This window comes from Hemitrygon akajei, chromosome 3 (genome assembly GCF_048418815.1).
Source record: "Hemitrygon akajei chromosome 3, sHemAka1.3, whole genome shotgun sequence".
NCBI classification, from domain to species: domain Eukaryota; kingdom Metazoa; phylum Chordata; class Chondrichthyes; order Myliobatiformes; family Dasyatidae; genus Hemitrygon; species Hemitrygon akajei.
Window position 1 is genome coordinate 192,793,122 of NC_133126.1, and position 72,089 is coordinate 192,865,210.

Consider the following 72,089-nt stretch of genomic DNA (forward strand, 5'->3'; position numbering starts at 1 on the left):
AACATCCACTCTATCAAGACCTTTCACCATTCGATAGGTTTTGTGGTCATTTCTCATTCTTCTGAATTCCAGTGAATACAGGCCCAGAGCCATCAAACGCTCTTCATATTTCAATCTTTTCAATCCCAGAATCATTTTTGTGAACCTCCTTTGAAACCTCTTTAGTTTCAGCACATTCTTGCTAAGGCACTCAAAACTGCTCACAATACTCCAAGTGAGGCAACACTAGTGCTTTATAAAGTCTCAACATTACATTCTTTCCTTTATATTCTAGTCCTCTTGAAATGAATGCTGATATTGCATTTGCTTTCTTCACCACAGACTCGACCCTGCAAATTAACCTTTAGAGTATTCTGCACAAGGACTCCCAACACCTTCTCTATCTCAGATTTGCATTTCTTCTCTCCATTTAGAAAATAGTCAACTATTTCATTTTTTTCTATCAAAGTTCATGATCAAACACTTTCCAACACTATGTTCCACCTACCACTTTTTTGCCCAGTCTCTTAATCTACGTCCTTCTGTAAGCTCTCTATTTCTTGAAATTACCTGCCCCTTCATCCATTTTCATATCAGCTGCAAACTTTGCAACAAAGACGTCAATTCCATCATCCAAATCACTGACATAGAATGTAAAAAGAATTGGTCCTACACAGACTCCTGTTGAATTCCACTAGTTACCAGCAGCCAACCAGAAAAGGCTTCCTTTATTCCCATACTCTGCCTCCTGCCAGTCAGGCATGTTTGATACATGCTAATATCTTTCCTATAATATGATGAGGTTTTAACTTGTTAAGTAGTCTCATATGCAGTACCTTGCAATCTGAAAATCCAAGTACACAACATCCATTGATTCTTCTTTGTCGATCCTATTTCCTACTTCTTCTAAGAATTCCAACAGATTGTGAGGCAAGATTTCCCCATGCTTACTACAGCCCATTTTATAATATGCCTCCACGTACCCTGAAATTACATTCTGAACAATCGACTCCAACATCTTCCCTACCACCAAGGGCAGACTAACTGGCCTATAATTACCTTTCTTCTGCTTCCCTCCTTTCTTGATGAGTGGAGTGACATTTGCAATTTCCCAGTCTAATAGAACCATTCCAGAATCTAGTGATTCTTGAAAGATCATTACTATTGCCTTCACAATATTTTTGGCCACCTCTTCCAGAACACTGGGATGTTCACCATCTACTCCATGTGACTTATCTACCTTTAGACCTTTCAGTTTCCGAGGAACCTTCTCCCTAGTAATGGTAACTTCACACTCTTCGTGACCCCTGACACCTGGAACTTTCACCATCCTGCTAGTGTCCTCCACAGTGAAGTCTAAAGTAAAGTACTCACACTCATTTGCCAGTTCTCTTATGGCCTCTGCCGTGTAATTTTCCTGTGGTCTGATATCCACTCTTACCTCTCTTTTACACTTGAGGTATCTGAAGAAAGTTTTGGTATCTTCTTTAATACTGTAGGCTATCTTACTTTCCTGTTCCACCTTTACCTTCTTAATGACTTCTTTAGTTGCCTTCTATTGGTTTTTAAAAGCTTTCCAATCTAACTTATCACTAATTTTTGCTCCACTATGTGCTCTTTCTTTGGCTTTTAAGTGGCTTTGACTTCTGTTGTTAGCCACAATTGTGTTATTTTGTCTTTAGAACTCTTCTTCCTCTTTGGAAGGTAGATATTCTGTACCTTCTGGATTGCTTCCAAAAATTCCAGGTATTGCTGCTCTGCTGTCACCCCTGCCAGTGTTCTTTTCCAATCAATTCTGATCAACTGCTCTCTCAAGCCTTTGTAATTCCCTTTACTCCACTGTGATACTGATACATCTGACTTCAGCTCCTCCTTCTCAAATTTCACCATGAATTTGATCATATTATGAACATTTTCCCCTAAGGGTTCTTTTACCTTAAGCTCTCTAATCAATTCCAGCTCTTTGCATAACACCCATTCCAGAATAACTGATACCTTAGTGGGTTCAACCACAAGCTGCTCTCAAAAGCCATCTCATAGACGTTCTAGAAATTCCCTCTCTTGGAATCCCGCACCAGCCTGATTTTCTCAATCTACCTGCATATTGAAATCCCCCATGCCTATTGCAACATTGCCCTTTTACCAAGTATTTTCTATCTCCCATTGTAATTTATAGACCACCCACATCCTGTTCAGGGGTCTGTATAACTCCCATCAGGGTCTTTTTTGCCTTGCAGTTCCTTAGCTCTATCTACAATGATTCAACACTGTCTGAACCAATGTCACATTTTCTAATGATTTGATTCTATTTTTTAACCAACAGAGCAACACCACCCTCTAACCTTCCTGCCTGTCCATTCAATTCATTGTGCATCCTTGGACATTAAGTGCCTAGCTATAATCTTCTTTCAGCCATGATTCAGGGACATCTACAACATCATACCTGCCAGTAGTTAACTGTGCTATTAGTTCATACCTTATTCTCCATGCTGCATGCATACAACTATATGTAAGTACTGTATTGACCCTTCTCCATTTTGTCTGTATTTTTGGTTGCAACTCATCCTGTTGACTGCAATTTTGCCCCATCATCAGCCTCTCCTTGCTAGGTGTCTCAGTACACATTGCCTACGTTTGTAAGCCAACTACCTCATCTTCAGTACTATGTCTGGTTCCCATCCCCCTAACAAATTAGTTTAAATGCACCTGAACAACTCTAGCCAAAATGCCCACAAGCATCTTTGAGGCCCTCGGGTTCAGGTGTACTCATTCCTTTTGTATAGTTTGTACCTTCCCCAGAAGAGATCATAACGATCCGTAAATCTCAACCTCTGGCCCCTGTACCAGCTCCTCAGCCATGCATTCACCTGCCAAATCATCCTTTTCTTACTTACACTGGCATGTGGCAAAGACAGCAATCCAGATATTACTACCTGGGAGGTCCTGTTTCTCAGCTTTCTATCTAGCTCCCTATAATCTTTCTTCAGGACCTCACTTCTCTGTCATAGTTGCCAATATGTAGTAAGACTTTGGGCTGGTCACCCTTGCCCTTGAGAATGCCACGGATCTGAACTGAGACATCTGTGATCCTGGCACAGGGATGCAACATGCCATCTGGTTGTCTCTATCACGCCAACAGAACCTTATCTCTCTTCCTCTGACTAAGGAATCTCCTATCAACACAGGAGTCCTCTTCACCTCTGCTCTTCTGAGTCATATGGAGAGTTACAAGTTTAAGTTTACTGATGGTCCAATGTGAACAAAACTGTATACAAAACTGCTGCTTAGAACAATGGTTGGTCCACAGAGCTGTAAGAAAAAATTAGAGGGAACATTGCAATTAACTCTCCCATCTTTGGAACGAGAGACAAAACTGGAGCACCTAGAGGAAACTGATAGTCGTGGAGGGAACATATATACCCCTTACAAACAGCAGGTGTGCTAGTACTGTAATAACATTACGCTAACCCCACTAAGATACCACGCTGTCCAGACACCATCATCACAGTCCATCCCTTCTGCTCTCTGTTAAGACATAAGAGCAGAGTCAGGCTATTCAGCCCATCAAGTCTGCTCCACCATCCCATTATGACTGATATATTTTCCCACTCAATTCCATTCTCCTGACTTTTCCCATTAACCTTTGACACCATTAGCAATGAAGAGCTTATCAAACTCTGCTTCAAGTGTACCCAATAGCTGGCCTCCACTCCCGTCTTTCAGAATGAATTCCACAGAGTCACTGCCCTCTGGCTGAAGAAATACCTCCTCATCTCTGTTATAAAAGGACAACCTGTATACTTTGGCTGTCCCCTTCCCTTTGCTGGATTACCCCATCATAGGAAACGTCCTCTCCATGCCCAATCTTAACTGGACTTTTCAGTATCCATGTCCACTGTATGTAGGCCTTTCAATGTTTATTAGTTTTCAATGAGATTCCCCACTCATTCTCCAAAACTCAACAAGTACAGGCCAAGAGCCATCAAAAATTTCTCATATATAACCCTTTCATTCCTTGATCATTCTTGCGAACCTCCTCTGGACCTTCTCTATTGCCAGCACGTCCTTTCTTAGGTAGGGGGCCCAAAACTGCTCACAATATTACAAGTATTACCAGCCACGCATATGCACATGGTCTCTTCAACTTAAAATCTTGTCTTAAGTCTCAAGTATATCTCATTTCAGTCATAGGCAAAATGTTTCTCTCTCTGAAGGAGCTGCCCGTGCTGGTGAGTATTTCAAGAGGTTTGGGTCCGTCCACGATCCTTTTGGTTACTTGCAGTTACCAAACTACCCTTTTGGTGGTGCAATAGGCCACAAAATCTCCACCTTCTTGCTCTGATGAAGGGTCTCGGCCCAAAACGTCAACAGTGCTTCTCCTTATAGATGCTGCCTGGCCTGCTGTGTTCCACCAGCATTTTGTGTGTGTTGCTTGAATTTCCAGCATCTGCAGATTTCCTCGTGTTTGACCTTCTTGCTCTTGCAGCATTTTTACCAGCCTTTTGTGAACATAAACACTTATTCTTACTGTGACATTATGGGTGGGGGCGTGGTCGACAATCTGCCCCTACATTTCTAATGACCGGTACAATTTATTGTTCTTGTGTTAAAATGCTTTTGTGGGATTATGGTGGGAAGTTCCAGTTTGTTTATTGTTACATTTTAGCTGGGGTTATATAGTTATTTGCTAGTGTATTTGTGGGTCACCCTAACTGTAACTGGGGTGGGTGATGGTCACCTCCCCCACTGGTGGGAGACTGGTTGGGTTCATTCTTCGGGTCATGGTGCCTGGTCTGTTTTGTGTCTATCACAATAAAACTGTTGTTGAGTTAAAGAGCTTCCTCATCTGTCATTACGGACCAAATGCTCACCACAATACCTTTACTCAGAAGGCAATTATTTGGTAGCTAGGATAGCAATTTAAGTTTAATATATGGTACAGTTCAAAAATCAAAGCTCCTTCACAGAAAAACGCATTGACTATTTTTTAGAAACTGCAGATGCTGGAAATCTAAAGCGAAGGAGCTCACCAGGTCAAGCAGCATCTATGGATGTAAATAAATATTTGATGATTAGGGCCGACAACCTTCATCAGTCTATTTTCTAAATGGGGAGCAAATTCAGAAATCGAAGTGCAAAGAGACTTAGGAGTCTTAGTAAAGGATTCCCTAAAGGTTAACTTGCAAGTTGAGTTGATGGAAAGGAAGGAAAAAGCAATGTTAGCATTTATTTCGAGAGCACTAGAATATGAAAGAAAGGATGTAATGCTAAGACTTTTAAAGGGACCAGTCAGTATTTGAAGTATTATGAACAGTTTTGGCACCCTTAACCAAGGAAAAATGTCCAAGAATTGAAAAGGGTTCTGAGGAAGTATACAAGAATGATCCTACAAATGAAACGGTCAACATATGAGCAGTGTTTGATGGTTCTGGGACTCAATTCCTTTAGAAGAATGGGTATCTTATTGAAACCTAACAAATATTTAAAGACCTAGATAGAGTGGACTTGGGATGATGTTTCCAATAGTGGCAAGGTCTAGGACCAGAGGGCACAGCCTCTGAATAGAAAGTCATCTCTTTATAACAGAGATGAGAAAGAGTTTCTTTAGCCAGAGAGTGATGGCTCTGTGGCATTCATTGATGCCATTTGTCTGTTGAGGCCATCATTAGATGTGTTGAAAGTGGAGTGATTAGTAAGGGCATCAAATGGTACAGGGATAAAGCACAAAAATGGGGTTGAGAGGAAAAAATAATTAAGCTATAGTGGAGCAAATTCAATGAGCAGAATGCCTTAATTCTGCTCCTATATCTTATGTTCCTGAACCTGGTGGTGTGGGTCCTGAGGCTCAATTTAGCAACTGGACGGACAACTGCACTTTTCCTTGGAGCTTATATGTAGCCATTTGGATAGGCACATGAATGTGAGGAAAATGGAAGGATATTGACATTGTGTAGGCAGAAGAGGTTAGCGTTGTTGGCCATTTGATTACTAGTTTTATTGGTTCAGGACAATAGTGTGGGCTGAAGAACCCGCTCCTGTGCCATAGTGTTCTATTTTCTCTGTTCCACTGTATGTTCCAAGTATGCAGATGTTTGTAGTTGGGATGGTACATATTAAGCCTTTTGTTGGCCTGTTTTTCCCATGAGATATTTCTTCGTGTTTTGCTTTGGTTTTAGCAGGATGATGTAACATTTGGGAACAAATATGCAGATGAGTAGGCCAAAGCTCGAGGCCAAAATGGCAAAGATCTCAACGGCCACGGCGTACTTCCCAGGAGAGCTGGCATAGGCTGGTATGAAGGCCAGCCACACTGCACAGAAGATCAGCATGCTGAAGGTGATGAACTTGGCTTCATTGAAATTATCAGGGAGTTTCCGAGCCAAGAACGCGAGAACAAAGCTGAGACATGCCAGAAAGCCAATGTAACCCAGTACACAGCAGAAGGCAGCCACCGAGCCTAAATCACACTCAAAGATAATCTTCTCCTTATAGTACTTGGTCTGCTTCGCTGGGAATGGGGCAGCAAGGAGCAGCCACACCAGGCAGGTCACCAGCTGGACTGCTGTACAGAGCAAGACCCCCAGGATTTGCTGCAGGGTCCCAAACCATTTCATCACATTGCTGCCGGGGAGAGTTGCCTTAAATGCTATCAGCACTACCAGGGTCTTGGCCAGTACGCAGGAGATACAGAGAACGAAGCTGATGCCGAACAACGTGTGCCTGAGCACACAGGACCAGACTGAGGGCTGCCCAATAAAGGTCAACGAGCAGAGGAAACACAGAGCCAGAGAGAAGAGGAGCAAGAAGCTGAGCTCGGAGTTGTTGGCTCGGACAATGGGGGTTTTCCTGTAGTACCAGATCACTCCTGCAATACCCACTGTGCTGGCCTCTCCCAACAGGGACACGGTTGTCAAGGTGATCCCCATGGTACCATCAAATGACAGGAACTCCAGATGTTTTGGGATGCACTCATTCCTCATTGGGTTGGGCCAATCTTCTGGAGCGCACGGAATACAGTTGACAGAATCTGAAGATAGTAGGAAAATAAACAAAAATAACTTGAATATTTTACAACATACACCCAGAAATCACTTTATTAGGTATCTCATCAGGTTCAATTTCTGTCCTGTCTATCAGGAGTCTATATGTTCTGCCCGTGACCTCTTGAGTTTCCTCTGGATGGTCCAATTTCCTCCCACTTTCTAAAGAGACATATGAGCTAGAGCTAGTAAATTGTGGGCAGCCTATCCCCCGCACAAACCCAGAGTGTGTTGGTCATTTTTCTGTATTTTTCAATATTCCTATCTACATGTGACAAATAAAGTTTATCTTATTCTTAAGAATAAATGAAGATCTCTTTAGAGTTCCAAACCATCAAAATTCAGCTGTATACAGTACACAAACAGGCCTTCCAGCCCAACTCATCCATACTGAACAAACTAGTCCCATTTGCTTGTGTGTGGCCATATCTATCTAACCTTTGCCTATCCATGTTCTTTTCCCAAAATCTTTTAAATGTTTTAATTGCGTTTGCCTCAACTGCCTTCCTCTATGAGCTAGTTCCCTAAACACACAGTGCTCTCTTTGGAAGCAGGTCAGTTTTAAATCTTTCCCTTCTCACCTTAACCCCATGCCCTCTAGTTTTTTGGTTCCTTTTCAATGGAGAAAACATTGTGTGCATTCACCCCATCTTGATTTTATACACCTCTATGTCTCCTCAGTCTTCTACCCTTCAAGGAATGAAGACCTAGCCTATCCAATATCCCCTGAAAATGCAGACCCGCAAGTTCTGGCGGCATCCTCATAGATCTTCTCTGCACTCTTTCCAGTTTAAGGATGTCTTTCTAATGACTGTGTGACCGAAACTGCACACAATACTCCAAGTGTGGCCTCACCAACATCTTGTACAACTGCAACATGACATCCTATACTCATTGCCCTGACACATAAAGGCCAACCTTCCTCGTTACCCAGCGTATATGTCACACCACTTTCCTGGAACCATGTAAAGATAAAAGATAAGCTTTATTTGTCACATTTACGTTGAAATATTGAAACAAGCAGTGAAATGCATCATTTGTGTCATTGTTTGCGATGTGCTGGGGGAGATTGTGGATACCACCACACTTCCGGCACCAACATAGCATGCTTACAACTGACTAACCCTAACCTGTACATCTTTGGGATGTGGTAGAAAGCAGAGTATCCAAGGAAAACCAGTGTGATCATGGAGAAAACATGCAAACTCCTTGCAGACAGTGTTGGGAGTCAAACTCTGAAATGTGCTGTAAGTCTAAAAAAAACTATGGTTAGAGCACAGTTGGAGTATTGTGTTCAGTTCTGGTTGCCTCATTAAGGTTGTGGAACCATTAGAGAGGGTACAGAGGAGATTTATCAGGATTCTACCTAGACTAGGGGGTCACGTTTTATGATGAAAGGCAGAGAGAGATAAAGCTTTTCTCTGTGGAGCAATGGAGAATGAGAAGTGACTTGATAGAGGCTCATAAGACGATAAGAAATTAGATAGAGTGGACAGCCAGAGACCTTTTGACAAGAGGGAAATAGCTAATATTAGTGGTAATCTTTAAGGTTCTGAAAGAAGGGTTAGGCATGCAGCAAGTTCCCCCATCTTAGAAAAACCCAGAGCTAAAGAAACACCAACAGAAGCTCCAAAGACCTCATCCCTAGCAGAGGAAAGCTCTTCAATGGGATCCTCAATGGGGACAACTTGAAAGACTGACCCAGAAAGAGGATCCTGGTGAGCTTCTGGCAGTGGTCGATGCACCAGTAGGGGGGTGATAGGCTTAAGTAAGTGCATAAATTACTTTAAGGTGAGAGGGGAAAGTTTAAAAAGAATGTGTGGGGCAAGTGTTTTCTACACAGAAGGAGGTGACTGCCTGCAATGGGGAGGTGGTGGAGGCAGATATGATAACAGATGTTGAAGAGGCTCGGAGTTATGCACATGAATATGCAAATTATTGAAGGATATGGATCATACTTCGGCAGAAGAGTTTGTATAATTAGCTTAACTACCTTGGGAAAAGATTGTGGGCTGAAGGGTATGTCCTTCTGCTGTGCTGTTCTGTGTTCCATGTTCAATTATACTACATGTATAATCGTGATAATGTGCATGCAGCCTTCTTAAGAATGTTTATCAGTGACGTGATCTTTGCTACTCTGTAATTAAAGTTACGGAATCATATTGGGTTGATTGTAAGAAGGTAGCAAGTGCTCATGCACATTGATCATGCAATGAATTTATTGGGCCATCTGCACACTAAAGGCTCTCTCATTACAAGTAGGTTTTTGAGTGCGCATGCGTTTCATCTTGGTGGGCATGGTTCTTCACGTTCCACATTATAAGTTTCCCAGTGTGTACCATTACTACCATGAGTTAGTAAAAAACCTTTAATCATACAACTCTTGTTGTATATGCTCTGCGCACGGGTAACAGTTACTGTAGCTGCACAAGTGAATGGTTGAGTTATTGGAGTTAATGGTTGACCTGGAGTTTGGAAAAATGGTGGGGGGGGGGGTGAAATATCAATGAAATCCATTGAATATTGAAAGGCCCAGACAGAGTGGACAAGGAGAGGATGTTTCCTCTCGTGGAGGAGTCTAGGACTAAAGTGAACAGCCTCAGATTAGAAGAACGTCCCTTTTGAACAGAGATGAGGAGGAATTTCTTTAGTTGTTGGGTATATTTAAAGCAGAGATTGATAGGTTCTTGATCAGGATATCAAGGTGTCAAAGGTTATGGGGAGAAGGTAGAAGAATAGTGTTGAGAGGGATAATAAACCAGCCACAGATCTGCTGTATGCCGTCGCTGAGTTCACAATATAATCCAACCATGGGTTTTCATGAATGTAAATAATCTACCTGTGGTGTTACTGATCTCTCCATCTGGACACAGCAAGCACTTCGAGCAACAAACTGGCTGTCCTTTCAGAACTGCTTTTCGGGTACCTGGAGGACAGCTCTCCGTGCACACTGACCGAGGGACCTGAGTCACAAACATAGAGGTTAGTTCACTATAGCTGACTCCCAGGAGTCTGGGAATAAATCCAGCCAGTTTAGTTTATTGTCAATTACACCAAGGTGCAATGAACAATCTTGCATGTGTGAAGCTCACGGTGTAAACTATGTATGTGGAGATAATGAATACAATAAAGTTGAAGTTGTATAAGACATTTATCAGGCCTAATCGGGAGTACTGTGTGCAGTTCCATTCACCTACCTACAGGAAAGAAGAATGAGAGGCAATTTAATAGAGACACATAAAATTATGAGGGGTATAGACAGATTAAATACAAGCAGGCATTTTCCACCTAGGTTGGGTGAGACTAAAACTAGAGGTCATGGGTTAAGGGTGAAAGGTGAAAAGTTTAAAGGTAACATGAGGAAAAACTTCCTCACTCAGAGGGTAGCAAAAGTGTGGAACAAGCTGCCAGTGGAAATGGTGAATGCGAGTTCCATTTGAACATTGAAGAGAAATTTGGATAGGTACATGGACATAAAGGGTATAGATGGTGCAGGTTAAGATGTGGGTAGATGGGAGTTTCTATCGAATATTGAAAGGCCTAAATAGAGTGAATATGGGGAGGATGTTTCCCGTAGTGGGGGAGTCTAGGACAGGATTGCACAGCCCCCAGGATAGAAGGATATTCCTTTAGAACAGTGATGAGGATAAATTTCTTTAGACCGAGGGTGGTGACTCTGTGGAATTTATTCGCACGATGGCTGTGGAGGCCAGCTCACTGGGATATTTGAGCAGAGGTTGATAGGTTCTTGATTAGAAAGTGGGTCAAAAGTTACATGGAAAAGGCAGGAGAACGTGGTTGAGAGGATAATAAACCAGCCATGATGGAATGGTGGAGCGAACTCGATGGGCTGAATGGCCTAATTCAGCTCGTATGTCTTCTGGTATTAATCAAGTATGATACAATGGCAAAGCAAAATCAGTGGGCCAGATGAACTAATTCTGCTCCTTTGTCTTATTCAGTCGACACACTCAGCATGTCACATAGTATCTTACTCTGGATTTGCAGCTTCTGCAGAATAACTTCATTTTATGTTTTATACAGTCAAAAGCTTTTGCTTGCATTGTATCCAGACAGATCATGGAATACATAAGTACATCAGGGTCTTAAAAGAGTAAAAGAAACATATGGAAGTATCTGTTAGATATAAGAAGCAGGAAGTAGGAGGGGCTTATGAGAACTATAGGGTAGCCAGGAAGGAGCTAAAGAAAGGTCTTAGGAGAGCTTGAAGGGGGCATGAGAACGCCTTGGCATGTAGGATTAAGGAGAACCCCAAGGTGTTCTATGTGTATGTGAAGAATAGGAGGATGATGAGAACGAAGGTGGGACCGCTAAAGGATAAAGAGGGCAACATGTGCCTGGAAGTGGCGGAGTTTGGGGAGGTCCTAAATGAATACTTTGCTTCAGTATTCACAAGTGAAAAGGATCTTGATCAGGATGAGGTCGAAGTAGAGCGGGCCTGTGTGCTGGACAATGTGGAGATTAAGGAAGAAGAAGTGCTGGATCTTCTTAAAAACATTAAGTTTGATAAATCCCCAGGGCCAGATATGATACACTCCAGGTTGTTGTGGGAATTGAGAGAAGAGATCACAGGAGCATTAGCTATGATCTTTGAATCCTCTTTGGCTGCAGGGGAAGTGCTGGAGGACTGGAGAATGGCAAATGTAGTTCCCTTGTTTAAAAAAGGTAATACGGAGAAACCTGGGAACTATAGACCGGTGAGTCTTACGTTGGTGGTATGCAAACTACTGGAAATGATTCTTAAGGATAGGATCTACGAGCATTTAGAGAAGTACAGTCTACTTATGGATAGTCAACATGGCTTTGTGAAGGCTTCATGAAATGGCTTCAAGCCTCATGAGCCTGATTGAGTTTTTTGAAGAGGTAACAAAAGAAATTGATGAGGGTAGGGCAGTGGATGTGGTCTACATGGACTTTAGCAAAGTATTTGACAATGTCCCTCATGAGAGACTCATCCAGAAAGTCATGAGGCATGGGATAAGTGGAACCTTGGCTGTTTGGATAAACAATTGGCTTAAAGGAAGAAAGCAGAGGATAGTTGTGGAAGGAAGGTATTCTGCCTGGAGGTCGGTGACTAGTGGAGTGCCGCAGGGATCTGTCCTGGGACCCCTGCTATTTGTGATTTTTATAAATGACCTGGATGTAGAGGCGGAAGGATGGGTGAGTAAGTTTGCGGATGACACGAAGATTGGAGGAGTTGTGGATGGAGCTATAGGTGGTTGAAAGTTACAAGAGGATATAGACAGACTGCAAAATTGGGCAGTAAAATGGCAGATGGAGTTCAATCCGGACAAGTGTGAGGTGATGCATTTTGGAAGGACAAACCAAAAGACTGAATACAAGATTAATGGTCAGTTACTTAAGAGTGTGGATGAACAAAGGGACCTTGGGGTTCAAATCCATATATCCTTCAAGGTCGCTGCACAGGTTGATACGGTAGTTAAGAAGGCCTATGGGATACTAGGCGTCATAAACAGGGGGATTGAGTACAAGAGTAGAGAGGTCATGTTTCAACTCTACAAATCTCTGTTGAGACCGCACTTAGAGTATTGAGTTCAGTTCTGGTCACCTCATTATAGGAAGGATGTGGAAGCTATGGAGAGGGTGCAGAGGAAATTTACCAGGATGTTGCCTGGGTTAGAGAACAAGTCATATGAAGCAAGGTTAGAAGAGCTGGGACTTTTCTCTTTGGAGCGTAGAAGAATGAGAGGGGACTTGATAGAGGTCTACAAGATTATGAGAGGCATAGATAGGGTGGATAGTCAGTACCTGTTTCCCAGGGCACCAATAGCAAACACCAGAGGGCATATGTACAAAATTAAGGGAGGGAAGTTTAGGGAAGACATCAGGAGTAAGTTTTTTACACAGAGAGTTGTGAGTGCCTGGAATGACTTGCCAGGGATGGTGGTGGAGGCTAAAACTAGGGGTATTTAAGAGCCTCTTGGACAGGCACATGTATGATAGAAAAATGGAAGGTTATGGGTAGTGTGGGTTTAGTACTTTTTTTTAAAGGATTATATGGGTCGGCACAACATGGAGTGCTGAAGGGCCTGTACTGTGCTGTAGTGTTCAATGGTTCTATAGAATGCAGAATGTTGTGTACTAGTTACAGATATATTGTGATGCAGGTAGATAATCAAAGTGCCTAATTCACAGAAAGGAAGATTGGAAGTTCAGAGTTCAGAAATTGATTATTTGGCATCAAGGGTCTAATAGCAGTGGGATTGAAACTGTCCTTGATCCTCGTGGTACATCCCAGCAATGGTCAGATTTCTCAACTCAAAGTTTTGTCATTTGTTGTGAACTACAGAGTCACTGGTCCACCCATTCAGAGCTCACACCTTGTCACTGATGCATAGATGTCTCCTCACACCATATTCCACTTGGATTAAGTACCTTCAAACCCTTGTGCTGTTTGGGAACCAGATGGTGATGGGAGAATGACCCTTGTCAGTCTTGTCCTTTTTGGGCACCATCAGAATCAGAATCAGATTTCATATCACTGGAAATGTTGTGAAATGTATTGTTTTGCAGTAGCAGTACATTGTAATGGATACAAAAATATAAATTTCACTAAGATATACAGTGCCTATAAAAAGTATTCATCCCCCCCTTGGATGCTTTCATGTTTTATTGTTTTATAACAGTGAATCACAGTGGATTTAACTTGGCTTTTTGACACTGATCAACAGAAAAATACTCTTTTCTGTCAAAATAAAAACAGATCTCTACAAATTGATCTAAATTAATTACAAATATATAAATTAATTAACTTTCTCTTTGCCAGTGTTCCCATAAAACTACTACTGGTGAAACACCCAGGCAACAGTTGTTGAATGCACAATCTCTCCCATCTCAGCCACTAAATCTTGTAACTCCTCCAAAGTTGTCATAGATCTCTTGTTGACCTCCCTCACTAGTCCCCTTCTTGGATGGTCACTCAGTTTTTGATGACAGCCTGTTGTAGGCAAATTTACAACTGTGCCTTATTCTTTCTATTTCTTGTTGATGGACTTAACTGTACTCCAAGGGATATTCAGTGACTTGGAAATGTTCTTGTATCCTTCTCCTGACTTGTGATTTTCACTAATCTTTCTGTAGAGTTTCCTGGTGTGTTGTTTTGTCTTCATCATGTAGTTTTTGCCAGGATACCAACTCACCAGCAATTGGACCTTCCAGATATAGTGTATTTTACTACAATCAATTGAAACACCTTGACTGCACACAGGTCTCCAAAAACATATCTCTATTTAACTAATTATGTAACTTTGAAAACCAATCAGCTGCAACAATGATGATTTGGTGTGTCGTATTAAAAGGGGATGTGAATACTTTCACAATCAATTACTTCATGTTTTATATTTGTAATTCATTTAGATCACATCGTAGACATCTGTTTTCTTGTTGACACCAAAGAGTTTTTTTTCTATTGACCAGTGTAAGAAAAAAATCTAATTAAATTCACTGTGATTCAATGTTGTAAAATAATAAACTTAAAAGGGCTGTGAATAATTTTTTATAGGAAACACACACACACACACACACACACACACACACACACACACACACACACACACACACACACACACACACACACACACACACACACACACACACACACACACACACAATTCCACAGATTCACCTCCCACTAGATAGGTTTCAATGAGATTCCCTCCTCATTCTTTTAAACTCCAGCAATTATGGGCTGAGAACCATCAAATGCTCCTCGTACATAAACCCTTTCATCCTTTCATTCCCAGGATCATTCTCACGAACTTCCTCTCCTCCTCTGATTCCTCTCCTATACCAGCAGATCATTTCTTAGATAAGGGCCCAAACCTGTTCACAATAATCCAAGTGCAGTCTGACCAATGCCTCATAAGGCCTCAGCATCACATCCTTGCTTTTATATACTGGTTCTCTTGAAACAAATGCTTCTGGATGGTTTGTAAACAAAAGCTTTTTGACTATATCTCAGTACCTGTGCCAATAATAAACCAAAGACAAATCCTAATAAGGCCACTCCCATCAGAAACATCCTCCAGCCTTGATATCCTTCACAATCTCCACTTCAATTCTAGGCTCTTGTTCATCCCTTATTTTAATCACACAGTTGCTGGCAGTGGACTCTTTAACCTCTCAAGTCCAACAGAAATTCCTTCCCTGCCACCTTGTTTTCTTGTTTTCTTTTAACCTAACTTCTCACTCCGTTCAAAATTCAAAGTAAAGTTCTTAAGAAATTGCATACAGTATAGTCACTATATACCACCTTGATATTTGCTTTTTTGCAGACATTTACAGGAAAATTAAGAAATAACAATAGAATTTATGAAAAATTATGCATAAAGAAACCTGATGAACAATCAATATGCAAATATGGATGTTATGCCAATAGTATAAAAGAAGCAGATATGTGACACTAAACTGCAGAGCCCTTGACAATGAGTCTATAGGCTGTGCAGTCAGTTCAGCACTGAGATGAGTGAAGTTATTCATGCTGATTCAGGAGCCTGATGGTTGTGGGGTAATAACACACACCTAGTTTCAATAGTGGGGAGGGTTTTGACTGTGATGGACTGTGAAATTTGCCAGTGATCCCAGTGGACTGAGATGAGACTGCAGCAAGAGCTTATTGGAAGCTGGGTTGTCGGGATGGAGTTTGCACATTCCCCCGAGACCCTGTGTGTTTCCTCTGGGTTCTCCAGTTTCCTCCCACATCCTAAATGTGCAGGATGGCAGGCCAGTTGACCATTGCAAGCAGTCCATAATTTGTAGGTGAGTGGTAGGAGCTGTAGTGGTGTGGCGGTGGGGTGGGGGGGGGGGTGTTGTGGGAGAGAGAGAGTTGGTAGAAGTGTGGGGAGAATAAAACAAACTAGGATAGGCTGTGTGGAACATGCAACAGTACAGCCTGACAGGGCACTTCAGCCAACAATGCTCTATTGACCTTTGAAGCTATTCCATTACCAATCTAACCCTTCACTCCCACATTGCCCTCCAGTTTTACTTTCATTCATGTACCTATGTAAGAGTCCTTTAATATATCAGACTCTATCATCACCCCCTGTATTGAAGGTCAGGCCCCACTACTCTCCATGCAAACATCTCTCCTAAACCTTCCTCCACTCACCTTAAAAGGATGCCATCTAGCATTGGCCATTGTTGCTCTAGGACAGTGATTTGCAACGGGGGCAGTTATGTGTCCTCAGGAGGTGACACATTAGTGAAAATAGAAGTCATCAGAGGGTGTTCATGATTTTTGGGAGAGGAGTGGGGAAATGGTAAGCAGCACCCGAAGCTGAGGCATGAGACCTGACCGACCTTGTCAACTCGCTGCCGTTGTCAACATCCAATATGCATTCCCAGTTTGTTTTAATTTTTTATTTTTAATTTAGCCCACTTAAAGATGGATGAATACATACAGCAACATTTCTATGAATCTGAAGGCAATGAAACCTTGAATTCTAATCTTGCTAAGAAATATAAGCTACTGAAAGTGCATCAGCACGATGTTATCTACCTGGAGTGTTGACTATTCCATTCCCTGCAAATCAGTGATATCCCATGTGTCCTATTTGTAATACTGTCCTGTCTAATGAAGTGTCTAGTTTGCAAGAACACTTTATAAAGGACTCCCTGCAGAAGTTATTTGGGGTATTACTCAGTTTCAGGAGATGAAAAAAGCATTTGAAAATTGTACACACTCGCGTTAGTTGCCAAGAAAGCTAAAAATGACCTTGTTGGTTGTCTCATTACTTCTTATAACATTTCCAAACTGATAGCTAAGTGTGGAAAATCTCATGCATTCCATGAAAGATTACTAATTCCTGAGGTCAGAAGAGCTCAACACTGTTCTGAAAATGGATACCAGTACACTAAAATCAATTCATCTGAGTAATAATTCTGTAGCTCATTGTATTGAGGAAATGAGTGAAGACATTGAGTATCAACTATGCACAGAACTACAAAACACAGAATTTGGGATAAAACCTGATGAGTCAACTGTGCAACATGATGAGGCAAGGTATTTTCAGCATCTGCAGAATTTCTCTTGTTTGTGATGAGGCATTCTAATGACATTTATATAGTTTATCAAATATGGAAAAGTGTATGAAGAGATTTTATTTTATAATTAGTGAACTACAAATATCAATCTACTTTGAATTCAAAATATATATTGAGGATTAAGGTATTCCAATTAGGAACAAAAGTTCTTGTGCAACAGATGGAGCACCATATATGACAGGTCACCATGCTGGTTTAATGGCAAACTCAGAAGGGTAGGGATAGAAGAAAGAGGACCATAGTAATAGGGGACTCGATAGTCAGGGGTTCAGACAGGCGGTTCTGTGGAGGTGATCGGGAGTCCCGGATGGTTGTTTGCCTCCCTGGTGCCAGGGTCCGGGACGTTTCTGATCGCGTCCAAGATATCCTGAAGTGGGAGGGTGAGGAGCCAGAGGTCGTGGTACATGTAGGTACCAATGACATAGGTAGGAAAGGGGAAGAGGTCCTGAAACGAGAGTATAGGGAGTTAGGAAGGCAGTTAAGAAGAAGGACCGCAAAGGTAGTAATCTCGGGATTACTGCCTGTACCACGCGACAGTGAGAGTAGGAATGGAATTAGGTGGAGGATGAATGCGTGGTTGAGGGATTGGAGCAGGGGGCAGGGATTCAAGTTTCTGGATCATTGGGACCTCTTCTGGGGCAGGCGTGACCTGTTCAAGAAGGACGGGTTACACTTGAATCCTGGGGGGACCAATATCCTAGCGGGGAGGTTTGCTAGGGCTACGGGGCAGACTTTAAACTAGTAAGATGGGGGGGCGGAAATCAATTTGAGGAAACTATGGGAGAGGAGGTTAGTTCACCAGTAGAGCAAGTAAGTAGACCATGTGTGAGGGAGGACAGGCAGGTGATGGAGCAGGGATGCGCTCAGCCCGAAGTTGTAGGGGAGAAGAAAGAAAAGGATAATAAATTTGAATGCATTGCTAGGGATGAAAAGAGAGGAGGAGGTGGAGAGTATCTTAAATGTATCTATTTTAATGCTAGGAGCATTGTAAGAAAGGTGGATGAGCTTAAAGTGTGGATTGATACATGGAATTATGATGTTGTAGCTATTAGTGAAACATGGTTGCAGGAAGGGTGTGATTGGCAACTAAATATTCCTGGATTTAGTTGCTTCAGGTGTGATAGAGTAGGAGGGGCCAGAGGAGGAGGTGTTGCATTGCTTGTCCGAGAAAATCTTATGGCGGTGCTTTGGAAGGATAGATTACAGAGCTCCTCTAGGGAGGCTATTTGGGTGGAATTGAGGAATGGGAAAGGTGTAGTAACACTGATAGGAGTGTATTATAGGCCACCTAATGGGGAGCGTGAGTTGGAAGAGCAAATGTGTAAGGAGATAGCAGATATTTGTAGTAAACACAAGGTGGTGATTGTGGGAGATTTTAATTTTCCACACATAGATTGGGAAGCTCATTCTGTAAAAGGGCTGGATGGTTTAGAGTTTGTGAAATGTGTGCAGGATAGCTTTTTGCAACAATACATAGAAGTACCGACTAGAGATGGGGCAGTGTTGGATCTCCTGTTAGGGAATGCGATAGGTCAGCTGACAGATGTATGTGTTGGGGAGCACTTCGGGTCCAGTGATCACAATAGCATTAGCTTCAATATAATTATGGAGAAGGACAGGACTGGACCTAGAGTTGAGATTTTTGATTGGAGAAAGGCTAACTTTGAGGAGATGCGCAGGGATTTAGAGAGAGTGGAATGGGTCAAGTTGTTTTATGGGAAGGATGTAATAGAGAAATGGAGGTCATTTAAGGGTGAAATTATGAGGGTACAGAATCTTTATGTTCCTGTTCGGTTGAAAGGAAAGATTAAAGGTTTGAAAGCGCCATGGTTTTCAAGGGATATTAGAAACTTGGTTCGAAAAAAGAGGGATGTCTACAATAGATATAGGCAGCATGGAGTAAAGGAATTGCTCGAGGAATATAAAGAATGTAAAAGGAAACTTAAGAAAGAGATTAGAAAAGCTAAAAGAAGTTACGAGTTTGGTTTGGCAAATAAGGTGGAAGTAAATCCGAAAGGCTTCTACAGTTATATTAAAAGCAAGAGGATAGTGAGGGATAAAATTGGTCCCTTAGAGAATCAGGGTGGTCAGCTATGTGTGGAGCCGAGGGAGATGGGAGAGATTTTGAACGATTTCTTCTCTTCGGTATTCACTAAGGAGAAGGATATCGAATGGTGTAAGGTGTGGGAAACAAGTAAGGAAGTTATGGAACCTATGACAATTAAAGAGGTGGAAGTACTGGCGCTTTTAAGAAATTTAAAAGTGGATAAATCTCCGGGTCCTGACCGGATATTCCCCAGGACCTTGAGGGAAGTTTGTGTAGAGATAGCAGGAGCTCTGACGGAGATCTTTCAGATGTCATTAGAAACGGGGATTGTGCCGGAGGATTGGCGTATTGCTCATGTGGTTCCATTGTTTAAAAAGGGTTCTAGAAGTAAGCCTGGCAATTATAGACCTGTCAGTTTGACATCAGTGGTGGGTAAATTAATGGAAAGTATTCTTAGAGATAGTATTTATAATTATCTGGATAGACAGGATCTGATTAGGAGTAGCCAGCATGGATTTGTGCGTGGAAGGTCATGTTTGACAAACCTTATTGAATTTTTTGAAGTAGTTACGAGGAATGTTGACGAGGGTAAGGCAGTGGATGTAGTCTATATGGACTTCAGCAAGGCCTTTGACAAAGTTCCACATGGAAGGTTAGTTAAGAAGGTTCAGTCGTTAGGTATTAGTGCTGGAGTAATAAAATGGATTCAACAGTGGCTAGATGGGAGATGCCAGAGAGTAGTGGTGGATAATTGTTTATCGGGATGGAGGCCGGTGACTAGCGGGGTGCCTCAGGGATCTGTTTTGGGCCCAATGTTGTTTGTAATATACATAAATGATCTGGATGATGGGGTGGTAAATTGGATTAGTAAGTATGCTGATGATACTAAGGTAGGAGGTGTTGTGGATAATGAGGTGGGTTTTCAAAGCTTGCAGGGAGATTTATGCCGGTTAGAAGAATGGGCTGAACGTTGGCAGATGGAGTTTAATGCTGAGAAGTGTGAGGTTCTACATTTTGGCAGGAATAATCCAAATAGAACATACAGGGTAAATGGTAGGGCATTGAGGAATGCAGTGGAACAGAGAGATCTAGGAATAACAGTGCATAGTTCCCTGAAGGTGGAGTCTCATGTAGATAGGGTGGTGAAGAAGGCTTTTGGAACGCTGGCCTTTATAAATCAGAGCATTGAGTACAGAAGTTGGGATGTAATGTTAAAATTGTACAAGGCATTGGTAAGGCCAAATTTGGAATATTGTGTACAGTTCTGGTCACCGAATTATAGGAAAGATATCAATAAATTAGAGAGAGTGCAGAGACGATTTACTAGGATGTTACCAGGGTTTCAGCACTTAAGTTACAGAGAAAGGTTGAACAAGTTAGGTCTCTATTCATTGGAGCGTAGAAGGTTGAGGGGGGATTTGATCGAGGTATTTAAAATGTTGAGAGGGATAGATAGAGTTGACGTGAATAGGCTGTTTCCATTGAGAGTAGGGGAGATTCAAACGAGAGGACATGATTTGAGAGTTAGGGGGCAAAAGTTTAAGGGAAACACGAGGGGGTATTTCTTTACTCAGAGAGTGATAGCTGTGTGGAATGAGCTTCCTGTAGAAGTAGTAGAGGCCAGATCAGTTGTGTCATTTAAGGTAAAATTGGATAGGTATATGGATAGGAAAGGAGTGGAGGGTTATGGGCTGAGTGCGGGTAGGTGGGACTAGGTGAGATTAAGAGTTCGGCACGGACTAGGAGGGCCGGAATGGCCTGTTTCCGTGCTGTGATTGTTATATGGTTATATGGTTATATGGTTATTATGAAAAAAAATAAATTCCACGTCTGTTTGCAATTGATTGTGTAATTCATTATTAACATCTTGCTGCCAAAAACCACAGCCAGCAACATTTTTCAAGCATGACTCTCGTAATATCTGCTATCAACAGAATTAAATCTCCATCCATTAAATAGCAGAATATTTCATTAGTTATGCCAATGTAACAATGAAGAGTTTGGCTAGCTTCTTCACACTGAAGTGCATTGGCTCTCAAAAGACTGCTGCTTAAAATGTTTCTTTGCTCTTTTTGACACTGTTGTTGAATTTTTGCTCAAAATCAACACAAGTTTGGAACAAGATTGAATTTCTATGTGGAGATATGGCATATCTGGCAGATCTGTATGATGAAATTAACATTCTAAATATGTAACTGAACAGTGAGAATTACAACTTAATCAAGGAAAAAGTCCAGTGTCCTCTCTTATTGGAAAATTGGAAATATATAACCAGGCATCAGGAGAAGAATGTTCTCACAGTTTCCCTGTATGAAAAGCATGACACTCTCTTTCACAGACTGTAATTTGCAAGAGCACTCTTTACACCTGCAGTCACTGAAGCAGGGTTTTCAGAATTGATTCAAAGCTTTGAACAATCTGATAATTCTGGACCAGGTAATTAACCTATTTCTTTGCAAGGAAGAACAGAAAGAGAGTTTGCAAGGAGAAATTCATAACGATGAAGAAGCAAAAATGTTGGCTTTTGTGGTATGTGCCTACATTGTTATATGAAGTTTCCTGGTCTTTGGAGAAGAGCCAAACTGCACTTTATTGCATTTCGATCCTCGTACCTTGTTGAAAGAGGTTTCAATGTACTGTACCACATTCTCACAAAAAACAGTAATTGCTTGGACATGGCAACTTAAGACTTGTGCTGCCAGAACTTGAACCAGATATTTCAAATCTTGCTAAAAACCATAAAGCTCAAGGATCATATTGATATTGAAGCTGCAGTACAGAGCACAGGTACTGTGCAAGTTAGGTTTAAAGACAAATAAAAATTTGCAGCTGAATAATTTTCCTCATGTTTGCATATGGCAGACATGTTTTTACACTATGGAAAGTAAATTGTGCCTAAGAGAACCATTGACAAGTATGAAACTGCTTTGTGGGCAGCATTGGGCTAAAAATGGGTTTTGGGAAACACTGCTCTAGGAAAAAGGCACTGGCTGTCCACTCTATTTAGAGATACCATATGGTAACAGATCCGTCTAGCCCAATGAGCCCAAAACACCATTGTGACCTATTAACATGCTGACCGGTATGTACTTGGAATGTGGGAGGAAACTGGAGCACCTGAAGGAAACAAACATGGTCAAGGAGAAAACGTTCAAACTCATTACAGACAGCAGCACAATTAACCCAGGTAGCTAGTGTTGTAAAATGTTATGCTAACCTCTATGCTACTATGCCACCCTACGTAGTCCTCTTATAATCTTATATACCTCTATCATGTCAACTCCCACCTTCCATCCTCCAACAAAAAAAGCCCTAGCTTACTCAAATAGAAGTAGGAACGATGGAGAGCATGAATCTGATGGGCCTAACGGTCTGTTTCCTTGCAATACTTCTCAATGACATTTTTCAACAAGCTTTTGGTCATATCTTACAATGCTCCACAGTTCCAAATTTGTAATTTCTTTGAACCACTTGTGGACCATTCCATTACATTGTAGTTGCTGTATAAATGGATACATTGCCATATTTATTGTCATTTTCAGAGAGTCCGAGAGATTTATTAGGATCAAGGATCAACTTTACTCACCATCACATTTAAATGTCGTGTGTTGGTCAGGGCAAGATGTGAAACAGATAAACAGCAAAATTTAATAATTATTAAGTATAAAGTATTATATAAAAATAAAGTTAATGGTAAAGGACATATTTGGAATAAAATGTGCATAAATACATAAATTCCAGCATGTATTTTCAATTAAACTGCATTACTGACATTTTTTAAAGTGGTTACAGTGCGTGACTGAGGTAACAGGTAGAAGAGGTCGTGTGGTGAACCAGAGTGGTAGATTAAATTTATCGTCTGGGGGTAGAAACTTGTAAGATGGCATGATTTCTTTTTTTTTGTTTTAATAGCCCTACAGAAGGGAGCTTTAGGAAAGGCAGTTTCTAGCGCATGTGTCCACAATTATCTTTCCTGCCTGCTTCTTTGTCCTGGATACATACAAGTCCTGAATTGATGGTAGACTGCAGCCAACGAGCTTTTTGACTGACCTGACAGTCTCTGTAGTTTTCGTACATTGTGAGAGGATGCTGCACAAACCAGACAGTAACGTCTGATGTGAGGATGCTCTCTATAATGGCAGTGTATGTCTTGGGGAAGGTGGAATTATACCAGCTCTCACAAGAAGTACATCCTCGGCTGAGCCTTTTTGTAATGAAGGAGATATGACTCCAACACAAGTTCCTGCAAAATTAGCTCATGGAAATCAGCCCCATTGCTTTGGAATAGTATTCAGGCATGAACAGGCCATGCTTAGAAAAGTGAGTGGGCTTTCCATTGAAACCTATCTAATATTGAAAGGCCTAGATAGAGTGGATGTGGAGAGGATGTTTCTGACAGTGGAGGAGTCTAGGATGGCACTGTCTCAGAATAGAAGGATGGCTCTTCTATTCTGATATGAGAAATTTCTTTAGCTAGAGGATGAAGAATCTGTGGAATTTATCGCTGTAGATGGGTAAGGAGGCCGAGTCATTGTCTATGTTTAAAGCGGAGATTGATTAAGAGGCTCTTGTTATGAAAGGATGTCAAAGATTACCAGGAGAAAAGCAAAAGTAAATCAGCCATGAAAGAATGACGAGTAGATTTGATGGGCTAAGTGGCCTGTTTCTGCTCCTGTGTCTTATGGTCTTATAAACTATGCTGCTTATTCTGGTATCGACATCTGTCAACAAACACTGAATCAATAAATGGGCCATCTTACCGAGGTTTGTTTGCCATGCCAAATGATATTTTCTTCCTTTATCTGCAGATCATGTTCCAAATCTGAAGCTGCGTCAAACCTGCCAACATGAACATACTTAACGGACCCGTCTGCTTCTTCTTGCCAGTTGACGATGTCGTAGGAGGCAAGCGGGTCTCCGTTCTCATCGAAGGAAACTGTCTCCCCCAATTTAGTTGTGTAACTCACCTTCTTCAGGTAATGGAGCAGCTTTGAAAAAGATTAAAATAAAGAGCAGAACTCATGAAACTATATTTACAATTGCTGAGACTTACTTTATTTATCTGATTAGAGATACAGTGTGGAACAGGCTCCTCCAGCCCAATGAGACGCATCACCCAGCAACCCACCTGTCTTACCCCAGCTTAATCACTGGGCAACTTTCAATGACCAATTAATCTACTACCCCGTAGGTCTCTGGATTGTGGGAGGAAACTGGTGCACCCAAAAGAAATCTACAGATCTATAGGGAGAAACTTCTTCCAGATGCACCAGAATCGATCTCTGAACTCCAAAGTCTGAATTGCAATAGCATTGTGCTAACTGCTCTGCTACTCTGGCACCCCAGATAACTACAGATTTTTTTAATGTGGAAATTAGAATCAGGTTTATTAAGACTGGTATGTCATGAAACTTGTTGTTTTGTGATAGCAGTACTGTGAAAGACATAAAATTACTACAGGTCACAATGAAAAGTATAAATAAATAATGCAAAAGAGGAATAGAGAAGTAGTGTTCATGGATTCATGGACCATTAAGAAATTGATGGCAGAGGAGAAGGTGCTGTTCCTAAAATAGTGGTCCACTGGGCCCTAAACCATTCCACTATTCTCTTAAATGTTGAAATCGAACATGGATCCATCATATCCACTAGCAGCTCATTCCACACTCTCACCACCCTCTGAGTGAAGAAATTACCCCTCATGTTCCCCGTAAATATTTCACCTTTCATCCTTAACCTGTTACCTCTAGTTCTAGTCTCACCCAACCTCAGTGGAAAAAGGCTGCTTCTATTTACCCTATCTATACCACTCTTAATTTTATATACCTCTATCAAATCTCCTCTCATTCCCCTACACTCCAGGGAATAAAGTCCAAACCTGTTCTACCTTTCTCTGTAACTCAGGTCCTCAAGACCCAGCAAAATCCTTGTAAATTTCCTCTGTACTCCTTCAAGCAATCCCAGGCACTGGTAACTCTTAAAGATTCTGGGGAGAGGCAACATCTGGAGGGTCTATCCTGAGTTTATTTTATTTATAGATTCAGCACGGAACAGGCCCAATTAGCCACAGCACATAACACACCACCTATTTAACATCAGCCAACTCAGAGGACAACTTACAATGATCAATTAACCTACAAATCGTTTGTCACATGGTGTGAGCAGAATCATCTGCAGCTTAACGTGAAAAAGACTAAGCTGCTGGTGGTGGATCTGAGGAGAGCTAAGGCACCGGTGACCCCTGTTTCCTCCAAGGGGTCAGTGTGGACATAGTGGAGGATTACAAATACCTGGGGATATGAATTGACAATAAACTGGACTGGTCAAAGAACATTGAGGCTGTCTAAAAGAAGGGTCAGAGCCGTCTCTACTTCCTGAGGAGACTGAGGTCCTTTAACATCTGCTGGATGATGCTGAGGATGTTCTATGAGGTTGTGGTGGCCAGTGCTATCACGTTTGCTGTTGTGTGCTGGGGCAGCAAGCTGAGGGTAGCAGACACCAACAGAATCAACAAACTCATTCGTAAGGCCAGTGATGTTGTGGGGGTGGAACTGGACTCTCTGACGGTGGTGTCTGAAAAGAGGATGCTGTCCAAGTTGCGTGCTATCTTGGACAATGTCTCCCATCCACTCCATAATGTACTGATTAGGCACAGGAGTACGTTCAGCCAGAGACTCATTCCACCGAGATGCAACACTGAGCGTCATAGGAAGTCATTCCTGCCTGTGGCCATCAAACTTTACAACTCCTCCCTCAGAGTGTCAGAAACCCTGAGCCAACAGGCTGGTCCTGGAGTTATTTCCACTTGGCATAATTTACTTATTATTATTTAATTATTTCTGGTTTTATGTTGCTATATTTCTACACTATTCTTGGTTGGTACGACTGTAATGAAACCCAATTTCCCTCGGGATCAATAAAGTATGTCTGTCTGACTGTCTGTTATGTCATTGGATTGTAGAAAGAAACCCTTGCACTTTACAGGGAGACTGTAAACCAAACACCAAACAATGGAAAACTGCAATCTGTCAAAGCATCACATTAACCACTACACTACCACAGAGCACTATACCTCTTTATGCACCACATACAAAATTTTAGAAGAACTCAGCACACCAGGTAGTGTCCATGGTGGAGTTACTTCTTTTCTCAGCTCGAAACATCAACTGCTTATTCACTTTCATAGATGCTGCCTGAACTGTTGAGTTCCTCCATCATTTTGTGTGAGTTGCTCTGGATTTCCAACATCAACAGAATCGCTCATGTTTGTCCTTTTTTTTTGGGAACCTTTTTAAGAAACATGGTAATTTTGTATACTGGCACTGTACTGCAGCCACAAAACAAGTCAGCGATGATGAATCTGAGTCTGAAATTATTTCTTTCTTGAATATCATGTAAAATACCTTTGTGGAATGTACCTGATCAAGTAGGTTCGACCACAGATATTACTATTTAACAGCCAAGGAATGAAGATGAAAATCTATCCCATTATATCCTTCAGGTTCAGTGAGGCTATGCTAGCCAAATGGGTCAACACAAATCAGGGCCATTTTCAAATGTTGTCAGCCACCACCCGCTCTCCCTTTCTCTGCCTGTAATACTAAAAGACCTATTGAATACTTCTCAGAATCAGAATCAGGTTTCGAGTCATGGAATCTTAGAACACTACAGCACAGATACAAGCCCTATAGTTCATCTAGTCTGTTCCAAACTATTCCTCTGCCTAGTCCTATTGACCTGCACTCAGACCATAGCTCCATATGCCTTCCATCCATGTATCTATCCAAATTTTTCTTAAGTGTAGAACTCAAACCTGCATCCACCATTTCCTCTGGCAGCTCATTTCCACACTCTTACCACCATCTGAGTGAAGAAGATCCCCCTTGTGTTTACTTAAACAATTCAGTTTTCACCATTAACACATGACCTCCAGTACTAGCCTCACCCCACCACAGTGGAAAGAGACTGCTTTCATTCCCCTATCTATACCCTTCATAAATTTGCAAAGCTATATCAAATCTTCCCTCATTCTTCTACAATTGAGAGAATAAAGTCCTAACTTATTCCACTTTGCCCTATAACTCAAGCCTCAATGTCCTGTCAACTTCCTTGTAAATTTTCTCTGTAATCTCAATCTTATTAACATCTTTCTGGTAGGTAGGTAACTAAAACTGCTCACAATAACCCACATTAGAACTCACCAATGTCTTATACTGTACAACTTCAACAATACATCATAACTCCTATACTAAACACTTTGATTTATGAAGACCAATTTGCTAAAAGCTTTCTTTATGACCCTATTTACCTGTGACACAAGGAGTAGGGATTATAGATCTGTATTCCCAGATCCTTCTGTTCTACCGCACACCACAGTAGCCTAATGCTCACCGTGTAATTCCTACCTGGGTTTGTCCTCCCCTCACATCACATACACTTGTCTGCATTAAATTCTATCTGCCATATTTCAGCCCATTTTCCCAGCGGGTCCAGATTTCACTGCAAGCTTTGATAGTTGTCCTCACTGTCCACTACACCTCCAATCTTGGTGTCATCTGCAAATGTGCTGATCCAGTTTACTACATTATTGCCCAGATCGTTGATATAGATGACAAATAACGGACCCATCACTGATCCCTGTAGGACACCATTTGTCATTGAAGCAACCTTCTGCAACCATTATTTGACAACTTCTGAAAAGCCAATATCTAATCCAATTTACAACCTCAAATTAAGTGCCAAGTCACCAAACCTTTTCAACCAACCTCTTGTGCAACCACCTTGTCAAATGCCTTGGCTATAATCCATGCAGATAACATCCAACGTTTCCTAAACCTGTTATCAATGTCTTTTATTGTGATGAAAACATACGAACTCCGTACTGTACAAAATTTAACTTTTGGAGACTTTCCGCTTGCCAAGTACACCTTTACCAGAAATCAACCTGTCCTAATTCCTTTTGTTGGAGAAAATTTGGCTTTCTCCAACTTTGGATCTCAACAAGAGGACCAGTCCAAAATCTCTCCATAATTATCTTGAAACTAATAGCATTTTGATCACAAGGGGCAAAGTGAACCCCTGCACAAACTTCTGTCACCTACCCTGTCTCATTCCTCAATAGGAGACTAGCATTGCACTTTGTCCAGTTGCAGCCTCTATGTACTGATTAGGGAAACTTCTCTGAACATATTTGACTAACTACCCCTCTCAGCCCTTTTACAGTATGCAAGTCCTAGTCAATAAGTGGAAGTTGAAATCACCTCCTATCACAACTTATACACACAAGAGGTGCTGGAAATCTAGAGCAGCACACACAAAATGCCAGAGAAACTCAGCATGTCAGGCAGCATCTATGGAAATTAATGAACAGTCAACATCTTGGGCAGAGTCCCCTCATAAGGACTGGAAAGGAAGGGGCAGATGCAGAAACAAAAATGTGGTGGAGGAGGAGGAGAAAAAGCTAGGGGATAGGTGAAGCTGGATTGGTGAGGGAAGGGGGGAAGAAGTAAGAAGCTGGGAGGTGAGAGGTGGAAAAGATAAAGAGTTGAGAAGAAGAAATCTAATTGGAGAGGAGATTCACCAGGGGCAGGTGATAGGTGGGTGAAGAGAAGAGCTAAGAGGCTAGAGTGGGGAATTGAATAAGAAGTAAGGGAAGGGTGGAAAAATAAGTTACCAGAAGTTGTCAAAGTTGATGTTCATGCCATCAGGTTAGATGGTATCCACCTAGAATATGAGGTCTTGCTCCTCCACCCTAAGAGTGACCTCATTGTGGCAGAAGAGGAGGCCATGAACTGACATGTCAAAACAGGAATGGAGATAGGAATTAAAATGGTTACTTTCACAAATTTATGTTTCTTGCAACAGTCTGCAATCTTTCTACAAATTTGCTCCTCTAAATCCCATGGACAGTTAGGTGGTCTAAAATATAATCCCATTTGTAATCAACCCTTTTGTATTCCTCGTTTCCACCCATACATCTTCACTAGGCAAGCTGTCCAGTTTGTCCTGTCTGACTTTCCCTACTGGTATGCTACTCCTCTCTCATTCATCACTCCTACGACACCTTGAAATAATAAGGTGCCAGTTCTGCCCCTCCTGCAACCAAGTCATAATTCCATGTCTGGATCCATTTGCTCTACAGTACTCCTTGCACAGAAACATACACAACTCAGAACATTTGTCCCACCATGCTCAATCTTTCAGTTGCCGACTGTACGTAATCTAAACAACATCTCTTCTCACAACTACTCCACTATCCGCTCTGGTTCTCATTCCTCTGCAACTGTTGTTAATCCCTTGTGCAGCAACCAGCAAACCTTTCTTGATTATTAAACCATAAGGCATAGGAGCAGCATTAGGCTATTCAGCCCACTGAGAGTGTTCCTCTAGTTCATCATGGCTGATTTATTATCCCTCTCAAGCTAATTCTCCTGCCTTTAAATAATAGTGCAAAATGAAAACACAAACCGTGAAGCAGTTCATTGACCATTCAGAAATATGATAAGGGAGGAGAGCAAACTGATCCTAACATGGTGAGTGTGTGTCTGCAGGCTCCCTATGCCTCGACTCTGATGGTAGTAATGAGAAGAAAGTTGTTCCATAACTCAGTCAGAACCGACTCTAGCCTTCACAAGTGAGATTAACTTGGCCAGCACAAGTGAATTGGAACTTGACATTAATTGGGGGCATTATGGCAGCATAGCGGTTTGTATAACACCATTACAGTGTCAGTGACATGGGTGCGATTCCCACTGCTGTCTGTAAAGAGTTTGTAGGTTCTCCCTGTGACCATGTGGATTTCCTCTGGGTGCTCCTGTTTCCTCCCACAGTCCAAAAAACATATGGCTGAAGGTCAATAACTTGTGGGCACTGGAAACATGGCAACACTTGCTGGGTCCAGCCAGCACATCCTTGGTTTGTGTTGGTCATGACGGAAAATTATTTATTTCACATATGCTTCAATGTTTTGATCTACATGTGACAAATAAAACTAATCTTATCAGCAAATAAGCCGCACCTACCAAGGGAGCAACAGTGGAGTGGGGTAATCAGACAACTAGAATACAAGATGATGTTGAGTGCCCATCATTTATAGAACTACATCTCCAACTAAGATATTGTCAACATTACTCAAAATCTTCAAGCACTTACCTGCCATGGTTTGAAGTTAAAGATGTTAGCACAGGTATTATTTGGTTCAATACCATTTTTGCAAGCATTTAAGTTGTGAAGGGCATGAGCTATTGCATATATGGCCTTGTACACGTTGTAAGAAACCCTCAGCTGGGACACATCTGAATATATATTGTACGTACTGTTTAAGTCCTCTGACCCAGTGCATTGGTTCTGAGTTGACCTCGAAGCGTTCTTTGCTGTGATGCTACTGGATATATTTAGAGAACACTTAAATATCGTCTCCCACAATTCATTCACAAAGAGATTGTTCGGAGTTTTGAATGGATGGGCTTCAAGCAAGAAATTCCTCAGACCTGGAATCTCACCTCTGCGAATTGCGAACCCTATTGTCCCGGACAGAAGGGGGAGATTCTCTTTGGTTGCGATCAACGCAGAGGTGACCCAGGCCTCACTCGCTATCCATTGCTTTCCAGTGATATTTTGTCTCACGATTTCTTGGATTAAAGGATACACGTCTCCCTCAATGGCAAACATGATGATGACCCTGGCAGTCGATGCTTTAATCGTCTCTGCAATTTGAAGGATCTTTTGCCTGGTGTACATTTTTGGAATTATTTCAGTAAAGGCAATGCACACCCCCAACCTTCTGACTTCGTCACTGAATGCTTGAATGCCATTGCGACCATAGTCATCGTCACCGGCCACTGAACCCACCCATGTCCAGCCAAATCGGTGCACCAGCCGGGCCACACCTTGGGCCTGATAGGCATCGCTTGGCATAGTTCGGAAAAAGGCCGGGAATTTATTCCTGTGACTCAGACATGCACAGGATGCAAAGTAGCTGACCTGGAGAGAAAGAAAAAGTCATGCAAAGCTTACCAGTAATGCAAAATGAGCAGCTTCTTCGTATGAGACCTTCAGACATTGGAGCAGAAACAGGTATTTGCACTATCGAGTCTGTTCCACCATTCCATCACAGCTGATTTATTATCCCTCTGAATCCCATTCTTCTGCCTTCTCTCCATAAACTTTAACAGCCTGACTAATCAAGAACCTTATCAACCTCCACTGAAAAAATACCCAATAACTTGGCCTCCAGAGACATCTGTGGCAATGTTCCCTACCGGCCATTTTAAATTGTTGAACCCATGAGCTGTGCTTCAAAATCAGAATTAGGTTGAATATCACCAGCATATATTGTGAAATTTGTTGCATTTGTGGCAGCGGTAAAAGGTAATACATAATAATAACTGTGAATAACTATGTATCTTGTACTGACCTGTTGCCACAAAACAACAAATTTCATGTCATATGTTATTGATAACAAACCTGATTCTGACTCTGCAATGGTATGATTTCACTCAAGTGCACTTTTGAAAGAACTATGCAATTAGACCCACATTGCAACTTTTATCTTGTAGCTCTGTAACTTACACCTTTTTAGTTGTTTTTTTCCCCCAATTTCCTTCTGATTAACCTTAATAAATCCACTGCCTTTGTTCCTTCAGCTATTGAGGACAAGAATTAGGACATCGGCACAGCCAGCCCTGAGACAATAGGCAAGGTCACCTGATTCCAAACAATTGGTTTATTGATCATTACAGAATGGGTCTCTGGTGCTTCCTCCACCCTCTCCTCTCCCTTCCTGCTTTCCCAACCATGATCCCCTCTCCCTGCCCCCTTCCCACACTCAATTCAGAATAGAAACTCTTATCAGAATCAGGTTTATCACCATTCACATATTTCATGAATTTTTTGTGGCAGCAGTACAGCGCAATACCTGAAATTACTTCAGGATGTACACCAGTCTTAAGTGCCTGAGATTTATATATATCTAAGCACAGTACAGTATTTTATTGTAATTTATTTTTTTATGTATTGCACTGTACTGCTGCTGCAAAGCCATGATTTTTGCGACCTACATCAGTGGTATTAAATCTCATTCTGTTTCTGATGAATGCATGCAGTGCACATTGGGAAACGGGATGGAAGTAGCACTGTAACAGTTTCTTCCATTTCACCCTGAAACCCTTCATAGTTTTATGTCCTTCTATCAATCCTCCCCATCAACCACATATAACATCAAACAACATATATAAATATATTTTCTCAGAGACACAATGGATTCTACAGATGCTGTACAACTTGAGCAACACACACTAAAATAGAGGAGGGAATTGACAGGTCAGGCAGTGACTATGGAGAGAAATAAACAGTTAATGTATCAGGCCAAGAACCTTCATCGGTCCTCCATAGCTCAAAGCACTGCCTGGCCTGCTGAGTTCCTCTGCATTTCGTGTCTAATTTGGGCAGTAGGGCAAATTTGCACACTCTATGACTCAATTACTCAGTGTGTCAAGCTATATCCATGGCGGACATGGGGAAGACTACCTTGGGCTCCTGTCACACCACTCCTCTCTGCACATTATATTGGCATTGCCCCACCTCCAATCTCGCTTTAATCAGGCTTTCAATCAGAAACAGTTCCTTTTCTATCCCCTTTCCCTAGCCACATATATGCTGCTCAACTAATTGAGTTCATCCAGAAGACTGTTTGTTGCTCCTACGCTGTGTGCCCTGTTGCTAGAGAAACATTGGAAAAGGTATCACAATGGCCATCTTGAATTTATGTATCTCCTTTAGGGAAGTTGCTTATCCAGCGCCCTTAACCATGTAACAAGGATTCCGCACATGATCTTGAGATCCCAAGACACTGCAACAGATGGTGAAGATTGCAGAAATTGTCATTAGGGTTTCTCTTCCTTCATCCCACCATTCAGGATGTATATCAGAAGCATGACAAGTGCAGTGCCTCCAGCATTATCAAACACTTGTCCCATCCTTCCCACAAACTCTTGGACCTCAGACAGAAGGTATCATAGCATAATAACCAGAACTGTCAGGCTGGGTAGCAGCTTCTAACGCCACCCCCAGGCTGTTAGACTTCTTAGCAGCCTGCTGCCACCCTGTACACTGTCTGAATGCACTGACGCCAGCCCCCCTCCACCCACACTCTGCAACTCACAGCCACACTCTCACACTGCACTGCTCACATTCCATTCTTTTATTGCTGCTGTTTCACATATTTATGCAAATTTATTTTATCATAATAGTGTCAGTAATATTATTCTGTCTTATGTAAACATGCACCTCACACTTTATGTCAACCTGTCAATCTTCGGGCCATGTCACTCAGGGACACATGCTAATATTATTTTGTGACTGTATGTGCTAGATCATAATGATAGATGCTGTGTATGAGTTTATATAACACCATGTTTTGCAACCTGGCCCCAGCGGAACAATGTTTCATTTTGCTATATGTACATGTGTGTGGTTCATTGATAATAAACTTGAACTGGAGATGAATAAGCACATTTTGTGCATGGAATAATGAAAAATCCCACATCATTCAACACTTACATCCCTCAACCTCACTTGAACACAACTTACCATTGGAACTCTGAAGGCACCCAGAGTGTGTTGTATGATCATGGACTGTGTTGAACCCGAGTCACCGACTATCACAGGAATGAAGGCAGATCCTTCACAGTTCTGGCTGGACACCGTGTCCATTCTTCCACTCGTCGATGCCAATGCTGATCGAAGAGACTGGGTGTGTGTGGCACACGTGTCGTATATCCGATAGCCCAGCCTCACGTGCGGAAGGAGAGTGCTGTCTTCGTTTATTTCTCGAATCGCAAAGATCATCGTCTGTACCCAACGGAAACTCCTGAGATCAAATCTGCAGAGAGAGTTGCTGAGAATTATAAATCAGGTGGAGATTCAGGCCGGAAACCAATATCTCTCTTATGTGGTTCATCTGCCCATCACCCCTCCTTTATTTGGTTCTACCTATCATCTCCAGCCCCTGAGTCTACTTGCCCTCTGTGTTCCTCCCACCTGACCTCACCTGCCCTTCATCTCCTAAGGATTAAAGATTAGCTTTATTTGTCACATATACATCGAAACATGCAATTAAACGTGTCACTTGCATCCTACATCACCTAGTTCTGGGGTAGGCGTATTTTGGGGGAGGTACAACATTAAAAAAGGACGGGTTCACTTGAACCCAAAGTGGTCCAATATCCAAGCGGGCACATTTAATAGAGCTGTTAGGGAGGGTTTAAACTAATTTTGCAGGGGGATGGGAACCAGAGTGATAGGGCCGAGGAAGGGGAAAACAGAAATAATTCCACGACAGTGTGCAACAGAGATAATAGAAAGAACAGGCAGGAGTTGTGGCTTAATTAAAGCCAGTGGCATAAGTTAGAGGGCAATAGAGGAGTGGTGCAGTTAAAACAGAAAGCAGCAAATATTGGACTGACAGTGTTGTATTTGAATGCATGCAGCATAAGGAATAAAATGGATGATCTCAAAATTCAGCTACAGATTGGCAAATATGACATTGTGGCCGTCTCTGAAACTTGGCTGAAGGATGGCTACCATTGGGAGCTGAACGTCCGAGGATATATGATGTATTGGAAAGATAGGTTAGTAGGCAGAGGGGGTGGTGTAACTCTGTGTATAAGATATATTAATTCATTGGAAAGAGATGACGTAGGATTGGAAGTTGTAGAGTCTCTGTGGGTTGACTTAAGAAATGGCATGGGTAAAATGACACTAATGGCAGTTATATACAGGCCTCCAAACAGCAGCTGATATGCGGATTACAAATTACAGCAGGAGATAATAATAATAGGGCTGTCGTGGTGGGAAATTTTAATTTCCTAAATATTGACTGGCATGTCCCTGGAGTGAGGGGTTTAGATGGGGTGAAGTTTGTTAGGTGTGTTCAAGAAGATTTCTTGACACAATATGTAGATAAGCCTATAAGAGGAGAGGCTGTACTTGATTTGGTATTAGGAAAGGAACCTGGTCAGGCGTCAGATCTTTCAGTGGGAGAGCATTTTGGAAATAGTGATCACAATTCTATCTCCTTTACCAGGGATAGGAACAGACAAGTTAGGAAAGTGTGTTATTTGGAGTAAATATGTGGCTATCAGGCAGGAACTTGGAAGAGTAAATTGGGGCAGACATACACAGGGAAATGTATGGAAGAAATGTGGCAAATGTTCAGGGGATATTTGTGTGGAGTTCTGGATAGGAACATTCCAATGAGACAGGGAAAGGATAGAAGGGTACAGGAACCATGGTCTACAAAGGCTGTTGCAAATCTAGTCAAGAAGAAGAGCTTCCAAAAGGTTCAAAAAACTAGGTAATGATAGAGATCTAGAAGATTATAAGGCCAGCAAGAAGGAGTTTAAGAAATAAATTAGGAAGGACAGAAGGGGCCATGAGAAGGCCTTTGCAGACACGATTAAGGAAAACTCCAAGGCATTCTACAAATATGTGAGGAGCAAGAGGATAAGACATGAGAAAATAGGACCAATCAAATATGACAGTGGAAAAGTGTGTATGGAACTGAAGGAGAGTGCAGAGGAACTTATGGAAAAGATCTTGACGATTATAGGGATGACTTACAGCAGACTGAAAAGCTTGAGCATGTAGATATTAAGAAAATGGATGTGCTGGAACTTCAAGTTGGATAAGTCAGCGGGACCGGATGAGATGTACCCCAGACGACTCTGGGAGGTGGGGGAGGATATTGCTGAGCCTCTGGAGATGATCTTTGCATGATCAATGGGGACGGGAAAGGTTCCTGAGAATTGGAGGTTTGTGGAAGAAAGGGAGTAGAGATACCCAGGAAATTATAGACAAGTGAGTCTTACTTCAGTGGTTGGTAAGTTGATGGAGAAGATATTGACGGGCAGGATTTATGAACATTTGGAGAGACATACTATGATTAGGAACAGTCAGCGTGGCTTTGTCAAAGGCAGGTCATGCCTTACAAACCTGATTAAATTTTTTGAGGATGTGACTAAACACATTGATGAAGGTAGAGCAGTAGATGCAGTGAAATGGATTTCAGCAAGGCATTTGATAAGGTACCCCATGCAAAAACTATTGAGAAAGTAATGGAATCCAAGGGGACATTGCTTTGTGGATTCAGAACTGGCTTGCCCACAGAAGGCAAAGTGAGTTTGTAGGTGGGTCATATTCTGCATGGAGGTCGGTCACCTGTGGTGTGCCTCAGGGATCTGCTCTGGGACCCTTACTCTTCATGATTTTTATAAATGACCTGGATGAGGAAGTGGAGGGATGGGTTAGCAAATTTGTTGATGATACAAAGGTTGGGGGTGCAGTGAGGGCTGTCAGGGGTTACAGCGGGACATTGATAGGATGCAAAGCTGGGCTGAGAAGTGGCAGATGGAGTTCAACCCAGATAAGTGTGAGGTGCTTCATTTTGGTAGGTCAAATATGATGGCAGAATATAGTATTAATGGTAAGACTCTTGGCAGTGTGGAGGATCAGAAGGATCTTGGAGTCCGAGTCCACAGAACGCTCAAAGCTGCTGAGCAGGTTGACTCTGAGGTTAAGAAAGCATATGGTGCATTGGCCTTTATCAATCATGGGATTGAATGTAGAAGCCAAGAGTTAATGCTGCAGCTATATAGGACCCTGGTCAGACCCCACTTGGAATACTGTGCTCAGTTCTGGTCACCTCACTACAGGAAGGATGTGGAAACCATAGAAAGGGTGCAGAGGAGATTTACAAGGATGTAGCCTGAATTGGGGAGCATGCCTTATATATAAGAATAGGTTGAGTGAACTCGGCCTTTTTTCCTTGGAGTGATGACGGATGAGAGGTGACCTGATAGAGGTGTATAAAATGATGAGAGGCATTGATCATCTGGATAGTCAGAGGCTTTTTTCCAAGGCTGAAATGGCTAGCATGAGAGGACACAGTTTTAAGGTGCTTGGAAGTAGGTACAGAGGAGATATCAGGGATAAGTTTTTTACGCAGAGAATGGTGACTGGATGGAATGGGCTGCTGGCAACGGTGGTGGAAGTGGATACAATAGGGTCTTTTAAGAGACTCCTGGACTGGTACATGGAGCTCAGAAAAATAGAGGACTATGGGTAACCCAAGGTAATTTCATGTTTGGCACATCTTTGTGGGCTAAAGGGCCTGTATTATGCTGTAAATTTTCTATGATTCTATGAGATAGTAAAGTTGTGTTAGAAAGATATTCGTTGGGGATTTTAACATGAAAGTGGATTGGGAAAACCAGGTCAGTAATGAAACTTGAGAATAAATTTGTAGAATATCTAATGGATAACTTTTTAGAACAGCTTGTTGTTGAGCCTACTAGGGGATCAGCTGTGCTGGTTGGGTGTTGTGCAATGATCTGGAGGTGATAGGAGAGCTTAAGGTTAAGGAACCCTTAAGGAACAGTGATCACAAAATTATCGAGTTCACATTAAAGTTTGAGAGGGAAAAAATAAAATCAAGTATGTTGGTATTTCAGTGGAATATAGTGAATTACAATGGCAGGAGAGGGGAACTGGCTGTAGTTGAATGGAAATGGACATTTGTAGGAAAGACAGCAGAGCAGCAATGGCTGGAGTTCCTGCTAAAAATAAGGGAAGTGCAGGACAGATATATTCCAAATAAGAAGAAATTTTCAGAGAGAAGAAGGACACTACCATGGCTGTCAATTGACTCAGACCAAAGTAAAAGCAAAAGAGAGGGCATACAAGGAGCCAGAACTAGTGGGAAGATAGGGGATTGGGGAGCTTTTAAAAACTTGCAGAAGGAAACTAAGAAGGTTATTCAGAAGGAAAAGATGAATTATGAGAGGAAGCTGGTGACTAATGTCAAAGATGATACTAAAAGTCTTTTTAAGTATATAAAGGGTAAAAAAGAGAATGGAGGGTCTATATAGGATGAATACAATATAATGCTGGATATACTGTAATGAGAGAATCAGAGAAGGCCCAGGAATTGAATGCGCATTTTGCATCAGTCTTCACAATGGAAGATGTTTGCAGTCTACTGGACATTCAAAAGTGTCAGGAAAGTGAAGTTTGTGCAGTGAAAACTACAACTGAGAAGGTGCTCAGGAAGCTTAACAGTCTGAGAGTGGATAAATCTCCTGGACCTGATGGAATGCACCCTCGTGTTCTGAAGGAAGTAGCTGGAGAGACTGCAGAGGCATTAACGGTGATCTTTCAAGAACTGATAGACTCTGGCATTTTACCGGATGACTTGAAAATTGCAAATGTTACTCCGCTATTTAGGAAGGGTGGGATGCAGCAGAAAGCAAACTATAGACCTGTAGCCTGACATCAGTGGTTGGGAAGTTGTTGGAATCAATTGTTAGGGATTAGATTACGGAATACCTGGAAGCACATGACAAGATAAGCCAAAGCTAGCATGGTTCCCTTAAAGGAAAATCCTGCCTGGCAAACCTACTGCAATTCTTTGAGGAAATTACAAGCAGGGTAGACAAAGGAGATGCAGTAGATGTAGTGTACTTGGAATTTCAGAAGGCCTTTAACAAGGTGTCGCACATGAGACTGCTTAGCAAGATAAGAGCCCATGGAATTACAGGGAAGAGACTAGCAGGGGTGGAGCATTGGCTGGTTGGCAGAAAAAAAGAGAGTGGGAATAAAGGGATCCTATTTTGGCTGGTTGCCAGTTACCAGTGGAGTACCACAATGATCGGTTTCGGAACCGTTGCTTTTTATGATGTATGTCAATGACTTGGACTATGGGATTAATGGATTTGTGGCTAAATTTGCCAATGATACAAAGATACTTGGAGGAGCAGATAGAGTTGAGGAAACAGAGAGCCTGCAGAAAGACTTAGATAGCTTAGGGGAAAGGGCAAAGAAGTGGCAAATGAAATACAATGTTGGAAAATTATATGGTCGTGCACTGTGGTGGAAGCAATAAATAGGCAGACTATTATTTAGATGGGGAGAGAATTCAAAATGCAGAGATGCAAAGGGACTTGGGAGTCCTTGTGCAAGGTACCCTAAAAGTCAACCTCCAGGTTGAGTCGGTTGTGAAGAAAGCAAATGCAATGTTGGCATTACTTTCTAGAGGTATAGAATATAAGAGCAGGGATGTGATGTTTAGGCACTTGTGAGACCACATTTGGAGTACTGTGTGCAGTTTTGGGCTCCTTATTGTAGAAAGGATATACTGACATTGGAGGGGGTTCAGAGAAGATTCACAAGAATGACTCCAGAAATGAAAGGGTTACCATATGAGGAACGTCTGACAGCTCTTGGGCTGTATTCCCTGGAGTTCAGAAGAATGAGTGGGGGATCTCATGGAAACATTCAGAGTGTTAAAAGGCCTGAACAGATTAGATATGGCAAAGTTATTTCCCATGGTAGGGGATTGTAGGAGAAGAGGGCATAACTTCAGGATTGAAGGATGCCATTTTAGAACTGAGATGCAGAGTTTAGTTTACTACTTTAGTCAGTGGGTGGTAAATTTGTGAAATTCGTTGCCACGAGTGGCTCTGGAGGCCAAGTTATTGGGTGTCTTTAAGGCAGAGTTAGGTGAGTTTTTGATTAGCCAGGGCATCAACGGGTGTGGGATGAAAGCAGGGGAATGGAGATGACTGGAAGAATTGGATCAGCCCATGATTGAATGGTGGAGCAGACTCAATCAGCCGAATGGGCTACTTCTGCTCCTATATCTTATGGTCTTATGAAAGCGTTGTGGAAAAAGAGCCAACCAGGGCCTTTAAGAAGGAATTTTCAAGATGATGAGGGAGATTAATTTGCAGGACTGTTGGGAGAGAAAGAGGGAATGGGATTCATGGCCTTACACGTCATGCCATTATAGCTCACATTTCCACAAGGAAGTTATGGTTTCCAGTGCTGACCACTTTCTACAGAGATTTGGTGGAAGTCCTGTTCGTTGATTGGTTGAGTTCAATTCCTCTTTGTCCTGTAATGTTTTGTACCTCTCTTAAAATGTGCTTGACCAAAATGTCATTACGTACATAATAAATAAAGTGCTCTCAGCACCGGACATCTGAAGTTTGACTTTAATGGATTGTATTCATATCATTCAGTGGCCACTTTATTAGGTACACCTGTGCATCTGTATGTCAGTTTCATAATGGTCGCTGATCAGCTATTCATGTGGTAGCAACTCAGTGCATAAAAACATGGCCTGTTTCTGTGCTGTACTTCTGTATGACTCTGATTCTAATGAACGGCTAGTGTCAGAGAGAGTAACCATGTGACATGCAAACTGTTGTAAAACCCTAGCTCGTTCACTGATACACACACACACACACACACACACACACACACACACACACACACACACACACACACACACACACACACACACACACACACACACACACACACACACACACACACACACACACACACACACACACACACACACACACACACAATGCTGGAGGAACTCAGCAGGTCAGCCAGCATCTGGGGAATGGAATAAAGAGCTGACGATATAGGCTGTGACCTTTCAACAGGACTTCAGCCTGAAATATCAATTCTTTATTAATTTCCTGACCTGCTGATTTCCTCCAGCATTTCATGTGCATTGCTCTGGACTTACGGCATCTGCAGAACCTCTTGTGTGAATGACGATAATTGCTGCCCTACCAGTAATCCCCATTTCTTAAGAATCAATTGATAAACTGCAATGAATATAAATTAATAAACTATCCGATCAACATTAATATTTTGGTAAAAATTAATGGCAAAAGTTTATCAAAATTTTCTGAGTGGTCTCCCAGCCCAATAAAATGGACTGTTGACCATATCTTGTCCTGGCCATGCACCTTATTGCCTACCTATACAGCACTTTCTCTGTAACTTGATTCTGCATTCTGTCATTGCTTTCCCTTGTACTACCTCAATGCATTGTTATATCACCAACACGAATGAAAGTATTTTAAAATGGGTTCCTTGTTCTTTTCTGATTCAGCAGCAAGAGTTATCCACAAACAATGGAGGGATTGTACTGAGTTAAAGATTATTAGAAGTATTTTATTAGACTTCATAAAGGATAAGATATAGAAAGAAAGAAGGATTCTTAACAACCTACAGAAAGAAGGAAATTAATACCTAACTAATCAATGAACCAATCTACATAATGCTGGAGGGAACCTCAGATGTCTGACAGCCATTCTCTTGGCCTTCTCTCTGTGTCTTAGCACTCATCACAACCCAGCGTAAGGGATGATTGCAAATTGCTTTTTTTTAAGTACCGCACAGTGACAAGCCCTTCAAGGCGAACAAACCCACGCTGCTCAATTACATCTATGTGACCAATTGTCCTATGAACTCATACAACTTTGGAGTGTGTATGAAACTGGAGCACCAGTAGGAATCGCAAGTGGTCATGGGGAGAATGTACAAACTCCTTACAGACAGCAGCAGGAATTGCACTCGGGTCCCTGGGGCTGAAATCATTCAAAGTTCAAAGTTCAAAATAAATTTGTTATCTAAGTACATATATGCCACCATATAGAACCCTGAGATTTATTTTCTTTTGGGCATGCTCAATAAATCCATAATAAAATAATAACCATAATAGAATCAATGAAAGACCACATCAAAATGGGCATTTAACCAATGTACAAAAGCACAACCTGTGCAAATACAAAAAGAAAGAAAAAAATAATGATTAATAAATAAGCAACAAATATCAAGAACATGAGATGATGAGTCTTTGAAAGTGAATTCATAGGTTGTGGAAGCATTTCTATGTTACAGTAACCACTATGTTGCTGTAATATCATTATATCCTTCAAAGATCTAACATAACTTTAACTCAGCACTTTTCCATCCTCTTGTGGAATCATTCTGTACCATCTTATTGCTTGCTTCCTTTGGCCTATGTAGAAGCATAGATAGTTGGTTTGTAAGGAAGAGAACATTCTTCAATTCTTCACCTGTGTCTAATCTCAAGAATGTGAGTCAATGCACATCTTCAGGCGATCACCATGTGCCAAAATGACACCAAGATGTTTTCCAAACTTCCATTTTGTGTTACACATTTTAGCATATACCAATGAGGAATTTAGATTTAACTCTTTCCTTGACAAATATGTTTCTCACTGTACCTCTGTACATAGGACAACAATAATCATATGACAAACAGCAAGAAAAATAAATTTTAATAAACTCAATGTTCAAAGTAAATTTATTATCAAAGTACATATATGTTACTACACACTACTCTGAGATTCATTTTCTTGCAGGCACTCACAGTAGGTACGGAATAACACAATGGAATCAATGACGAAGTCCACACAGAGACGCTTGGACAACCAACCAATGTGGATAAGATAACAAATTTTGAAAACACAAATTGAAAGAACTGACAATAGAAAATTAATAAGTAAAAAAAAACTGAGAACATGAGTTGCAGAAACCTTAGAAGTGAGTCCATAGGTTTCATGTAGATGTGCTCATTGGTGAGGTGGGCTTTACCCATGATAGACTGGGTCACATCCATTACTTCTTTGTAGGATTTTTTGTTCAAGGGCATTAGTGTTTCCATACCAGGCTCTGATGCTGTTAGTCAATATAACCTCTCAACCCCCACTGAACATCTAATGAGCTTTGTCAAAGTTTTAGATATCATGCTATGAAATAGCATAAAATGAATAGCAAATTATTAACTGAATTCTTTGGTTAAACATAATTGCAAATGTTTATAAAATGATTTAACCGAAGATAATTAGAAATCTGGGAAGAAGCTAGTTTTATAATGATAGAAAGTCTGTTTGTTCATAAATGGTCAAGTGTAGACTTACCCCTCACAGTTCGGTGTCACCGCTTCTACTCGGAAGGAGGAATCCGGTTGAACTATCCGAAAGTGAATGGGAAACAAACCAGCCAGGATCACGTCTCCATCCTCGGAGGCAGTGCTGATGTTAAACTTTGCTCGAAGTTTGCAGATGGGATCTTCTGCTGCTGAAAGAGTGGGCGATAAGATGAACAATGCAGGAAACAAAAACACCGTCATCTTGTCTCTAGCCGTCTGTGGAGGGATGTGCCCACAATTTATGCAACAACCAAGGATTTTTTTTTTTTAAAAAAGCTACGGCATTTCCCCAAAGCCAGGGGAGGAAAATATGAACCTCATCACTCCTGAGAATAACTATTTAGTCAAGAAAGAACACAAGACTTAAAGACAGCAGCAAACATTCTGCTGGAGGAGCCTCAGCAGGTCAAGTGGCATCTATGGGGGTGGGAGGGGAAGAAGGAACTGTCACCATTTCGGGTTGAAACCCTGTGATCACATCTACATTAAGACATAAAAACAATACACATCTGGGGAAAAAAAGCTAATGATGATTGAAGCCATTTCCTTTCCAGACCTGATGAAGGGTCTCAACCTGAAATGTTGATTGCTTATTCCTTTCCATAGGGAAGGAACCTGACCGGCTGAGTTCCTCCAACATTGTGTGTGTTGCTAATGACTATTGATAATTACTTTCTTCTGGGTCCAATGTTCCCTGGTGTCATTCCTCATGAATGACAGCAAGGTCACACAACTGGAAAGTGTGCTTTCTGTTCAGAGCTGGTACAACACTGCAATAGAAAATACAGTGAATACGCAATTGCACAAATACACAATGTTTCTACGTGCTCTGTAACTAATTTAATTTATAGCTACCATTCTCTCCAGGTTACAAACACCCGTCTTATTAACTCTGTGTATGTGGTTTACCAGGATGCTGCCTGGTTTAGAGGGCACGTGCTATCATGAGAGGCTGGACAAACTTGTTTTCTCTGAAGCAGCAGAGGCTGAAGGGAGATCTAATAGATGTCTGTAAGATTATGAGAGGTATTGATCAGGTGGACAGGGAGCATCTGTTTCCCAGGGGTGAAGCTGAAGTGTCTAATACCAGAGGGCCTGCATTGAAGGTGAGAGGGGGTAGGTTCACGGGAATGTGAGGGGTAAGTATTTTACTCAGAGAGTTGTGGATGCCTGGAATGTGCTGCCAGGTATGGCAGCAGAAGCAAATACATTAGACACTGTTAAAGGAAGTTTGATGTAAGGAAGGTGGAGGGATGTAGATATTGTTTTGGTAGGAGGGATTAGTGTTTGCGTGTTTTGGATTCGATTAATAGCTGGTTTGGCGCAATATTCTGAACCAAATGGTTTGTTCCTGTGCTGTACTCTTCTATGTTCTATGTTGTAAGAATGATTGTTTTGGGAGATGGGTGTGATGGATGGGAGTGGATTTCAGGCTTCTGTAGGGCTGCAGGGATCATTTGCTGGGTAGGAATGTGGCATTTCTACATGCCTTCTCCCCGCAATGACCAACGCGAACCACAACAGTCAGGAACAGGGTGGAGTCGAGTAGAGCTAGGAGCTTGGGGACACTCCCATGCTCACTCACCGAGTCAGTGAAGCTGGCTGTTGGCCACTCTCACCACCTCTGCTTGCTGTCCCTTAACCGCTGTTTCAGTGATCCTCTCCCCACACACTGCTTATGTTAATTTCCAGCCTACCAACTATTTGATTTACAGTCAGTTCTCAGGACCAGAGCATTGTTTAAACCTAGGGACTTACTGCATTTCATTTTGCCATCTACACACTGGAAATCATCTATAAAGATTAACTTTATTTGCTACATATACATCAAAACTGATGATGAAATTATAATTTTCATCAATGACCAACACAGTCTGAGGATGTGCAAGCGACACCAACATAGCATGACCACAAAATAGTCACCAAAACCCATATATACTTGGAATGTGGAAGGAAACTTCTGTACTTGGAGAAAATCCATGGATTACATGGAAAGCATATGAACTCCTTACAGACAGCCGTGGAAATGGTTGGCAATGCAAAGTAGATAAACTCAGTGTTTACTTCTGAGTGCAACAGTGTGTCTAGTCAGACACAAGCTCACAGAAAATCTCATCCTCTAGGGCAGGGGTAGTCAACCTTTACATTCCATGTGTCAATTTTTTTTACGCACGAGTTCAGATGCGCCATACAACTCTTGTACCCCCATTCAATTCTTGTAAAAATATGTTAATATAGACATATTTTGCATTTTTACAGGATATATTGATTTAATATAAAATATTTAGTTTTGTTGTCTTATTGTTCTACTTATTTAATTTAGTATTCTTACTGCAATGTACAGGTTTTTATTGATTTTGTCTTACAATACACAGCTGCTGCAAAACAGCAAGTTTCACAACATATGCCGGTGATATTAAACCTGATTCTCAATCTTCTCTAGGCAGATTACTAGTTTGGCATGGACTAGCTGAGTAGCCTGTTTCTGTGCTATAGTTTTCTATGACTCTGTGACTCTAATTCTTCCAACATTTCATGTGTTGGTCCAGACATATGGTCAAAATTGAACCCAGTGACTGGAACAGCTTTATTACAGGATTAAGTTTATGTGTTGATAAAAATCTTACATTTCTGTTTTAAACTTGTAATACAGTGCAATCAAAATAATTCACTGGGTAATTAAGTAGCACTGCTCTATGTGTTTAGAGTCAATAGGAAGATAATTGATTCATTATAAAAAGCCTGGGGCAGTTGTGAGTAACAGTTACTTAATTGCCCCACATGGAACCTAAAACACTGTTATTATGATACCTGCTGTTACTTCACAATCAACAACATCAGATCAAGTGCATGGGAATTCACCCTGTGCAACAAAACATTTTCACTTAAATAAGCAGAATTTGATGCAATGCTGAGACTTTATAAAGCATTGGTCAGACCACACTTGGAGTATTGTGAGCAGTTTTGGGCCCCTTATCCAAGAAGATATTTGCTGGCATTGGAGAATGTCCAGAGGAGGTTCATCAGAATGACCCCAGGAATGAAAGTGTTAATGTATGAGGAATGTTTGATTATATAGAAACATGGAAAACCTACAGAACAATACAGGCCCTTTGGCCCATGAAGTTGTGCCGAACATGTCCCTACCTTAGAAATTACTAGGCTTACCCATAGCCCTCTATTTTTCTAAGGTCCATGTACTTATCCAAAAGTCTCTTAAAAGAGGCTATCATATTCACCTCCACCACCGTTGCTGGCAGCCCATTTCACACACTCACCACACTGAGTTGAAAACTTACATAACATAACATAAGAACATAAGAGATAGGAGCAGGAGTAGGCCAATCGGCCCCTCAAGCATTCAACAAGATCATGGCTGATCCAATCTTAACTCTAGTTTTCACCGAATCCCACAAGGCAACAGTGCCAACCAACAGGGCACCATGCCGCCCATTTTATTTTATTATTCATCCCGCCCAAACCCATGTGATCACCCGGGGAAAAAAAAACGAGTTGCCAATTGAGGAGAAAAAATCTGGAAAATTCCTCTCCGACCCATCCAGGCTATCGAAAACTGGTCCAGGAGATCACATGGCTGATCTAAACCTATTCTCATGTCCACTTACCTGCTCACTCACTGTATCCCCTAATGCCATTTTTATCCAGGAAAATGTCTATCTCTGTTTTGAATTTATTGAGTGTAGTAGCTCCCACAGCTCTCTGGGGCAGTAAATTTCACAGCCCCACTACACTCTGAGTGAAGAAATTTCTCTGCATCTCAGTCCTGGAACGGCATCCCCTTATTTTAAGATTATGCCCCCTAGTCCTAGTTTCACCCGTCATTGGGAACATTCTCCCCGCATCCACCCGATCAAGCCCCTTCACAATCTTATATGTTTCAATAAGATCGCCTCTCATTCTTCGGAACTCCAATGAGTAAAGTCCCAATCTACACAACCTCTCATCATACATCAACCCAACCATCCCCGGAATTAACCTAGTGAACCTTCTCTGCACTGCCTCTAGAGCCAGTATGTCCTTTCTTAAATATGGAGACCAGAACTGCACGCAGTACTCCAGGTGTGGTCTCACTAATACCCGGTACAACTGCAGTAAGACCTCCCTGTTCTTATACTCCATCCCCCTAGCAATAAAAGCCAGCATTCCATTGGCCTTCTTGACCACCTGCTGCACTTGCATACTAACTTCTTGTGTTTCCTGCACCAGGACCCCCAGATCCCTTTGCACAGAAGCACTTTCCAGTTTCTCTCCATTTAGATAATAACTTGCTCTATTATTTTTCCTGCCAAAGTGCAAGACCTCACACTTGTCAGTATTATATTTCATCTGCCAAATGTCTGCCCAATCACTCAGCCTATCTATGTCCCCCTGCAGGGTTTCAATGTCCTCCGCACTCATTACACTCCCGCCCATCTTTGTATCATCAGCAAACTTCAATACGTTGCACTTAGTCCCTTTCTCCAAATCATTAATATAGATTGTAAAGAGTTGGGGTCCCAACACCGACCCCTGCGGAACACCACTAGTCACCAACTGCCAGTCTGAGAATAAACCATCTATCCCAACTCTCTGTTTTCTGTTAGAAAGCCAATCCTCCACCCATGCCAGAATATTATCCCCAATCCCATGATTTTTTACTTTAAGTAATAATCTTTGGTGTGGCACCTTGTCAAATGCCTTTTGGAAGTCCAAATACACCACATCCACTGGTTCCCCTTTATCTACCCTATATGTTATATCCTCAAAGAACTCCAACAAATTTGTCAAACATGACTTCCCTTTTGTAAAGCCATGCTGACTTTGTCCTATTAAGCTATGTTTATCCAAATGCCCTGTTACTGTTTCCTTAATTATCGATTCCAACATTTTGCCAACCACAGATGTTAGGCTAACTGGCCTATAATTCCCAGCCTTCTGTCTATTGCCCTTTTTAAATAAAGGAGTTACATTAGCATTTTTCCAATCTGCCGGGACCATTGCCGAATCCAGCGAGTTTTGAAAAATTATCACTAATGCATCCACAATCCCGACCGCCACTTCCCTTAAGACCCTAGGAAGCAAGCCATCTGGTCCAGGGGATTTATCCACCTTCAGTCCCATTAATTTATCAAGTACCATTTCCTTACCATTTACCCCGACATCTGCTCTGTATCTACTCTCCAGCACCTGAAACCTGTGCCCTCTTGCAGCAATCATTTCAGCCCTGGGAAAAAGCCTCTGACTATCCACATGAACAATACCTCTCATCATCTTATACACCTCTATCAGGTCACCTCTCATCTGCTGTCACTCCAAGGAAAAAAGAACAAGTTCACTCAACCTATTCTCATAAGGCATTCTCCCCAATCCAGGCTACAACCTTGTAATTCGCCTCTGCACCCTTTCTATAGTTTCCTCATCCTTCCTACAGTGAGGCGACCAGAACTGAGCACAGTATTCCAAGTGGGGTCTGACCAGGGTCCTATATAGCTGCAAAATTACCTCTCAGCTCCTAAATTCAATCCCACGATTAATGAAGGCCAATACACTATATGCCTTCTTAACCGCAGAGTCCACCTGCACAGCTGATTTGATCGTTCTATGGACTCGGACCCCAAGATCCCTCTCATCCTTCACACTGCCAAGAGTCTTACAATTAATATTCTATTTTGCCATCATATTTGACATACCAAAATGAAGCACCTCACACTAATCTGGGTTGAACTCCATCTGCCACTTCTTAACCCAGTTTTGCATCCTATCAATGTCCTGCTGTAACCTCTGACAGCCCTCCACACTATCCAAAACACCCCCAACCTTTGTGTCATCAGCAAAATTACTAACCCATCCCTCCAGTTCCTCATACAGGTTATTTATAAAAATCCAAAAGAGTAAGGGTCGCAGATCAGATCCCTGAGGCACACCACTGGTCACAGACCTCCAGGCAGAATATGACCCATCTACAATCACTTGTTGCCTTCTGTGGGCAAGCCAGTTCTGGATCCACAAAGAAATGTCCTCTTGGATCCCATGCCTCCTTATCTTCTCAATAAGCCTTGCATGGGGTACCTTGTCAAATACCTTGCCGAAATCCATATACCCTACATCTACTGCTCTTCCTTCATCAACGTGTTTAGTCACATCCTCAAAAAATTCAGTCAGGCTCGTAAGGCATGACCTGACCTTGACAAAGCCATGATGAATATTCCTAATCATATTATACCTCTCAAATGTTCATAAATCCTGTGTCTCAGGATCTTCTCCATCAGCTTACCAACCATTGAAGTAAGACTCACTGGTCTATAATTTCCTGGACTATCTCTGCTCCCTTTCTCGAATAAGGGAACAACATCCACAACCCTCCAATCCCCCAGAACTTCTCCCATCTCCATTGATGATTCAAAGATCATCACCAGAGGCACATAAATCTCCTCCCTCACCTCCCACAGTAGCCTGGGGTACATCTCATCCGGTCCCGGCGACTTATCCAACTTGATGCTTTCCAAAAGTTCCAGCACATCCTCTTTCTTAATATCTACATGCTCGAGCATTTCAGTCTGCTGCAAGTCAGCACTACAATCACCAAGATCCTTTTCCATAGTGAATACTGAAGTAAAGTATTCCTGGAGTACCTCTGCTATTTCCTCTGGTTCCATACACACTTTCCCACTGTAACAATTGATAGGTCCTATTCTTTCACGTCTTATCCTCTTGCTCTTCACATACGTGTAGAATGCTTTGGGATTTTTCTTAATCCTGCCTGCCAAGGCCTTCTCATGGCCCGTTCTGGCTCCCCTAATTTCCTTCTTAAGTTCCTTCCTGTTAGCCTTATAATCTTCTAGATCTCTAATATTACCTAGCTTTCTGAACCTTTTGAAAGGTTTTCATTTCTTCTTGACTAGATCTTTACAGCCTTTGTACACCACAATTCCTGTACCCCACCATAACTTCCCTGTCTCATTGGAACGTACCTATGCAGAACTCCACACAAATATCCCCTGAATATTTGCTACATTTCTTCGGTACTTTTCCCTGAGAACATCTTTTTTCCAATTTAAGCTTCCAATTTCCTGTCTGATAGCCTCATAGTTCCCCTTACTCCAATTAAGTGCTTTTTATCTTGACTGTTCCTATTTCTCTCCAATGCTATTGTAAAAAAAGATATAATTATGATCACTATCTCCAAAATGCTCTCCCACTGAGAGATCTGACACCTGACCAGGTTCTTGTTCCTATACCTAATCAAGTACAGTCTTTCCTTTTATAGGCTGATCTACATATTGTATCGAGAAACCTTCCTGAACACACCTCACAAACTCCACCACATCTAAACCCCTTGCTGTAGGGAGACGCCAATCGATATTTGGGAAATTAAAATCTCCCATCAAAACAACTCTGTTATTATTACACCTTTCCAGGATCTGTTTCCCTATCTGCTCCTCGAAAACCCTGTTACTATTGGGTGGCCTATAAAAACACCCAGCAAATTATTGACCCCTTCCTGTTACTAACCTCCCCCCACAGAGACTCTGTAGACAACCCCTCCATGACATCCACCTTTTCTGCAGCCATGACACTATCTCTGATCAGCAGTGCCACATCCCCACCTCTTTTGCCTCCCTCCCAGTCCTTGCTGAAACATCTAAAACCCGGCACTTGAAGTAACCATTCCTGTCACTGAGCCATCAAAGTCACTGTAATGGCTACCACATCATAGCTCCAAATACTGATCCACTCTCTAAGCTCATCTGCTTTGTTCACAAAACTCCTTGCATTAAAATAGACACATCTCAAACCGTTGGTCTGAGCGTGTCCCTTCTCTATCACCTGCTTATCCTCCCTCACAGACTATCTCCAAGACTTCTCTATTTGTGAGCTAATTGCCTCTTCCCCAGTCTCTTCAGTTTGGTTCCCACCTCCTGGCAATCCCAGTTTAAACTCTCCCCAGTAACCTTAGCAAACCTCCCTGCCAGGATATTGGTCCCCTGGGATTCAAGTGCAACCCATCCTTTTTGTACAGGTCACACCTGCCCCAAAAGAGGTCCCAATGATCCAGAAATCTGAATCTTTTTCCCCTGCTCCAATCCCTCACCCATGCATTTATCCTCCACCTCATTCTATTCCTATACTCATGGTCACATGTCACAGGCACTAACCCAGAGATTATCACCTTTCTGGTCCTGCTTCTCAACTTCCTTCCTAACTCCCTGTAGTCTTTTCTCAGGACCTCTTCCCTTTTCCTACCTATGTCATTGGTGCCAATATTTATCACACCCTCTGGCTGTTCTCCCTCCCACTGCAGGATATCTTGGACGCAATCTGAAACATCCCGAACCCTGGCACCTGGGAGGCAAACTACCATCCGTGTTTCTGTCCTGTGTCCACAGAATCACCTGTCTGACCCATAAATATAGAGTCCCCTATTACTACTGCCTTCCTCTTCCTTTCCCTACCCTTCTGTGCCACAGGGCGCAGCTCTGTGCCAGAGGCACGGCCACTGTTTCTTCCCCCAGGTAGGCTTTCCTCCCCCAACAGTACTCAAACAAGAGTAGTTATTGTCAAGGAGTATAGCCACAGGGATACCCTCCAGTACCTGATTCTTCCCCTTCCCTATCCTTATTGTTACCCACTTGTCTGTCTTCTGTGGCCTCGGTGTGACCACCTACCTGAAACTCCTTTCAGTTACCTCCTCGCACTCCCTGACCAGACGAATGGCAACGAGCTGCATCTCCAGTTCCCTACCGCAGTCCCTTAGGAGCTTCAGCTCGACACAATGGATGCAGGTATGGCTGTCCAGGAGGCTAGGAGACTCCAGGACATCCCACATCTGACACCGAGCACAGAAAACCAGCCTCACACACATACTAATTTCTTTCTGCAATTAACACAGGCAAACCTACCTCGCCTCATTACTGCCTAACCCCATTGATCCAAAGCCCTATCACTCTGCTACCTCTCACTCCACTACCCGCTGGATATGACGGTCTTCTTTTAAAAATTTTCCCACTCTACTAGCTGATGTCATGCGCCTGCGCAGTCTTGCCTCTCTTTTACCCCGAGTAGTAAAATGCCTTTGCTCCGGAAATCTTTAGCCATTCCTCTCTCAGCCTTCTTGCTCCGAATCTTGATTGTTCTGGTCCTGAACTCACTGGAATTTAGCAGAATGTAGGGGTGGGGGCAGGAAACCACATTATTGAGAACCCTAGATAGAGTGAATGTGAGGAGGATGTTTCTTACAGTAACGGAGTCCTGGACCAATGGCCGCAACCTCAGAATAGAGCAGCGTCCACTTAGAACAGAGATGAAGATGAATTTCTTTAGCCAGAAAGTAGTGAATCTGTGGAATTCATATGCTACAGGCTGCTTTGGAAGCCAAGTCATTGGGTATATTTAAAGTGGAGGTTGACAGGTTCTTGATTAGTCAGGCTATCAAAGGTTACAGGAGAATAGAGTTGAGACGGATATAAATTTTGATAGATTGGCAAAAGAGACCTGATGTGCCAAATTGCTGAATTCTGTTCCTATGTCTTATGGTCATATGTTCCATTGATTTTATGCTGAATTCTGCAAAGGAATGATTGATTTCAGAGGCTTGTAAGGCCTGAGGCAGCTAAAGGGCTGAAATCTGACTTCTGGAGAGGCAGTAAGCTGAAATGATTTAGATATCCCAGGTATCCAGCATTCCCAATAGTTAGTGCTAATGCAATCAATGAGGCTGAATGTCAGGAGGTTCTGTTAAAGAGGAAATCAATTCTGATGGATAAGTCATGTCATTAGTTAGGTTATAATGAATTCCAACCAACTGCCTTTGGCCAAATCACAAAACTGATTCATCAACAATTAACTTTGCATATTGGTGGAACAAATGGATGAAAATATGTAAATTTAAGGTAGATGATGATGTGAGCATAGTCCATTGTGACTTTTGAATTAATTGGAAATGAGTTAATAACATTACATTTTGTTCTGCATTGATATTGTTTTACCTTTTATGACCTCAACAGCATCAGTATCCATTACTCCCAGTTGAATGAAGATCAGCAAGCCCCTGACGGGCAAAGGAAACACTTCACAAATAACATCAAAATTGGCCTGAAGAAGTCCATGTATGCAGGGGTAGGGGTGGGTGGTTAATTTCTGTGATATACAGAGTTGTGTCCACAACTTTCTGCAGCTTCTTGTGGTGTTGGGCAGAGCAGTTGTCATACCAAGCTATGAAAGCATCCAGACACAATATGTTCTATTCTGCTTCAATAAAAGTTGGTGAGTGTCCATAAATCCATAAGATATAGGAGCAGAATTAGGCCATTTGGTCCATTGTGCCTGCTCCGCCTTTTCAATTTTCCTCTCAGCTCCAGTCTATTCCCTGTATTTCTTTAATCCCTGAACAATCAAGAATCTATCAACCTCTGCCTAAATTGGAAGAATTGGATCAGCCCACGATTGAATGATGGACAAGACTTGATGGGCTGAATGGCCTACTTCTGTTCCTATATCTTATGCTCTTATGGTCTAAATATACATAAAGACTTGGCCTCCACAGGAGCTTATGGTAACGAATTCCACAAATTCACCACTCTGGCTAAAGAAATTCTTTCTCACCTCCGTTCTAAAATGACACCCCTCTACTCTCCCACCATAGGAAACATCCTCTCCATATGCACTCTATCAAAGCCTTTCATCATTCGATAGGTTTCAGTCAAGTCACCCCTCAGTCTTCTGACTTCTACTGAACTCAGGCATAGAGCCATCAAACACTCTTCATTTGACAAGCTATTCAATCCTGGAATTATTTTTCTGTACCTCCTTTGTTTGAAAGGGGACACTAATAGTAATAAATAAATAGTCTGTATATAATAATGAGAACAAGAGTTGTAGAGTCCTTGGAAGTGAGTCTATAGGTTGTGGAAACTGTTCAGTGTTGAGCTGAATGACGTTATCAATGTTGGCTTAGGAGCCTGGTTGAAGGGTAAAATTGCTTTTTTTGAACCAGGTGGTGCAGGATCTAAAGCTCAGTTGACAGCCTGAGCCAAAGAATTGACAGTGGTAGGGCAGTATTGTGGCAATGTTGCCTGACAAGGAACCCATTTTCCAGAAGCATGCAACAGGTCTGTCATTGCTTAACATCAACAAAACCAAAGAGCTAATCATTGATTTTCAGAAGGCAAAGATCAGGAGAACACATAGCAGTTCTCACTCATGGATTAGATGTGTAACGAGACAGCAGCTTCAAATTCCTTGCTATTAACACCTCAGATGACTTGTCCTGGGCCCAGCACACAGAAAGGCAGTTTATGTTTATTTACACATTAGTTGTTTGTCAGTGTGTAGTTTTTCTTTGATTCTATTGCATTCTCTGCTCTACTGTGAATGCCTGCATGACAATGAATCACAGGGTAGTATTTGGTGACAGTGGCCACTTCATTAGATACCCCTGTACACCTGCTCATTAATGCAAACTTCTAATCACCCAATCTTGTGGCAGCAACTCAATCCATTAAGGCATGCACACATAGTCAAGAGGTTCAGGTACTGTTCAGACCAAACATCAGAATGAGGAAAAAATATGATCCAAGTGACTTTGGCCATGAAATGATTGTTGGTGGTCTGAGTGTCTCAGAAACTGCTGATGTCCTGGTATTTTCATACACAACAGTCTCCAGAGTTCACAGAGAATGGATTAAAACAACATATCCAGTGAGTGGTAGTTCTGTGGGTGAAAAAGCTTTGATAATGACAGAGGTCAGAGGAGAATGGCTATACTGGAAGGAAGGTGACAGTAACTCAGATGGCCATGCACTGCATTGGTGAGTATCTCTGAATGCACAACACTTCAAACCTTGAAGTGGATGGGTTACGGTAGCAGAAGACCACAGACATGCTCTCAATTGCCACTTTATTAGGTACAGGAGATACATAATAAAGTGGCAACTGAGTGTATAATGCAATTCTATTTTCTCCAAACATTGTTTGATTAAAAATCCATGCTGTGGTAGCACAGTAGTTAGATACCTCTGCTGATGATCTGAAGATGCAAGTTCAAATCCCAGCACAGCCACTGAGGAATTAAAATTCTATTAATTAAAAAAATCTGGAATTATAAAAATAAATGTAGTGTTGATGACCATGATTGTTCTGAAAAGCCAACTGCTTCACTGAAACTGCTAAATTAAAGATCACTGTTGGCTCTACCAATAGGTCATATGTATGCCACATTTAATATGGCTTCAAACCCATGTTAAAGTGATTGACTCAGAATGAACTCTGAAATTCATGGACAATTAGGGGTGGGATATAAATGCTGTCCTTTTCAAGCACATCACTACATGCTATGAAGGAGAACTGGACTGACATCCTATGGATGACATCTATAAAATATTTTTTTACATTTGAAGGCTAAGTCTCCCTTTAGTTTTACTGAGTAGTTCTGCTGGAATCCGTGTTGGGTTGGGGAAGCCCATCCTGTCAGTTTTGCTCTCCAGTGTTTGCACCGTAGAAGGCAAGCTGGATTGCCTACAACTGATCCAACATGAGAGAAACTGACTTGACTTCATCTGCATGAACCAGCACAAGATGAAAGTTCAAATTAAATTAATTATCAAAGTACATATATGCCACAATATACGACGCTGAGATTTATTTCCTTGTGGGCATACTCAGCAAATTTATAGAGTAGTAACTAAAACAGAATCAATGAAAGATCAACCAGAGTGTAGAAGACAATAAACTGTTCAAATGCAAGCATAACCCAATCACAATAAACAATGGGAACATGAGATAAAGAGTGCTTGAAGTGAGATAATTGGTTGTGGGAAGCTTTATAGATGGGGCAAGTGAGTGTAGTTATCCCCATTTATTCAAGAGCCTGATGGCTGAAAGGTAGTAACTGTTCTTAAGCCCAGTGGTGTGAGTCCTGAGACTCTTGTACCTTCGACCTTTTGGCAGCAGTGAGAAGAGGGCATGGCCTGTGAGGTGGGGATATATGATGATGGATGTTGCTTTGCTAAGACAGTGTATCATGTGAATGTGCTCAATGGTTGGGTGGGCTTTACCTGTGATGGATTGGGCCAAATCCACTACCTTTTGTAGGATTTTCCATTCAAAGGTTTTGGTGTTTCCATCCCAGGCCATGATGCAGCCAGTCAATACACTCTTCACTGCAGATTGATAGAAATTAGTTAAAGTTTTAGATGTCATGTTGAATCTCTGCAGATTCCTGAGGAACTGGAGGCACTGCTGTGCTTTCTTCACAATTGTACTGATGAACTGGTTCCAGGGCAGATTCTCTGAAATAGTAACACACAGGAATTTAAAGATGATAACCTTTTCTTCCTTTGTTCCTCCGATGAGGTCTGGCTCATGGATCTCTGGTCTCCCTCTCCTGATGGCTATAATAGAGAACCCATGTACTTGTTCTTGCAGAAATGTACCTCCAGGACAATATCCCATTCACCATCCATGCCACTCAGGGACTTGTGCTAATATTATTTTTTGTGACTGTATGTACTGTGTTTTTCACCTTGGTCCTGGTGGAACGCTGTTCCGTTTAGCTGTATAAGGTGTACGATTGAATGACAATTAAACTCCAACTTTTATTTCAATGGATAACTAGAAAGTATTCCAAAAGGTTCTTTACAGTTGTCATAGCTGGGGGTGGGTGGAAAAGGGGATAAGCTCACACTACCTATTAAATGTTCCCAAAGGCATGTGTCTCAACTAGCCTCTGACAACCAAGTCCAATTCCTGGCTTTCAGATGCGACTCAGCTACTAAGCCTGATGGAACTGTTTCTACAGACAGAAGAGGGGCAAAGGCAGGCTACTGATGCCTTAAAACAAGTCGCTTCAGACAGATCGACCTCATCAGTCATGGCTAATAACTTATCTAGGAGAAGGAAAACTCTGATCTCAAATCTCTTCTGCATTTTGGCTATACCCACTCATGGGGAAGGCTTCAGGAGTAAACACCGAAGAAAAATCCAGAGCTGGAGTCCTAAGGTTGTTGCATGTTGGGTTCAACATTGACTGGCAACTCCTGCAATGCCACTTCTGCCAAACTGTATCAGTACATTAGCTGTGTGGAAAGGGATAGCCTGATACATGGGAAACAGTTTGTTCTCCATATCCTACTGCTCTGGCTTATGTACTGTTGATTCTAACACAGGCATGGGCAAACTACGGCCCGGGGGCCATATGCGGCCCGTTAAGTTTTTTAATCCGGCCCGCAGAACTTGATGAAATTATATTAATAAACCTTGAAATCCAAGCTGGCTTTTTTCTCCAGGCAAATTTTGAATAAGTTATTCACTCATTTTCCCACACTAGCCACGCTGGAAGAGACCGGCGCAAATGTGAAAAAATACAGCGAGTCACTGGATGCGCTGCACAGAGAATTCTGCCGTCGCTTTTCTGATTTTGAAAAAATTGACAAGTCACTTCAGTTGGTGGCCTGTCCCCTGTCACAAGATCCTGAAACAGCACCAGAGGAGCTACAGCTGGAACTGATCGACCTTCAGTCTGACCCCGTCTTAAAAGAGAAGTTCAACTCTCTTAAACTGAATGACTTTTATGCTTCACTTGGTAAAGAGGTGTTTCCAAACCTCCGGGGGATGGCACAGAAGATGCTGGCGTTGTTCGGCTCGACCTATTTGTGTGAACAGGCGTTCAGCGTCATGAACATCAACAAAGCCAGCCACAGATCCAAGTTAACTGACCAACACCTCAGATCCATCCTGAGAATCGCCACAACAAAACTAAATCCAGACTTTGATGCGCTGGCTAAAAAGGGAGACCAACAACACTGTTCCCACTGAACTTAAAAATAAGTTTCTTCATTGTGTTATGTAAAAAATGCATTTGAAAATATTTTTTTCAATAAGCCTTACATGTTACATGTCATTTCTGTTAAGTGATGGACATGAGTAGTGCGCAGGTGCACGTACGTTCTCAAAATAAAAAATGCGCTCCAGATCAAATAACGCGCTCCGCATACTGGCGCGCTGTCACTGTTCTGTCCTTGTGCTGGTCGTTGTTGAGTTTTGGCACAGGGGACAATTGAATAAGAAGGAGCAGGACAAGTAGACCTGCATCTCCTACCGTTTTTGAAATAAAGACAGTCAGGAGGAGAGTGATGATGATAATATCTTGAAGGATAACAGAATTTTCAGTGCTTTAAAATAATAACTGTTACTATTAAAAAAAGCTGTATTTTATTCATTTAATTTTCAGTGTTTTAAAAGTCATTTCAATAAATAGCTAAATACCATGGGACTTCAAAGACAGATATTTTGTTGTAATGCATTTGTTCATTTTCAATTGAAATTAAAGCACATGTTTTCTACATATCCCATGATATTTTATTTTCTCTTATGAGGTGTATTACCAAAACACTCCATCCATCTGCTCCTGGTCCGGCCCCCCTGTCAAATTTTAGAACCCTTTGTGGCCCACAAGTCAAAAAGTTTGCCCACCCCTGTTCTAACAGCTCGGACACAAAATCCATGGTCAACACCAAACATCAGAGGGCCATAGTTCTAAAATATTCAAGTTATTCCTAAAGAATCAAATGAAATAAAAGTGAGATTCAGAGCTAATTGATCTAGATGATCCATTAAGCACAGCTCCACGTGGATTACGGGAGAAAAGCAGGTGAGTGGGTTGAGAGAAATGTCAGGAAGATGTTATGAGAATGCAGGGTGACTTGGACAGGTTGGGTGAGTGGGCAAATGAATGGCAGATGCAGTTTAATGTGGATAAATGTGAGGTTATCCACTTTGGTGACAAGAACAGGAAGGCAGATTACTATCTAAAGGGAGTCAAGTTAGGAAAAGGGGAAGTACAACGAGATCTAGGTGTTCTTGTACATCAGTCAATGAAAGCAAGCATGCAGGTACAGCAGGCAGTGAAGAAAGCTAATGGCATGCTGGCCTTCATAACAAGAGGAATTGAGTATAGGAGTAAAGAGGTCCTTCTGCAGCTGTACAGGGCCCTGGTGAGACCCCACCTGGAGTATTGTGTAGAGTTTTGGTCTCCAAATTTGAGGAAGGACATTCTTGCTATTGAGGGAGTGCAGCGTAGGTTCACAAGGTTAATTCCCGGAATGGCGGGACTGTCATATGTTGAAAGATTGGAGCGACTGGGCTTGTATACACTGGAATTTAGAAGGATGAAAGGGGATCTGATTGAAACATATAAGATTATTAAGGGATTGGACACGCTGGAGGTAGGAAGCATGTTCCTGCTGATGGATGAGTCCAGAACTAAAGGCCACAGTTTAAGAATAAGGGGTAGGCCATTTAGAACTGAGGTGTGGAAAAACTTTTTCACCCAGAGAGTGGTGGATATGTGGAATGTTCTGCCCCAGAAGGCAGTGGAGGCCAAGTCTCTGGATGCATTCAAAAGAGAGTTAGATAGAGCTCTTATAGATAGTGGGGTCAAGGGATATGGGGAAAGGGCAGGAATGGGGTACTGATTGTGTATGATCAGCCATGATCACAGTGAATGGCGGTGCTGTCTAGAAGGGCTGAATGGCCTACACCTGCACCTATTGTCTATTGTCTAAATAATAAATCAGCCATGATGAAATGGCGGAGCTGACCTGATGGGACAAATGGCCTAATTCTGCTCCTATGTCTTATGGTTTTATGATCTTATGTTCTAACCAAAGACTGACAGGCAGACAATGTGCAAAAGAAGATAGGTCATCTTCTTCCAACTTGTCCCATTGTAAAATGCTTTTCTCAGACCCTAAGGGATTATGTCATGAACCTGGCAAATGTGGAACACTTCCCCTATCTTGAGAGCTATCTCTCATGGAGGCAGAGCATTGATGATGTTTATCATCACCTTCAGTTTACCAGCAGTGCCTTTTCATAGATTCAGGAGTAAATGCTTGAAGATGAAGGGATCAACTCTGACAAAAACTGTTTGTTTTGTGAGCACTAGTGAGCTCTAACCTTCCTATACGTCTGAGATCATGGTCTGCACTGTGTTATGAGCTTTACCAATGTGTGTCACGTGTGAATTAGCTTTGTGAGATGGGTTTTATAAATGACAGAACATAAAGGATTCTCGAGTAAATACACTGAAAATCTCAACAGAATTCATTAATATTAATCGTACATTTTTATCAAGTGGAATCTTCTTGACAAATTAGCAAAATTATGACCAGCTTCTAAGATCTGTCTTGGGAATGACTCAGATGTTAAATGATGGTGAAATGCTCAGATTTTATTAAGTGTTTATTCTTTCGCACCTGAGGCTTTGTTATTGTCACGGCAATACATAATTGTTCAAGCAGAAGCCTGGAAATTTAATTATCACTATATAAGACAGACTGCAACATGGGACTTATATGCAGACAACCAATGTGACAGAAGTTAATCACACTTTGTGAAATACATCCTTAAAATTCATCCATTTAGAAGTACACATTTAAAATTCATTGTTTTATTCCTGACAATGTTTAAAGAATAAAATTATTACATTGAGGTTATTGACTGCTTTCAAAAGATATTTTGATACGTACATAGATACAAGAAAGTCTGCCGATGCTCGAAATCCAGCACACCAGATGTTAGAGGGGCTCAGCAGGTCAGGCAGCATCTAGGAAAAAAAGTAAAATGCCAATGTTTTGGGCCAAGACCCTTCATCAGGACTGAGGAGGAAGGGGGAATTTCCCTGAATTAAAAGGTGAGGGGAGGGGAAAGAGGTGGCTGGAAAGTGATAAGTGAAAACAGGTGGGTGGCAAAGGTCAAGGGGCTGGAAAATAAAGAATCTAATAGGAGAGGAGAGTGGACAATAGGAGAAAGGGAATGAGGAGGAGACACGGGGGAAGTACTAGGCAGGTGAAAAGAAGTTAAAACTCAGAGTTGGAATAGAGGAAGGTGGAAGGGTGGAAGGGAAAATGTATTCATTGGAAGTAGAAATCCCTATTCATGCATCCAGGTTAGCTCCTCCACCTGAGGGTGGCCTCATCGTGACACAAGATGAGGCCATGAAGCAACCCATCAGAACAGGAATGGGAGTAAGAATTAAAATGTCCAAGTCCTGGTTCTGATGGATGGTGCAGAGGATCTTGACGAAGCGATCCCCAATTTATGATGGGTCTAACCAATGAAGAGAAGGTTGCATTGGGACCACCAGATACACAGACAGTAGGGGTTTAGAGAGATATGGGCAAAATGCAGGGAAATAAAATTAATTTTGATGGCACCATAGTTGAATAGGTCCACAAGTCCTCTTTCCTTGCTGTATTACATTATGATGACTAATTAACATAGGAATCAGGAAAGAGCATCATTTTGGAGTGTTCTTTCAGAATAACGCACTCTGGGAGCAGTTTCTCGTTGCAGAGGAATAAGCTGAAAAGAAGGCATAGCGGTTCTTCCAAAAGAAGGCATAGCCTAACGGTTAGTATAACGGTATTACAGCATCAGCAAACTGTGTTCAATCCCTGCCGTTGTCTGTAAGGAGTTTGTATATTCTCCCTGTGACTGTATGATTTCCTCCTAGTGCTCTGCTTACAGTACCTCCCACATTCCAAAGATGTATGGTTGAGTGAATTAATTGATCATGGGTGTAATTGGGAGATGAGGACGCCTAGAGCTGGAAAGGCTGTATATCTAAATGAAAAAAAAATGAGATAAAAGTATTTGGATAAGAATATAGATGGCATGTTGGGTGTGTTTCTGGATGACATCAAAACTGATGGACCGTGAAGTAGTCAAATCACAAACAATGGAAAATCTGCAGATGCTGGAATTCTGAGCAATGCGCAAACAAATTTTGGAAGAACTCAGCAGGCCAAGCAGTATGTATCTATGGATAAACTACAGTCGATGTTTAAGGCTGAAACCCTTCAGCAGAACTGGAGATAGAAAAGCTGAGGAGTAGATTTGAAAGGTGGAGGAAGGGGAAAGGTAAATGCCAGGTGGTAGGTGAAACTTGGAGGGAGAGAGATGAAGCAAAGAGCTAGGAAGTTGAATGGTGAAAGAGATGGAAAGCATTGGAAGAAAGAAGAATGTGGAGGGCCATTGAGAGGAACACCAGAAGGAGGTGATGGATGGGCAAGGAGATAACATGAGAGAGGAACAAGTGGATGGGAAATGGTGAGGGTGCTGAGGCATTTCTGAAAGTTTGAGAAATCAATGTTCATGCCATCAGGTTGGAGGCTACCCGAATAGAATATAAGGTGATTTTCCTCCAACCTTAGTGTGGCCTTGTCCTGGCAGTGGAGGAGGCCATGGGTGGACATATCTGAATGGGAATGGGAAGCGGAATGATATGGGTGGCCACTGGGAGATCCTGCTTGTTCTGGCGGATGGAGCATAGATGCTCAGCGAAGCGGTCTCCCAATCTACGTTGAGTCTCACCGATATACAAGAGGCCACACCGGGAGCACTGGACACAGTTAATGACCCCAACAGACTCACAGGTGAAGTGTTACCTCACCTGGAAGGACTGTTTGGGGCTCTGAGTGGTAATGAGGGAGGAGGTGGTGTAGGGGCAGGTGAAGCACTTGTTCCACTTGCAAGCATACTTGCCAGGAGGGAGACCCACTGTAGACTGGGAGACCTCTTCGCTGAGCATCTATGCTCCATCCACCAGAACAAGCAGGATCTCCCAGTGGCCACCCATTTTAGTTCCACTTCCCATTCCCATTCTGGTATGTCCATCCACGGCCTCCTCCACTGTCGGGATAAGGTTGGAGGAACTACACCTTATATTGTGTTTGTGTAGCCTCCAACCTGATGGCATGAACATCAATTTCTTAAACTTCCAGTAATGCTTCCACTACCCACCCCCTCCCCATACTATTTCCCATCCTCTTGTTTCTGTCTCATGTTACCTCCTTCCCTGCCCATCACCTCCCTCTGGTGCTCCTCCCCCCATCCCTATCTTCTTTCTTCCATGGCCTTCTATCTCTTTCACCAATCAACTTCCTGGCTCTTTGTGTCATCCCTCCACCTCCATGTTTCACTTATTGCCTGGCGTTTTTCTCTCTCCCCTCCCCTTACCTTTCAAATCTACTCCTGAGATTAATTTTCTTGCAAGCATTTACAGGAAAACAAAGAAATGCAATAGAATTTATGAAAAACTATACATTAGCAAAGATTGACAATCCACCAATGTGCAAAAGATGACAAATTATGCAAATAATAAAAATAATAAATGAATAATGCTGAGAACAGGAGTTGTAGATTCCTTGAAAGAAATTCCATAGTTTGTGGAGTGAGTTTAGCGCTGAGGTGAGTGAACTTGTCCACACTGTTTCAGCAGCCAGATGATTGTAGGATAATTACTATTCCTGAACCTGGTGGTGTGGGATGTAAGGCACCCATACCTCCTGCCTAATGGTAGTAGCGACAGTAGAGCATGGGCTGGATGGTGGGTGTCCTTGATGATCATTGCTATCCAACAGTAGGAGAGTCTAATACTAAAAGGAATAAAACACAGAATGGTACAGCGCAGTACAGATCCTTCATCTCATGATGCTGAGCCAACCTTAGACACTTATTCCAAGATCTGTGTAAGCTTTCCTTCCCAATAAGCTCTCCATCTCTCTATAATCCATGTGCCTATCTAACAAAAATGCAACCTCTGACATCCCTCCTAGACTCCTTCCCATCAGCTTAAAATTATGCCTCCTCATAATAGCCACTGCTTCCATAGGTGAAAGATGCTGGCTGTCCACTCTGTCTAAACCACTTATCATCTTATACATCTGTATACACCCCTCACACTACTTCAACTCAAAGAGAAAAGCCCCAGCTCACTCAGCCATTCATTAGAAGTTTAAGTTGAGAAAGCAAAGGTGTATAGGGGATCTGAGACGTACGATATCTTTACACAGAAAATGGTGGATATATGAAATGAACTGGTAACTGTGAGTGCAATTAGGATGTTTAACAGAATGTTGGGCAGTTGCTTGTATAAAAAACATTAGAAAGGCATAAATCGGTAACTTAAATTGGTTTACCATTGTCACATGTACCAACGTACAGTCAATGAACATGTTTTGCATGCTATCATACATATCATTTCATCAATCAGTATACTAAGATAGTACGAGGGAAAGGCAATAACAGACATGGGCCAAATGCAGGTAAATGGAATAAGTTTAGCAAAGCAACATAGAGATGCCAAAGCTTTGACATCACAAAGCTACTGTGACACAAGTGGGACACATCACAATGAGATGCAGCATCACAACAGGTTTACAATCCTGGTCACCCGGAGACCAGAGACAGAACAGATACCGCCCACTTGCCTGGAGGATTGATTGATTGTTCATCTGGAGGCTGGTTTGGACACAATGGACTGAACAACCTTCTTCTGTGCTCATCCTTGGATCTTCCTGATTACTAATTGCCAATGGAGGGGCATGCAATGAGTTAAGAATTGGCGAGCCAGGAACTAGAAGAACTATACTGAGCTTAAAGATGTTCTCCAGGATTCCAGTTCTCTTTGTCTCAGTGGGATTTCATTCTTGCCTTGACTACTTTTCCAGAATGAGATTTTCCATGTTTGAAATCTGACTCTGGAATGAATAAACCCAGGAGAATGGAGCAGAGAACAGATATTGTTGAGGGGGTGAAGTTTGAGAGAGAAAGAGCAGGAGTTGGTGAGAAACAGGAGAGAGAAGGAGCATGGAGGATCTATGGAGAGCTCACTGTAACAGTATTGATGAGTTCAAAGGCCTCCTCTGCTGATTCAAGATCCTGGTTCTTGGTGGAAGGTCATACCGATCTTGACCGACTCTCCGGCACTAAATCTTCCACATTGAAGATTTGAAGCTGGGTGTGGGAGAGGAGAAAAGACTCTTCGTGGCAGAAACGTCTTAGAAAGAAGGAAGAGAAGAGAGACAGACTTGGAAAATGTGTGGATACATCTGAAGGGATGTACAAACCTTCTCAAGATAGACTGACTCCCCAAAAGAGAGTACACCAACTGTCACGAGAAAAAACACCAATTCCTTTAGGTGAGGCTTTGGGATGGATAATAGATGAGTTCTTGGGATTCTTTTAGGCCCGATTAGGATAAACATTAATCATTACTGCTTGTGTGTCTCTGTTCTTCCTTATACTGGACTGTTGCTAAGGAGGTAATCCTAGCTTATCCGGCCGGGGCATTGTCAACAAGAGCCATTTACTGATGTCAGATGCACTCCTCTGACTTGTCTGAAGATGGCACTGTTGTTCAAGTAAAGACCAGGTACCTGCTGCCTTTGATACTCAAGGCAATGTTTTACCCTCGGTCAAAATCTGGAAGTGTAAACCTGTTGTTTGTCACACATGCTAACAATTTGGAGCAGAATCCAGGTGAGTCTGTGGATGACATCAAAACTGATGGCACAAAAGATTCTGCAGTTGCTGGGAACTTTCAGCAACACACACACAAATGCTCGAGGAATTTTGCTGGTTAGACAACATCTATGGAGGGAAAGGAATGTCCGTGTTTCAGTGAGACCCTTCATAAGTCCTGAATTTGTGGATGACATCATAACTTTTGTGTGGTGGACAGTGTGAGTTTGCTTAAAGTCACGATCAGATATAGATTAGCTTGTTTCATTCTGATGAATTTATACCTGCTCTTTCTTCTCCCAGAGGATTATGTCCACCGTAAATGGTGGTATCCAGATGAGCACAAGGAAATTGACACTTTAACAGCATGAGCCAGAGACTGCAACCGTGACTAACCAGTCCACAGTACAAGCTTGAGACAGACAGCATATTCTGATTGTAATTGAAGTGATACACCTGTGCTTTGTTCCTCTTTGCCCCATCAACATTTCATTGCTAACTCGACAGCTGCTAATGTTCCTCTCCACAGGTAGACTGATTTGTGGAGATGGAGTGAAACAACCTCTCTTGCTTCAGAAGCATTTCCACCCTCTCCATCTTAGGCATTGAAGTGTTCACCCTCACCAATCTGAAGTAGATTTCACACTGACTTATTTCTAGTTTTGTAATTTTGAAGTTAGAAATTTCAAAATTTCCTACTTTGAAATGAATATTAATTGGTATTTGTCATCCAATCAGTTTTGTCTAAAGTTCCTTGGATGTTCATTATTTTGTGAAATTTGAAGACTAGTTCTTCACTGGGTTGGACCTTCATATCCAGTGTCTGTATCCTTGCAGTGGCATCAGGGTCTGACCCTGTTCCAACCCCAAGTTCAACTCAGCTTTGATTGGGGTTACCACACCCCTACTGAAGGGACCCAGCACGTGTGGTTAATTCCAGCTAGTGGTGCCAGAGACTTGAGCTTGAGGTTGAACCAACAAAGTCTCAGTGGATTCCCTAGTTGTCCCCCCACCCCCCAGTGGTGCCAAGTGGGAGGGCACTTGCAAATCAATCGCTGCTCTCCCAGACTATACTGTTGATACACACTAGTCCAGAGATCACCCAAATAAGAGGAAGGGTCCTTATCTGGAATCAGGTGTTCACAGGAATTTGTGCTCACTGGAACTAGAATCAGGCTGGTTTTCCTAAGCCTTGCTAGCTACTGTTGATGAGTCCTTCATCAGGAGAACACATCATGCACTCTGGTGACGTCAACCCAATCTCAGGACCCTGGTCTTCAGTTGATACCAGCTCATTTAGAGGAAATTCTTTCTTGGTCCCTACCCCATCTCAGAGGCACCCGTGTTATGGATGGCTTCCACTTTTCTAAGGGCAGTCATGGGGCTTGACTGTTCTTTTTGAGACCTGTGTTTCCACCATTAACATTGTGGGCCAACTCAGAACCAATCTCAACAGATCCACAATAAGAGCTATCTGAGTTCCTTAAGCAGGCAGACCAAGGGAAGGTATATGAGCCTCAGTGGTAGGGCCTCCTGGGAAGGGCTGAAATTGATTTGCACATGAGCTTGATTCTGTATAGCCAAACTCATCCCTATTCCCAGTTTTCCCTTTCTATCCACCTTCTTGGTTGTTTCACCCCAGGGAAGCTTCACAATCTCCAGTTTATATATACACAGTGACGGTCACCATAGCCATCTGTGGTGATGAATATCACAACTTCACCAACCAGTGTATAAACAAACTCCTCATCTCTTCTAAGGTGACTTCCTTCTATTTTGAGGCTGCTCCCTCTGGTCTTAGACTCTCCCGTTACAGGAAATGCCTCAGCAAGGACCTGGACCCATGGCAATTTGCCTATTGCCACAATAGGTCAATGGCAGACACAATCTCAATAGCTCCCCACATGGCTTTAGACCACCTGGACAATGCAAACACCTATGTCAGGACTATAGCTCAGCATTTAATACCATCGTTCCCAGAATCCTGACTGGGAAGTTGCAGAACCTGGGCCTCTGCACCTCCCTCTGCAAATGGATCCTCAACTTCCTAACCGGAAGACCACAATCTGTGTGATAATGTATCTTCCTTGCTGACAATCAACACTGGCGCACATCAAGGGTGTGTGCTTAGCCCACTGCTCTACTCTCTATATAGACATGACACTGTAGCTAGGCATAGCTCAAGTACCATCTATAAATTTGCTGATGATACAACCCTTGTTGGTGGAATCTGAGGTGTTGATGAGAGGGTGTACAAGAGTGAGATATGCCAACTAGTGGAGTGGTGCCTCAGCAACAACCTGGCACACAACGTTAGTAAGACGAAAGAGCTGATTGTGGCCTTCAGGAAGGGCATGATGAAAGAACACATACCAATTCTCATAGCCAGGTTCAGAAGTGGAGAGAGTGAGCAGCTTCAAGTTCCTAGGTGTCAAGATCTCTGAGGATCTAACCTGGTCCCAACATATCGATGTAGTTATAAAGAAGGCAAGACAATGGTTATACTTCATTAGGAGTTTGAAGAGATTTGTCATGTCAACAAATACACTCAAAAACATCTATGGTTGTGGAGAGCATTCTGACAGACTGCATCACTGTCTGGTATGGACTGGGGTGGGGGTCAGGAAGGGGGGTCTACTGAACAGGATAGAAAGAAGCTGCAGAATGTTGTAAATCTAGTCAGCTCCATCTTGGGTACTAGCCTACAAAGTACCCAGGACATCTTCAGGGAGCAGTGCTTCAGAAAGGCAGCATCCACTATTAAGGACCTCCAGCACCCAGGGCATGCCCTTTTCTCACTGTTATCATCAGGTAGGAGGTACAGAAGCCTGAAGGCACACCCTCAGTGATTCCTTAACAGCTTCTTCCCCTCTGCCATTCAATTCCTAAATGGACATTGAATCCTTTGAAACAAACTCACTTTTTTAATATATAGTATTTCTGTTTTCCCCAAGTTTAAAAAAAATCTATTCAATACTGTATACGTACACTATAATTGACTTACTTGTTTATTTACTATTATTATTTTTATCTTATTTATTATTATTAATTTTTCTCTTTTATATTACATATTGCATTGTATTGTATGTATTGTATTCCAGTGGTAATAAACTTGATTCTGATTCTGATTCCATCCCATATCCACTCTACCTAGGACTATCAATATTCAATTGGTTTCAATGAAGTCTCCCACACCTCACCCCCTATTCTTCTAAACCTCAGTGTGTTCAGGCGCAGAGCCGTCAAACGTTCCGCATACATTTACCCTTTCATTCTCTAAAAAACTTCTGTGGTCCTGCTTTGGACCCTCTCCAATGCAAACACATACTTTCTTGGAAAAGGGGCCCAAAACTGTTCACAATACTCCAGGTATGGTCTAACCAATGTCTCTTAAAGCCTCAGCTTTTGATCCTTGCTGTTATATTCTAGCCCTCTTGAAATCAATGCTAACATTGCTGGCATTTACATATCATTAACTTGTTCTGACGTCTGATTGAATATTCAAAATTCAGGTTCTTTCTCCAGTGTTCATTGAAATATACAGGGAAATGCCTCATTAGTGTTAACAATCAACGCATCCAAGAATGTACTGGGGCAGCCCACAACAGATGCCACACATTCCAGTGACAAAATGCCTAATATGCTTGATAGAACAACACAAACACAACAAAACAGTATGCAACAGATGATGAAACAGCAAGAATAAAGCACCTTTAGCTCCCTGCCAACCACCAACATATACAAACCCAAAACAGGCAATTTTCAGCTTCCAGAGCACTTGGACTCAAAGATATCCACAACCACATCGCCGGCCTTTGAATGTGGATCAAAGACCATCTTGACCTCTAATTCACCTACATTCCTGTCCTTAAACCCTTATTTGTCCCCAAACAACCCTCTCTGTACCCAAAACCATGCCCACAAACTTAAAGAAAATCAAAATATCATTTAAGTTGAAGTTGTAACCTTGATGGAGACAAGACCACAAATCAGCTCTATCTTGTGCTTGCATCTGAATAAGTTGGGGTCCTGGGACCACAGTCCTGTCCAGGCTTTGTGCTCCGGCCCTCCAGCACTCCAGATGCTTCCGCACCCAGGTGAGGCTGCAGTCAGTGCCAGAGATCTCAAATTGCTAGCGAGACTTAAAAAGAACTCAAGTGCTTTTGGCTCTTTTAGGTTGGCTGCAATCAGCGCCCGGCCAATAAAAGGAAGAGAGGTGTAAACAGAGCGGCCAGTGTGTGAGCAGGCCTATATTAGAGACATAAGCCTTTGGCAAGACTAGGCCTGAGCAAGCACAGTGGTAAGTTCAAAATAAGGAAGTAAGTTTTTCGTAACCTGTTTTCTGTCTGTTAATTCATAGCTAGCGTGCCAAGAAGGCATTCAGAGTTAGGGGTATGTTTTTTGTGTGTAAGGTGGGAAATCTGGAAGACCTCTAGTCTCCCTGATATCAGCATCAGCCTGAAGTACGCCATTGCAACTCCTGAGAGACTGTGTTAAGGAACTGGAGCTGTAGGCCGATGACCTTCAGCTCATCTAGAAAAGTGAGGAGATGATAGATAGGAGTTACAGGGTCAAATACAGGAAACAAATACCTAGATGAGAGTCAGGAGTGACCAAGGGCAAACTGTGCAAATTACCCCTGTTGTCATTCCCCTCAATAATAAGTTTACCGAACTGGAAACTGTTGGGAGGGGGTGGGGTCAACCTACTGGGGGCTGCCACGGCAACCAGGTCTTGGCTCTGCAACTGGCTCTGCGTCTCAAAAGGGAAGGGGAGAAGAGCAGTGCAGTAGTGATAGGGGATTCCATATAAGAGGAGCAGAAATCAGATTCTGGGGCATGAAATAGATACCAATTGTCTCCTGGGTATCAGGCACAGAGATGTCTCAGATTGGGACTATGGCATTCTAAAAGTTGAGGGTGAACAGTCGGAGATGTGGTATATATTGGTACCAATAACATAGGTAGGAAGGGAGGGGGTCCTGAAGAGAGAAAATAGGGATTTAAACAGAAAGCTGAAAAGTAGGACCTCCGGGGTAGTAATTTCTGATTTGCTGCCTGTGCTAAGCACCAGTGAGGGTAGGAGAGAGATGATCTCGCAGGCGAATGTGTGGCTGAAGAATTGGTGCAGGAAGGCAGGGTTTCAGATTTCTGGATCATTGCAATCTTTTCTGAGGAAGGTACAAAAAGGACGGGTTACACCTGAACTTGAAGGGGACCAATATCCTTGTGGATAGGTTTGACACAGCTGTTGGTGAGGTTTTAAACTAATTTGGCAGTGGGATGGGAACTGGAGCGACAGGACTGAGGAAGCAGTAATTGGCATATAACTAGATGCAGTGAGTAGTTAAGATGGAGGAAGGACAGGTAGATGAGGCAAAATTAATCAGTGAGATGTATTGAAGTATAACAGAGTGCCAAAAGTGAAAATGCAGTGTTCAAGGTGCCATGTTTGAATACACACAGTTTACAGAACAAGGAAGATGAATTTGTTGCACAGTTAATTGTTGCCAGGTATGATGTTATGGGCATCACTGACTCGTGACTGAAATAGTATTATTGTTGGAAACTAATTGTATTGAAAGGACAGACAGGTAGGAAGAGGGGTGTAGAGGATCTATTCGTTAAAAAAAAACTAAAATCCCTGGAACAAGGTGACAGGAGATGAAGGTGAAGAAACCTTTTGGCTAGATTAAGAAATTGGCTAGATTAAGTAAAAAGATCGTGATGGGAGTTATACACAGGTCTCCAAGCAGCTGACAGGATGTGGCTACAAATTACAAGATAGAAAAGGCACGTAAAAGGAGCAATGTTACATTATTCATGTGGGATTTCAATATGCAGGTAAATTGGGAAAATGAAGTTGGTGCTGGATACCAAGACAGGGAATCAGTAACTTGCAGAAGAAATGGCTTTTCAGAACATCATCTGGTTTATTCCATGAGGGAAAAGGCAATTTTTCATTGTGTGTTGTGTAATGCACCAGATTTCATCAAGCAGCTTAAAGTAAAAGATCCCTTAAAAGGTTGTTATTATTATACTTTAGAATTCATCCAGTATTTTGAGACTGAAAAACTAAAATCTGAGTATTCATATTACAGATGAGTGAAGGAAATTCCAATGACATGAGAGAGGTGCTGGTCAAAGTTGATTGGAAGTGGACACAAGCAACGATGACAGCAGATTGGCAATGGCTGGAGCTTCTGGGAGCAATTTGCAGAGCACAGGATAGATATATACCAAAAATGAGGTATTCTAAAGGAAGAATGAAGCAGCCATGGCAATCAAGGAAGCCGAAGACTTCAAAAAGTGCTGAGGAAGCAATGTGATTGCAGCGGGACTTAGGCAAATTCAAAGAATGGGCAAAAAGGTGGCAGATTAAATTCAGTGCTGGGAAATGTATAAAGCATTTTGGTAAAAGGAACAATAGTATAAACTGTTATCTAAAACGGGAAGAAGGTTCAAACATCAGAGGTGCAGATGGACTTAGGAGTCCTCGTGTAAGACTCCCAAAATTTTAATTTAGAGTTTGAGTGTGTGGTAAAGAAGGCAAATGCAATACTGGCATTTATTTCAAGGGGAATACAATATAAAAGCAAAGAGCTAATGCTGAGCTTTTATAAGACATTAGGCAGGCCACACATAGAGTATTGACAACAGTTTTGGGCCCCATATCTCAAAAAGGATGGGTTCTCTTTTGAGCGAGTCCAGAGGAAGTTCATGAGGATGATTCTGGGAATGAAGGGATTAACATATGAGGAGCGTTAGGCAGCTTTGAACCTGTACTCACTGGAATTTAGAAGAATGTAGAGGGATCT

At 42.1% G+C, this 72,089-nt stretch overlaps 1 protein-coding gene across 1 annotated transcript; it reads right to left on the reverse strand.

The window, feature by feature from the left end:
- Positions 1 to 6,092: 6,092 nt before the first annotated feature.
- Positions 6,093 to 43,057, reverse strand: LOC140724494 (extracellular calcium-sensing receptor-like). Its single transcript, XM_073038943.1, has 6 exons — positions 42,960 to 43,057; positions 33,742 to 34,033; positions 30,304 to 31,134; positions 23,913 to 24,140; positions 9,859 to 9,982; positions 6,093 to 7,006 (listed from the first exon to the last, which is right to left on the reverse strand). Exons 2-6 carry the CDS (start codon positions 33,997 to 33,999, stop codon positions 6,093 to 6,095), a joined length of 2,355 nt encoding a protein of 784 aa, XP_072895044.1. The 5' UTR covers positions 34,000 to 34,033; positions 42,960 to 43,057.
- Positions 43,058 to 72,089: the final 29,032 nt, after the last annotated feature.

What these genes read in the sequence shown, in the direction of transcription:
- LOC140724494 (XM_073038943.1), bottom strand. Translation starts at nt 33,999, where the DNA reads ATGATCTTTGCGATTCGAGAAATAAACGAAGACAGCACTCTCCTTCCG. An exon ending in TTAACTTCAAACCATGGCAG is followed by an intron (nt 24,141 to 30,303) that starts GTAAGTGCTTGA and finishes TCTTTTTCAAAG; the next exon opens with CTGCTCCATTACCTGAAGAA. An exon ending in AGAGATCAGTAACACCACAG is followed by an intron (nt 7,007 to 9,858) that starts GTAGATTATTTA and finishes TACTATCTTCAG; the next exon opens with ATTCTGTCAACTGTATTCCG.